Raw genomic sequence first — 72,089 nt, 5'->3', positions numbered from 1 at the left:
AAATATATATGATAAACAGTACATTTATTCAGAGCAATATGTATGAAATGTTCGGCGCAAGGTCGCGTTTGGTAGCCAGCGCAAGGCCATGGATTATGCATGTTTCTGGCGCATGGTGGCAGTTATAAATGTAATTGGCACAAGGCCTTAATTATTTATGTTATTACAGAAATCAGAAAATGTTATTAATATATTTATGTTCAAACAGTATATTATCATGTATTATATGTTATCAAAACTTGGATGATAGTTCAGATCAGTTATCAGGAGCACGGTACCATAACTATACAGTTCAGTTCAATTCACACTTGTGTTAACTGCCCCCACTAGTAGAGGGGGTGGGAGAAGGATAGTCGATATAGCTTTCAGTGTAGAGTTGTAGATGTCCACCTGACAGCCCAGACCAGGGTGTGGCAGGCCCATCGTACTTACAGACATTTTTTACTCGGCAGTGGTCGACCAGCTATTGTTGGGTCCCGCCTTCAGGCTGCATAACTCATCATGGAAGGTAATACATGACATCAGCTAGCTATTCATCCTGGATAAATTTCAGAATTACTAGTTATATTAGATGATTTTATGAACAGTTAGATACACTATGATTTAGTAGAATTATGAAATTAAATTCTTACTCATTTATGATATTATCAGTGTTTTTAAGCATGTGACATTTACTGTGTATTTATTATAGCACGCAGATATTCAAGTTGCCACACAATTGTATTTAGTTTATTTCCCTTACTCAGAAGTGTATCACCTCAACTTAAACCATTTTAGGGAAACCAGAAAGATAAGCGGACTGAGCCCGCCGTTGAGATAGTTTTACTACCCCGCTAGGAGGGTAAGTTTTGAGTTAAGATCAACTGATTTTTGGTATTAGATTCTAGTTTCATCTTTTGGTGATTTTGAGGACTGTATATTTAAACAGTATAAGGTGGAATGTAGGTACTCTGGTATATTGTGTTATATGGTTGAGTGGTTGAAATTTATGTTTACTGCTGCTTAGGTTTCCGCTGTGTATGACAGGTGTATCCCCATTACCCATGGGTTCGAGTAGACTTTATTATATTTTAAGTTAATGATGTTTAATATGGTTGATAATGTGGTAAATTAGGCAGGTCGTTACAACCAAGACAACGCATTTGGGAAATGACATGACATGATCCTAGCCATCCAAACTATGTTTTCTCTAGACGGTTGGATCAACAATCCATTTCCAACCTCCTTGCACCCATCGCTTTCTGCCACATGGTGAGTGTTGTCAAGCTGATGTCACCTTGTCACGTGCCGACTTTGAAATTTCAAAGAAAAGAAAAAATTCAAAAGCACTATCCACTGCCACATGTCGCTATAGATGGCTGACACGTGACAGCCCAATCCTATTTCCCGCCTTTTTCTTTCCTGAACCGGGTCAACCCGATTTGACCTAGGTCAATTAAGGTTGACTCATTGACCCAGTTCAAATTGGTTGATCCGATCTGACCTCTTGTATAGCTCTGATTTGTTTTTAAAAATTTATATAATTCAAAAAAATTAGGGAAAATAGTAAAAAATCAAGAAAATCAGGAAACATAAATAAGGGACTAAAAAAATGAAAAAAAATTAAAAATTCCAAAAACAAATAAAATGGAGAAAATTGATGAAAAATCTTTAAAAATTATAGAAAATCCTAGAAATTTTTTTAGAAATTTAGGAATGTTTTGAACCTTTTTACTTGAATTTGATGCATTTGGCAATCATTTTACATGTTTAATATTTCATGTTTTGCATGTGTGTGACTCGATAATAAAATAAAAGGAAAAGAGGTGTTTCAAACCTCACCTATATAAGTTCTGAGAAGGACTTTATCTAATAAGATCCCCTCCTTTGGAGGTCTTATTAGACATTCGTAAATTGAACTTGATTTTGCATTCTCTTTTAAAATTTCAATTGTTTTGGAGTTAATTAAGGACCATCTGATTCAATTTGAGCTAATTTATAGTTAATTAGGTACTATTTGTAGAATGGGTGTATAGGGGTGCTAATACCTTCCCCTCACATGAATGTACTCTCAATCCTAGCTTTATCCTAGCTTTAGTAAAAGCAGACCGAGACTACTGGTTTGTTGACCTTAGAGTTAGTCTAGAGACCAATCAATGAGTGAAAATTAGGTAAACTAACAGCAACTAGGAAATAATAGGCTAGTGGTGACTCTATCAAACCATCAATATTATTATTACCCCTCGCCATTTCGGACCCCTTCTTCGAAACGCTGCGACAAGTTGAATTTTTCAATAAAGTCCGAAACATGTCACTGCGAGGTAGGCCAATGGTAACCTTGAGGGATGTGATGTTGATAGAGAATTTTGTATGTTAAGGTTTGTCGTCCAAATGGTTACCACAAATGCCTTCACACACGTCTTGAAGGATGTGATGCGCTTTTTACTATGAGACATTGTAGAGAGTAGTGGACAAGAAAAATTTTTTTAAAAAAAATGAACTAAATTATGTATTAAATGAAATTGAATCAAAAGTTAGTTCTTTTTTTTTGTTAGTTAAGAGTTTCCAATTGTTTTGTTACCAGCTCTATTTTAATTCATCCACTCAATAAATGTGATTAAACAAATTAAACTAATGTTGTTGTAAAGTCATGCCCTATGGTTATACACATATGCATAGCGAATATAAAAAAAAAATAAAATAAAAAAAATAGAAGAAGAATAATGAATTTATGTGGTTTGGTAATATGCCTACGTCCACAAGCTCCATCCACAAAGCCCCTGTGCAATTTTCACTATCATTATATGAAAATTGACTTAGGGTTTCAACTATCGGCTACAATATGTATATATAACTTCATATGAAAATTTCAAAATACCCTCATATGATAATACAATTACATTATGTTGGCCTTATAAGGTTTAACATCTTGTTTTGATGCTAACAAATAAGTAGAACTTAACATGCTTTGGTTAAGTGATTTATTTTAGGACTTAATGATGAATGTAAGGTTAAAGAATTCATGAAAGTTTGAACTTCAAAGAAGGTTGATCAATATGAAACTTAAAGCATGGATTCAAAAATGGATTTAAAGATAAAGCTTGAAGATCATGAGAGCATGAGGATTAAAGAGAACTTAATGAAAGCTCAAAGAAAGAAGAAGTAAGCATAAAGACCTCAAGGAATTCAAGAATTGAAAATTTGAAAGAGTCAAGGAAATTTCATGTAAGTACTTCAAAGAATTTCAATATGGAGGCATGAAGCTCTTAGGTTAATTTATTGGACCTAGATACCTTTTAAAATACTTGGAAAATATTTCTATAAGGTCAAAAATTGTTTCAAAAAGGTTAGAATCATTTTTGGAATGAAAAGCACCAAAAAGAGGATTTCTTAAATATTATCAATTTTTTTACATCTGCATTGATGTACATTTTTCTCAATGAAATAATCTTTATTTTAAAATGTGTTCAACATTAAAGTTTTACAATTTTCTCTTAGATTTCTTTTGACACCAAGAACTTCAAATTTGGAGTTACACATAAAATGTTATGATCAAAAGACTAAAGGGTTCTCGAAGTTGACAACCTGACAAACGACTATCAAGAACTGGATAGTCGACTGCCAATGCACTTAAAGGCATCTGTGCATGTTCGGACAAACAACTAACACCCTACTACCCCTTTGATTTAACTAGACAGACGACAGCCAAAAATGGAAAGTCATCTGTCACGCGACTATTTTGAATTTTTTCATAACGGTCAAATTTTTAAATGAGGTTGCTTGGGGCTCAAAATTTGTAAAAACTTGGAGAATAATCCAAGACACTTGGGGATCAAGTTACATACCTTTTAAAGTCTATAAATAAGCCTAAAAAATCATTGAATCAATACACAAAAGAATTCAATTCAGCAAAAATTCAAAATCTCTCTCAATTGCTCTCAAATTCTCAAAGCTCTCTCTAGCTCTCAAGCTCATATATTGTGCACGAATTCAACTGAGTTTTTGCTGATCTTCTTCCAACGGAATTGTGCTACAAATTCTAAATCTTTCAATCATTGAAAGAATAAATCGGTGATATACTTCATTGAGCTTCAAGTTAATTTCCATATTGTTATTTACTTTGAAGTATATTAGTTTCTGAATTGTTGTACTAATCAGCTCTTTGAGGAGCAAATTCTTTGTACACAAATATTTGATTTGTACCTTATAGATTGACGATTCCAAGGGTTGTTTGGATCATTGGCTAAGCAAGGGGATATTGCTTAAAGAGGCGGGCTCTAGCCTAGTTAAGGAGTGACTGGACGAGGGGATATCGTTTGAAGAACGCGGGCTCTAGCCTTAACCAAGGAGTGTTGTAAAGGTATTGTTCTGCCCGTCAAAGGAACAGGTTTAGTGAATCCTTTGGTGGTTTGCAAAAGGTGAGGACGTAGGCTGGGTATAAGCTGAACCTCGTAAAAATCTCCGTCTCAGTCTCTCTTTTCCTACTCTTTATTTTCAGTACATATTTAAATTGCGTTGATGGTTTAAATTGGAAATCATATATACTACGTATATTTGGAAATCAAATAAACTTGAAGTCTGATTTTGATTTGGGTAGCAGAAACCGAAAGGGAGTACATTGGTTAAACCATATTTTGCGGAAACCATACGGGAGTACGTTACTTGGTTAAACATCCCAAAGATAAATTAACTAAGAGTTTATTTGGATTTTGAATATTGGGAAGAGTGTTGGATTCTATATTACACATCATATTAAAGAGGCAAATCCATTCATACAGGGCTTTATATCAGCAAGCATAACATTTCATATATATAGGCCTTAATTCAATTTTATATCCAAGGCTGATAACATAAGCTATATTATGATTGAATGGTTTAAAGTTTGATATTGAGTGGTTTGTGTTTATATTCCAAAGAGTGTTGAATCTTCCATTAATCAAATAGTGTTGCAGTTAACTTATACTTGACAAATCATTTGGTTGTTTGGTTTAAACATTGTGCTTGATTGGTTTGGTTGAATGATTGATTACTTGTTTGGCTAAGCAATAGTGTTGTTGATTGGATAAAAGAATTTAAGTTCTTTTGTGATTAAAGAGTTAAACAAACAAGTTAAGAATTGGTTAAAAGAAATAAAAGAAGTTTAAGAATTCTCAAAAGGAATTAAAAGAAAGTTTTTAAATCCAATTCACCCCCCTCTTGGGACTACACCATACTTTTCACATTACGCCACGCCTCAAACATATTGTACCATACCACTATGGGGAGGGGGGGAGGAACCCAGTACACTCTTGCTGGCTTTGGTTTAAATAGAGAGGGAGGTCTCGCGCATGGAGGGCTTAGGGGCCCTTCAGGACCCCTCTCCCTCCGTGCGAAACCTCCCACTTGTAATAGGTTTCAAGTAAATAATCCCTATAAATATGATTCATAACTCAACAATATTATAAATAAATATTATATATTACTATATAATATATAACATTTTAATAATTTAAATAAAAATTGATTTTTAATGACAATTTATAACTTGAGCTAATTACGTTTTTGTTATTTTCTTTTTAGACTTAGAATTTGGATTATGAATTTTTTTTTATGTTTAATTTATAAGTAGATGCTTTTAAACTTATGTAGGATACTAATTAAAGTTTATAAATAGTGACTTCTTATTGATGCTTGAATTTAAATTTTTGAATTTTAAAATTTACATGTTGATTATAATGCGAAAAAATTAATTTGTAGTGACTTTAAATTTTAAAATTGGATCCAACAATTTTCTTTAACTATTGGATATCAATATGAAAAACTAATTAGTCAAATTTTGATTCGCCATTGAAACTATTTTGTTTTTGTTTGCATTTTTTAGTGAATCGGAACTTCAATTGGTCAATGATTTGAGGGGTATGGTTCAATTAACCAAACCATGCCCATCTCTAGTAGAGAGGCCATCAGCTTTGGAGTAGTACAATTTCCTCGCCAAGTCTTCAACTTCAATATCTATGCATATTTGATTCGCCACCAATTGTGAGTTACTATAGCTTGTGCTAGGCGTAGCTCAAAGATTAAGATTTCATATTCTTCTTTGCTTTTTGTGACTTTAAAACCAAATTGAAGAGCTAACTCCATGGTGCTCTAATATGGGACGATAAGAATCAATCCACACTTTTTGTGTCCGAAGTTATGACTTCATCTACATATAATCTCCACGATGACTACTCTTCCATCTCTTTCGACTTCAATATGCATTCCACCGCAAAGTCAATGTTAGGAACTATGTGTGTGCTTGTAAAACAAATAAGTTTTTATGATTTTCAGAACATCAAAGAATGAAAATTGTCATTTGTTTTAAAGAATTTTAAGCGCATGAAAAATGAGCATATATATCATACTCTCTATTAGAAGCTTAGTACTTCATTAGACTCAAAATATGGATCTGTTGTAGGCTCACTATTAGACACATCATTAGATGCAGTCTCTCTTCAGATGCATTCATCTTTTTGTCAGATGTGGTCTTCCATTAAAAGTGGCATTAGACATACTTCCATAAGACACAGTATGTGCGTCTAAATGCATAGACTTATCATTAAATGTTGTAAGCACATCAATTGCTTGATTTTTCATTTGACGCATAGTATTATGCATTTGATGCATTCTAAATATGTTGTACTCTCTTATTATATTTTAATTCATATTTCATTCAAAATAAATTATAATTTTTATTACATTTTAATTAAGATTTAAGTTTAGGTATTAAAATTGACTAAGATGTTGTGTTTATTAATCAAATAGTTGTGTAATTATTTTTAAACGGTTTGCCACTCATAGCCTAAAATCAGCTCATCTGTAATTTTTTTTTTAAGTTGACCTTGAGAAGGGAATATTCTCTAGAATGAAATATTTTGATCTTAGAAAAAAAAATTTGGTAAAGCATCCATGTTCTATGAAGTGATTCTTAATCTTCTTTGAACTAAAATTCAAGTTTGTCTTTAAGGAAATTTAAGGCAGCTAGCGGATATTCAAATGGCTATTCTCTTGAAACTTCTCTACATTATAAAAAAAAAAAAAATTTGTTCAAGTGTGCGGGGATATTGAAAGTGAGAAAAGATTAAGAGCATACTAAGCTTTGAAAAAAAAAATGCTATTGTGATTGAAGGCTTGAAGTACTACAATTTGGTATTCCTTTAAGAAACTCGAGAGTTTTAGATTTTGAAGTTTCTCATTTGAAAGGTTTACTCATACAACATTTGCGATTTGTTGTTTTGTACTATAATTTGTATATCTATATATTTCTCTCAAATAGGTTGAGAATGTAAGGCTCTTTGATTTTCTTTTTTGTTATCTTTACAATTATCTATAACCTATTGTGGGTAGCGTGCCCAAGTTAGCACATTGTAATTGATATACAATAATAATGAAATCTCAAACATGTTGCTTGGTGAATGGATGTAGGTAAAGGTTGACCAAACCTCTATAAATTATTATTGCGCCTTCCTATTGTGGTTGTGCATTTGATTTACTTTATTGCAAAACTAATATTCATCCCCCTCTTGGGTACCCTATACCAAATCAATAGTCTTTAAAAAATTGTGCTTCAATTGTGGGCCAAGATTAGTAGTGTAAATCAAATTCGCTCAATTTCAAAGCCCATTTTACAAGTCCCCTGAAAGTTTTTGATTTTTAAAACATTTCCTTGATTGGATGATTCGTGAAGTGTATCATATAATAGCCTTAGAGAGATGGCTTGGGCATCCAAATTGAATTGATTAAGGAATAAGCGACATTCCTTAAATGCAAGTACCTCCATCCAAGACCTTTCAACAAGATTAACATAGTAAATGAGTATGTATGTCGCTTTTCTTCCTTGACAAGGACTAAACTCAATGCACAACATGAGACAACAAGATAGTAGCTAGGGTTCTTTAATCTCCATCTTAGAGAGCATGAATTTGACCCATGAAACTTGTTCCCTTCCTTAAAGACACTTGACACTAATCTATCCACCTAAAATTAAGTACTTTATAAAGGACAAATGACTCTTATCAGTTACTTGTGATATGTGTCTTCCTAGTGCTGCCCTCAACATGTTAGCCTCTAGAATTCATGAACAATGCAAGAAGGTTTCATTGCAATTAATGCTTGTATGTCCAAAATTGCTTCAATTCCTTTTTAGGCTACCCTAAACTTCAGGAATTTTCCAGATGAAACCTCAAAGGCACACTTTTTTGGTTTAACTTGATCTAGCATTCCATAGGTTTTCGAGGTCCAAAATATAATATTACAAATTGTGTCTTTTATCAAACATTTCATTAATATATGCTTTTACATTTTATCTTGACTAGTACAAAAGATTTGTTGACCAAGCTTTAGTAGGTTGCTTTGGTATTTTTAGCCCAAAGAGCATAATTTAGTTGAAATAACTCCACATCTAATGTTTGTTAGATGAATCTTGCTATTAGGAGCTTCTACACGTCATCCTTAATGGCTATGTTCCTTTAAGGAGTGAAGGTTCTTTTCTTTTTCCTTAACATATCGTGGACAAATTCCATATTGAGATGATGTGAAATGAAACATGGATTTATCCCAAACATGTATTATGTGGTCCAAGCAAACACATTTGCATTTCTCCTTAGGAACTTTCAATAATTAAGCTTTTGTTTCAGTTCCAAGAGATGTCAAATCCAACCCTAACCTAACCTTCTTTCTCAACTCAGCTTCATCCATGGGAATTTCCTTCACATCCTTAACTAGTTGAGTATGCTTAGCCCAAGGTAAGGGCTCCATGTTTTCAATGGCTAAGATATCTTCTAGGACATTTTCCCCTTTTCAAGGCGATGATTCTACGACTTGACCTTCTCAAAGCTCACCAACTCCATTTCAGTGTTGGAAATTGTAGGTGGAAGTTATTGCCTTGATCAAGTTTGGGTATGGTTGCCCAATGTCATCTTATACACTGGGCGAGGGGTAGGTATTCACCACACAAAAGCCCACCATAATTGAGGCCTTCCTAGGGGTTGGTTCGTACATACATACATAAGCTTGATGATTGCCCCTAAGATTGAACTTCTTCCTAGAAAATCCAACTAATGAAAATTGGTCATCATTAATTTTCATTTGAAGGGAAGTATATCTAATGACAAGATGTCAGTCAAACTTCTATTATCAGTCAATACCTTCTTAACTTTGTAGCTTGTGATGGTTATAATGAATACCAAAACACCATTATATGGCAATACTAAACTGTCAAACCTTTGTACAAGAAAGATAACTTAAGCTCTTTGAGCATTATAATAGGCTCTAATCTAGGTTGATGCATTTTCTGCTGCCATATAGACACGCGAGTGCGCACGCCCACAAGGTGTCACGAGTTAAGCTTGTTCAGGGCATTATGCTTGTCTGTGACTGCTTATCTCGTGTGCTTGGGATGGGTTTCCATCATATAAATACTAGTGTAGGGTTATTTTCTGCTAGTAGTGTCTTTGTATGCCAAATAAGGCAGTATGACTCCTCGGTTACTTTGATGTTTCCTAGTGTCAGGATGATAATCACATAAAAACCTCTTTAGGGGAGGGTGAATGTTCATCAGTCATTGTAAAACTCACTAGCTATTGTCAACGTGTTTAGCCTACTTGCCTCCCTCGCTAAACACTCGATGTCAACGGAGGTGTTGTTAATAAATTACGTTTGCTTCAATGTTTACTGCTTGTTTGCCACGACTTTCATGAATACTTACTATTTCCGTTGCCATTTGATTGAATGTTAATAAAAGTGTTTCGTGGATGAATGTTGGTAAACGATAAGCTGGCTAGTTAAACAAGAGTGCTTTAGCTAGCGCCGTACGGCCCTTCACAAGGGTGTGAAAATAGTCGAACCGTGACACTTGTTATCAAAGCTAAGTCTAAGACACTTGGTCAGAGCCCAAGTTTGAGTTGCTACGTGAATTTGATTGCCTTCGTTGTTGGATTTGGAAAGCTTTGGTAAGTGACCATGGCACCAAACAATGCTGAGAGGATCAGTGTGCTAGAAGCACAGGTTGAGACAACAACCAACAATGTGACCGCAGAGGAGGCCCAGATGAGAGAACTTGTTGATGAAGTGATGGGATTACAAAAACATCAAGTAGGTTTGATAGGCGACATGTTAGAGGACTTTTGCCACACACTTGAAACTTTGCAGTCACGGATGGTTGATCTGGATGCAAAGGTGAATTTGATGGTTCTTACTATGGGGAACTCCAACACTCCGGGAGTTTGCAAGATCAAGGTACCAGAACCCAGGACGTATGAGGGTGCCCGGGATGCCAAGGAGTTAAAGAAGTTCTTGTTTGATGTGGAGCAGTACTTTCGCATTGTGAGGATGGCCTCAGAACAGGCAAAGGTGAATACTGCGACCATGTACTTTGTTGGTGATGTCAAACTATGGTGGCGTACCAAGTACAGAGAAATTGAAAATGGAAGCTGTGTAATCAATAGTTGAGTAGACTTGAAGAGAGAGCTCAAGGCCCAATTCTTTTCTGAGAATGTTGAGTATAATGCAAGGAAAAAACTGAGAGATCTTAAGCATACGGGGTCGATCAGGGAATATGTAAAACAATTTTCTTCTTTAATGTTGGATATTCAGGATATGTCGAAGAAGGACAAGTTGTTCTATTTTCTAAAGGGGATGACACTGTGGGCAAGTACTGAACTTCATAGGCAAAGGGTTCAAGACTTGTCAATTGCACAAGCTACTGCAAAACACTTTACTGACTACGCTGGTGATGATACCGCTTCGTCCAAATGGTTTGGCAGAGAGGGAAACAGTGAAAACTCTTTCAAGAAAGGCAAACCCAAAAGCGGGGGAGCTGACTCTAAATCATCAACCTCGAAGGAAGCTTCATCGTCTCAAGAGTTCAATACACCCAATGGAAAGGGAAAGAGTAAAATTTCGTATTACCTGTGTGGTGAATCTCACAAAGTGAGTGTCAATAGAAGGGATTACTCAATGCCTTACAAGCTTCTACTTTGAGAAAAGGGGTGGAAAGCGAGGAGGAAGAGGATCATGCCCCGAGGATGGGTTCAATGCGGCTGGTGAGCGTATTGGAAAAGCAGGTAAAAATACTGAAAGTTACACGAGCAAAAGGATAATGTTTGTGGACTTGAGGATAAATGGGAAGAGTACCCGCGCTATGGTGGATACCGCGGGGGGGGGGGTCTACTCACAATTTTGTTTCGCAATTGGAAGCATGGAGACTCAACTTATCCTTAAAGAAGGATATAGGACGCATGAAAGTAGTTAACTCTGTAGCCCAGCCTACTCTGGGAGTAGCCAAGCAAGTGGCTGTAAAGCTTGGACAGTGGGAAGGTTATACGAATTTCACAGTGGTGCCATTGGATGACTTTCCATTCATTCTAGGAATGGAGTTCGTAAGGGGGACGAGGGCAGTGCTGATGCCTTCGGCTGGTTCTCTATGTCTAATGGGAGATCACTCGTGCATGGTGCAAGTCGTTGCAACAAAAGGAGACAACGGGAAGTCCCTTTCAGCCATACAACTCAATGAAGGATTGGGTCAAGGTGAGTAAACACGTCTAGCTACGGTGGTGATAGACAAAGAAGTAGGCCAAGAGTTGGAGCCTACGACCATCTAAGCGGTGTTGGATGAGGATAAGGAGGTGTTGTCGGATAAGCTGCCTCACAATTTGCCTTCACGACAGACTGTGGAGCATGATATCGAGTTGTTAGCAGGAGTGAAATCACCTACTAAAGGGTCATGTCAGATTGCGCCTCCAGAGATAGTAGAGTTGGGGATAGCTTGATAGATTGGAAGCGGGATGTGTTCGCCCTTCCAAAGCATCGTTGGGAGCATCGGTGTTGTTTCAGAGAAAACATGAAGAGCGTCTATGGAAGGTGTTTGACAGGCTAAGGGGAAACAATCTGGATGTGAAGAAAGAAAAGTGCCCTTTCGCTCAACAGAGCAACAAATTCCTTGGTCGTGTGGTTGAACAAGGTCGTATTCAGAGGGGTATGGAGAAGTTAAGGATGATTCAAGAACAGAAGCTCCCCACGACAGTGAAGGAGTTGCGTTCCTTTCTTGCCCTCACTAGATACTGCAGGAAGTTCGTTAAGGGGTATTCGCGAAGAATGACTCCAATGACAGGACTACTGGGGAGGTATTATTGGCTGCACACACGGGATGATATGATTGATTATACCAAAACTTGTCTCACTTGCCAACAAGACAAGGGGGAGCTGAAGAAGTATGGTACTTTCATGGCCGCACCAAAGTACTGTTTGGCAAAGGAGACGACAATTGTTCCTTGTAACTGTTGTGAAACATTGAGGTGTTCCCCAAGTTATTATTTGTGACCGAGATTTAATGTTCACTGACAACTTCTTGATAGAGTTTTTCTGGATATTCAGGTTTCATCTTGACACTTCTTCGAGTTATCACCGACAGACAGACAGACAGATGAAGAGATTCGGAGAGCTACTGAAAAAGTACTTGTGTCATTTTGTCAACGACAACCAGAAGAATGACATGCAACTACTTGATGCGGCTCCGTTCTGTGACAATGCCCAAAGGAGCTCAACAACCAACAAGAACACTTTTGAGCTTGTTACAGTCTAGCTGTCGTTATTACCATACACAGTGGGTGAGCCATATAGACGAAAGAGTCCCAAGGCGTACATCTTCACCAATGAATGGAGATAGAATGCAGAGTTTGTCTGAGACTATCTGGAGAAAGCTTCTAAGAAGATGAAGAAGTGAGCAGATAAGGGGAGAATACCGCAATTTCATGTCAGCTGCGTCAAGCCGTTCAATGCCAACACCAATTACCTAAGCAAAAGTCAGCCGAAAAGAGCAGAGTTGAAGATAATGCAACTTGACAGACGTGAAGTCGAAGAGATCCTTGTAGAGAGAAAGTCCATATCCTTAAGGAAGAAGCAACAGAAGTTCCTAGTGAAGTGGAAATGCATTGATGACAAAGAAATCAGCTGGATTTCTGCGAAAGATAGTCAACCGTTGAACCTACTGCCAAAGTCTACGAGGACGTCGACCGCACAAGTGGGGGAGAATGTTATGAGCTAAACTTGTTCAGGGCATTATGCTTGCCTGTGACCACTTATCTTGTGTGTTTGGGATGAGTTTCCATTATGTAAATACTAGTGTAGGGTTATTTTCTGCTAGTAGTGTCTTTGTATGCCAAATAAGACAGTATGACTCCTCGGTCACTTTGATGTTTCCTAGTGTCAGGATGATAATTACCTAAAAACCTCTTTAGGTTAGGGTAAGTGTTCATCGGTCATTTTAAAACTCATTAGCTATTGTCAACATATTTAGCTTACTTGCCTCCCTCGCTAAACACTCGATGTCAAAGGAGGTGTTGTTAATGAATTACGTTTACTTCAATGTTAACTGCTTGCTTGCCACGACTTTCATGAATGCTTACTATTTCCGCTACCATTTGATTGAATGCTAATAAAAGTGTTTCGTGGATGAATGTTGGTAAACGATAGACTGGCTAGTTAAACAAGAGTGCTTTAACTAGCGCCACACGGCCCTTCACAAGGGTGTGAAAATAGTCGGATCGTGACACGCACGAATGCACACACCCACCCCACACACACATGCACGCGCGCGTGCACACACACACACACACACACATGCACGCGCGCGTGCACACACACACACACACACACAAGCTAATATAACATGGATGGTCCTTAGCAATGCCTTACCCTTCTTCTAGTTTCTTATAACATGGCTTTGTAGCTTAGATGAAATGTGTTAAAGAAACTTCTCTGATGAGGATTTGGTGGTCGTCTTTGATTGCTATGTATTTAGTAATGTGGCCATATATAGTTGTAGTGGAACTAATAACATCTTTTTAGATAACATCTCTGGATGCTCACCACATAGGATATGACATTGTAATCTTGATTCTTCTCAAATTTGCACAAGAACCTACCCACAAGAAGTATTTCAAGGAGCAAAATGTTCAAATAATGTCCCTGGTGTGCACTCGATCCTTTTTGGGACTTTTTCTCTTTCTATTTGTCCTTCAAGGGTGGCTTTACATTTGCACTTTCTCTTTCCTTCCTCTTGTAGTCTCTGCCTTGTTCAGTTTTTCTTTGAGCTTGTTAAGCCTCCTTTGTTTATAATACCCTTTGGTCTTCTTTAATAGCTTTCGTAAAGTTTCTAAAAGTTTCTTTGAGAGCACAAATCTAAATTTTGAAGGCCTTAAGTTATACATCAGGTCAACAATCACCACTCTCTGCTTAAGATTTAGTACTCCTCAAAAATTAAAACCATTTGAGAAACTCCATCTAGACTCCTCAATCTTTATAAGGTCTCTATAAGACTCAAAGATGTCATCTACATAGATTGACACATTGACTACTAACAAAATGGTTCAAGAATTGGGTGTTGAATTTTTGAAAGGGAGATACCAAACAATGCTTTAAGTCAAAATACCATGTTCATCTTAATTTGTTAAGTATGGTTGTGAATCCTTGCGTATAATGGCATTAGACACTTCATGAAGGACCATCAAAGCTTGAAATATCTCTAGATGATCTAAGAGGTCTACACTACCATCATATGATTCAATCATGGCCATTCAAAATCCAATTGGTAATAGCTCAACCATAATCTCCTTCTAGAATGGGGTCTCATCCATTTGTCCATTTAGATTAGCTTCAATTTGTTGTCTTTGATTTACACCATTATTTTCTTTAAACTACATACTCCCACTTCAAACTCCTTTTTCATTATTTAACAAATGTTTACCCAACCCTTTGGTTAGTTTGGTTTTCTAATGGAGTTGAGCTTGCTTGTACTTTTGAGGCTCTATCCTCATTCCATGGTCATTTAATCACTTCTGTCATGGCTAGGTTGTAACGGTTTTGCTGGCTAACAATGTCTGAACATTTTGTGCCATTAACTTCATTTGTTCTTACATGGCATGGAATTGCTCGAGTAAGCAAGATGTCTCAATAATATCTAGGAAGAGGAATTCTCTTAACTAGAGAGTTCCCCAAGGCAAGAGAATGTGGAGAGGTACTCATGTTCATTGTCTTGAACATCTTTTCCATTATTGTTTCAAAAAAGATAAATCGAACCATGAATTTTGTTTTATTTATACACAAATAGAACCAAGCTATCAATGTAGTTTCTGGCTAGATGCAAATTTAACTTCTCAACGACTCCAGCTAATCACATGCTTCTAGTCTTCAAATCCAACAAAAGTAACATGGGTGACCAAAGTCCAAGCAAAAGACCTCACGTAAAAGGATAAGGTCTTTTAAGGTTAAAACTGACATCTTTCTTTTGAAAATATCCTTTTTATTTATGTGAGAATTCTAACCATCTCTATCCACTCTTTCCACTTCCATCTTCCATAAGAATAGGGAAGGAAGTTTTTGTTAAACCATTTGTTACTAACCAAGTAATCCACTTCTTTCACCTCAATAGTTTTCTATAATTACTACTATTGTAAAAAAAATATACACGCACACATTCTTGATCTCTATACTAAATCAATTAAGCAACATTTTGTTACTTCACAAATTTATAGTCTAGCCCCGCCATAGACCATTGTATTTGTGGCAATAACACAAATTCAACTTAATTGATGACGAAACTATTTATGCGATGTTAGTTATAAATTGAATTGATTATTCTCTTTACACGCACTTGCACATAAATTTTATTTTAATAGATTTTAATTCATTCCATTCTAACATAAACATTACATTATTGTATTTTGTTAATTTTAAGACATGAGAATAACTTTCACCGCTTATGTTCATAAACAAAAAAACCTACCTTGGTTCAATTTTTTTTATTTTTTATTTTTTTTTTCAATATACCAAAAATAACATGCAAGATGTCTGTTGCCCTCCTTATAAGATTGAAAATGCTAATAAAATCATCACCATGCCAACTAATACCCCCAAAAACTTTCATTTGACACGAACCATTTGATTTAAAACATAAAAATAGAATAAAATCAAGTGAAACAAAACCCAATTTATCACTTTTTTTCTCATTTAATTCCTATCCCATTCCAGTATGAACCAAACCGATTATGTCTCGCTTTTTTCCTTCCATTGTCAAATGATCCAATCAATTTTGATGGCTGAAAGAACATAACCTGAATCAAATGCCATTAGTGTCGCAAAGAACACCAAAGCAAAAAGGCAGCTTTTACTACATGATTCTATGACATTGTACTTCTAACAATATTGAGAAAATGTAATTATGCAATACAATAGGATTCAACCGCAACTACATTCCCATGTTCTGGATTCAACAAGCAATCCGTGGATGAGGACTCCATCACTGAAACACATAACTACAGAACAATGTTGGCAAGACACTATCATTTTGGACAACGTTTCAAGCTGCTGGAGCTATTTGAAACAATTTATTTTTCATAGGAGTGTTAACTAAAAGACAATAGCACTTAACCTGACCATAAATAAGACCTGCCCCCAGCATTCCAACAAACTACCACAAAGAAATTTTTACCCTTTTTCTCTTTGTTTATTGGAAGTTTAACCACAGATATGAACTCCTTCCAACACTATAAATACAGGCCTAGTAGAGAAGTGGAGTATCTTCTGAACTGCCTTTTAAAGTTCTTTTCCTGGCGAAATTTCTCCTGAACAGGGATGATACCAAACAATCAGTTCCCTCCCTAGAACCACAAATTGACTTCTGCTCACCACACAATGCAAGCCAGCTGTAGGTTAAGGGTCCCAAAACACAAATTAGATGGCTAATAATTTCAAACCATGCAAATTATTTGGATCATCTACTTGATAGATGAAGTCCCATACTAAAAACTTTCAATCCAACCCCACAAAACATGTAAAAGGTGCAATATATGTACATACACAAATGTTAAAGCTCAGATAATAATTTAAACAAGTGGTGGCACATTTCTCCATTCAGAGCATGAATACAAAGTGCCAGTACAATGGGAATGTCAGTGGTGTGTGACCCAGCAATTCTGTTTCTACTAGAACATAGGACAACTGGGTTGTTCAAAACTAACTAGAAAACTAAAAACCAGAGCAAAATCGAACTGGCTGCACTCCATTCCAATTTTTCAATTTTAGTGTTCAGTTTTAACTTTTACTTTGATTTATTTGAGCACAAAACTGAAATCGAATTTTAATAATATTACTGATATTATACATTTACTTATATACATGCTCCTTTTCAATTTAAATTAAATTAAATTATTATTTTTTCCTTGTTGGTAAGAACCAACAAGCGAGAAGACATAACAATTTGTAGCCTTAGTCTTGGTGCGAAGCATGGTCGTCAGAAACTTTTTGGGGCCTTGTCCGTCCAATAATAGTTGAGCTATTTTAAATTTGGAGTTCAAAACCTTAAAAAACAATTCACTAACTCTATGTTTGAGAAAGGCTTTGGATTTGGATTTGTGTGGATTTGGATAAAATGTAATACAAAATTGTATTGAATTTTGTCCAAATCCCCACAAATTCGACCGAAGACTCGAAATTCATGCTCCCAAACGCAATGTAAGAGTATGTTTGGTTCTTCTAAGAAGGAATTGTAAGCATACAAAGGAAGATGTTTTTTGTCATCATAAATTAAATGATAATGCAAAATTTGTTTATTAGCCCATGTGGAATAGACAAGCAATGACAATTCCCAAATATTACATGAGAATGTCTACTTCTATCCTCTTTCATGTTGAATGGAATAATGCAAGCTTTTGCATAAGTAATTTTTTTTTCTAAATTATTACATCCTAATACGATTTTTGTTACATCCTACCAAATTCCATTCTATTCCTAAGAATTAGACACTCCGCAGCCCAGAAAAAAATGTAACCTAAAATATCTAACTTAAATATCAAACTGGGCTAAAAAGCCGACATCAGTTACAGATTCTGATTCCAGATCAGATTTAACAAATTATAAACCAAATTAATCTGGTATGTTTCCATTCCAAATTCAACTTCTACCAAAAACCAAACCAAACAAACTCATGTTTAGACTTAGACCTACCTACATCAGTCCACGGCATCCTGTTCCCACAAATACTACCCTATGTTTCTAGAGGCCTTAGATTTGGATTTGTATTGGAATTGGATAAGATATAATATACAATTATATTGAAATTTGCCCAAATTCACCCAAATCCAAATCCAAGGTCCAAAATCCATGCTCCCAAACACAGCATAAGTGGCATTATCCCCCAATCCAATTTATAGAAGTCAAATACACAAAACACAAAGCTTCAATAGAATGTGCACGTCACCGGAACATGAGCTAGCAATTCTGTTCCCACTAAAACAGATCTTACAGCAGTAAAAAGATGCAATGCATGCACAAACACTAAGGGCATGTTTAGTCGTGGAAATATGTTTTGTTCTCTATTTTCAGTTTTTCAAAGAATCATCAAAATGCTACCTTGTTTCTTAATTTTCTAACATTTGTATAAAAAAAGACAGTTTGGTGCACAAAACTCCCGCATATGGGGGGTCTGAAGAAGGGGCAAACCACAATGGGTCTATAGTACGCAGTCTTATCTTGCAGTTTTGTTAAAGACTGTTTTCACACCTCGAACCCGTGACCTCCAGGTCACACAGCGACAACTTTACCATTGCGCCTAGACTCCCCTTCAACATTTGTATAAAAAAATATTTAAAAAAATGTTTTCCATATTGTCAATATAACTACCGGAAAACTAGAAAAAAGGACAATGGAAAATGGAACTGTTTTCCATAAACAGGCCTCGAGATATTTAGAGAGAGCACTGACACAAAGAGAGGTAAGCACAGCACTACAACTGAGATAAAAAGAATACTCACAATACAATGAAAACAGAGTCCTGATTCTCCAATGGGTTTAAGCAAAAAATATAACACCTAGCTCTGCATAATATTGAAGCCTGGGGTGGGGATTATTTATGCAGCCTTTTTGTCCCTCATCATTTTCCCCAAAACAAACCTCAGCTAAAAAACTAAAACATCAGTCACAGCCAACTCCAAAAAAAGAAATAAAAAATAAAATCAAAAGGCACAAGTCATCTTTCTATGCCTTCATCCTTATTCTCTAATGGCCTTGATCTACAGTGTCTACCATAAACTAACAATAGATAGATCGAAAAAGTGGTTTTTTCTATTAAAAAAACATTTAAGTAAAGTTCACCATAATCAGTAATTTACAATCCGAGGTACTGCGTTTTGGTGGATTAAAAAAAAAATTCAGCAGATTTCAGGAGGGGCCAAAATGGAAACTGCCCTCTCTATTTTGCATTTTCTTGGCTGAAAGTCATTAGTTTCAGAAAGTTTGGGGTAGCATTTCAGCCAAAATTTCTAACATTTTGTCCAAAATTTTGGATTAAAAAAAAAAAACTGGAAAGGGATTTTGAAGCTTTTTCTCAAACCCATGAACCTGAATGAAGTTTCTTTTCAATTTTTTTTTTTTTCATGTTCACAAAATTGCAACACGAGTGATATTACATTAGTTTGCACCCCTTGTGGCTGATGAAAAGGAACCTCCAAAAAGGAAATGATTAAAAGGAGCCGATTCAAGTTGCTTTAAACATTGTTTGCTCCCCTCTGAAAAAAGAGCTTTTGAAAAGAAAAAATCTGGAGTGTTGAGGGGGAAAAAGAAGCTGTAAGGTGTCTGAAACATTTAAACTGACTAAAATGGATATTGCATTTTAGGTAACTTAATTAATGCACATATAAGTGCAATATACACAAAAATCTAAGGTTACCCATGGAGCAGAATAATCTGTTGAAAAAGCTACCAATTAACTTTTAAAAGCTCCAAATTTCTAACTTCTAAAGTTCATTAAAATAAAAATAAAAATAAAAAGAACTAAAAGCTAGCATTTTAAAAGCTGAAAAGCTATTTACCAAGCATGTTATACCCAACTTTTACTTTTCTAGCTTATAAAGCCTTCTTAAACCTTGTCTTTGGCCTTTCAAAACTTGACTTGACACATTTATTTGCTGCTTACAATGATATTGCTACCTTTTTTAGAAAATGAATATGTTTGAACCCATGAAACATATTTCAAAATGGAGTGAAGTGTTCTGAATGAATATTAACCTCAATAATATGTTGTTTAGATCATACATAAATGTTATGTTAAATAATAAGTTAAATAATTTTTAGGGAGCGCTTGTAATGATTTGGATATTTTTTACTTCTGCACATGATTAGCAATAAGTAATTTATGAACTCCGCCATCTATATATTACAAAATTGTCACAAGTACATTTCCTTCAATTTATGTTGGCTTTAAATTATAGACAATCTGTCACGACCATCAATTTTAGCTACAAGTTTTCATTGCTTCCTTACGTTAGACTACCACTTCACCTAAAAGCTTAAGCTGTTAGGTTGTGGGCCAACAATGTATATTAAGCTTTAACACTCTCTCGCATGTGCAGTTTGACAGCACGTGTAGAGATAAACACACAATAGATAACACACATTACAGAGAATACAATAATTTTTTTTAATAAACGTGGGCAACGAGATTAGAACCCAGGGCCTCCTAGTAATCAGTTCTAATACCATGTTAGATTCCCATTTTACCTAAAAGCTTAAGCTGCTAGGTTGTGGGCCAACAATCAATATATATCAAGCTTTAAAACCTTGAATTAAAATGAAATTTTCATCAAAATTGAATTTTTTTCATTGAAAATTGTGTAAATTGAGGCCCTCAAAGTTCCCACTGAAATTGAAATTTAATTCCTCATACAATCATATACTAATACCACAGCCCAACCACCAGTACTTCAGCTGGTGTAGTCACTGCAACCACACCAAAGTAGCTGCACTATGACCTCTACAATAGCTAGATTGTTTGGTCGCATCTACATCCATGCATCATTTCTCACGCATTAAAAAAGCTCACCATTTGTTTTAAATGGCACATTGAGAACTGGAAAATTGCAGCAGCACAATTGGTTTAAAAGCTAAAAGTAAATCTACATCATGAAAAGTATACAGCAACAATAACCAAGCCTTCAATCCTAGTAGGTGGATCAGCTACATAAATCCTTATTCTTGGTCTGAATTATTATAGGTCTACCCTTTCCTCTTGTACTGCATCTAATAACAATTAAATCGTCCTCCTCATTTGAGCATAATATGGTCTACAATCTACATTGTATGTATCCTTCCAATCTTAACTAACCTGCCTCTATTATCTTTTACATATGCTAGGTGCGTTAATTCCTTATTTTAGTGTTATGCTACCCATCTATCTTATCATTTTCACTTCTTGGCTATTTTGGTATGTTGCTTCTTAGTTGCCCACCATTCTAATCCATATAACATAGTGCTTTTTTTATTTTATTATAAAATATTTTATTCACGGTGGAAAGAACATACGAGGATGAGAAATCCTTACAACAAATGAACAAACCATGAAAAAAAAAAGAACAAAAAAAAAAAATCAAAAACAACAAAAAACAAAAACAAAAAGAACAAGTACAAGAAGAAGAAAAATCAAGCCAACAAAGCCCTCCAATTGCACTGAATATAAGAGAAAACTGTGGCGGGGAAAAAAAACTATACAAAAAACCCGCATCCTACAACTACATACCCAAGTGAAATAGTTTCTAAAGAGGATAGTTATAACCATTTATCCACCATAACAATGTTTTTAGACACCAAATAACCAAGGCCCAAGCCCCCCTCATCCATAGCCTTAGCAATAACCTCCCAACTCACAAGATGGAGGCCTCATCACGCATGACCAAAGAAAATATCTCATTATCCTCCCTAACCTGGTCACAATCCTCGCCATCATTTAAACAAAGCTGAAAAAATTAAAGGAATCGAGGAATGTCACGCCTTGATCAATGTAATATGATCCCTCAAAGAAAAGAGAACTCATTTGTAAACCTTTGCAATCACTGGGTCCCATAACCTCTCCAAGTGACTATTACCACCAAATAGAATTCCCAAATAAGTCAGAAGCCACTGTAAAATCCTGCAACTGACAAAAGTAGCATAACTACAAGTCAACTCTAAACTCAAATACTAGCAACTAGACGAAAAGAGGCTCTTAATCACGCCTCTCTAACCAAGCTGACTTACCACATGAAAGGGACAATCAAAATCCTCAAACATTATCTTCCTCCATGAGTCCCCACTTCTTTAATCATGTTCTTCCACACCTGCCATCAGATACCTAGTCAAAGAATTTGTGTTAGTATTCCCCTCCTTTGCCCATTCCCTAATCTTTTGATTCCAATTTATCTCCTCCAACAACAATGCCTCCAAATCATTCTTAACATGCCCTCTCCTGTAAGCTAAATCCTCCAAAAGATAACCCAAATCCTCAAATGATCAATATCCTCTATCTCCTTTAAAAGGTAGACTTCAATCCCCACCTCACAAAAAACCTCTGTTTCCCAACTCTTCCACATTTTCAAAATATTGACCTCTTCATGAACCCAAAACCCTCCAACACCTCCCAAGAACAATTCCACCAAAACACCTCATTGAAAGGAAAAAAAAAACAAAAAAATCAAAACAAAACAAAACAAAACGAGGATGAGAAAGCCACATATTTTCAAAACATTGGGTGGAGTCCCACCTATCTTTAGAAGAATCCAAAACAAGAGGAAAATGATTCAAGACCAACCTAACCAATACCTCTTGAGAAATATTTAAAAAAAAAAAAAAAAACATCCTACCAATTGCTACAATACAAGAACCCATATAGACAAGTAGCCACAAAATAGTACCTTCAAATTTCTCAATCAAGAATTTATTGACATTAAAATCCCCACCTAGGTACCCAAATGCACAAAAACCAAAAACATTTTTAAAAAAAAAACAAAAAAAAGCACCTCCCAAGACAAAGATCTAAAACCGTAAAGGGAAGGCTCATAAGCTGAAGAAACCTATCTCTTACCAAAAAAGGTTAACAAACGCCAGAGATTGAATTGACCCAAGAAGACTATCCATCCAAAGGAGCACTATAATTAAGTATTGAAGTTGCATTGTACGACTTAAATCATAATTCCATCAACATGCATAATAGATCCCAAAGTGCCAAAATCTACCACTACTAGAAATTTCTCGACCATCAACATCAAGTTTAAAATTTTCTATATTACCCCTCCTAGAATGACTTAAGTATCCTATTGTTTCTACTTATCTTAAAAGTTGAAACCTCCAAATTCTTAATTTCCTCTTCATAATTCTAACTCAAAATTCTACACCTCAAATTTCATCAATCAAAACAATACCATATGCAAACATACACGATAGAATATCATTTTGGGTATGTCTATAGTAAGTTCATACATGACTAAATAAAAATAAGAGCTCAGGACAAAGCCTTGCATACACCAATTGAGATTGGAAATTCCATACTCTCCTCCACAGTCCTAACACGAGTCATTACCTCATTATATTTATTGTTGACAACATACCTATTACCTACTCGTCTATTTTAGGAACCACCATAGCACTCCCTAGGTACCCTATGATAGGCTTTCTCTAGCTTAATAAAACCATGTGCAGGTTCCTTTTCTTTTGCTTAAACTTTTTCATTAATCCTCTTAATAGATAGATATATAGCTTTTATAATTGATATCCCATACATAAAACTAGACTCATTTTTTGAAACTGACATTTCTAACCTCAATCTTTGTTTAATTATCCTTTCCCAAAGCTGTATTGCATGAGCATAAAGTGCAATTCCATGATAATTATTACAACTTACATTTCATTTTTTTTTCCAAGTATTGAAATGTTTTTCCTCCATTAATCCAGCATTAGTCCTCATAATTTTATTAATAAAGCTAGTTAACCATATTACTCAATTACGTTCTAAGCATTTCCAAAATTCAATATAAAGATGCCTCGGATCCCACTACTTTTCCATTTTCATCTTTCTTTAATGTAAAATTAACTTACGATACTCTATTTTTAGGAAAATCTCAAAATTTTAGTTTGGTTCTTATTAAATAGCTTATTAAAATATGTTCCATCTTTATTTTATATCTTCTTTAACTAAGGGCCTGTTTGGTATCGTTGTTGTTTTCTGTTGTTTTTTTTCTATTTCTACATAATGAAGAAATAGATTATAAAAATGTCTTTGTTTATGTTGTCAGTTTTCTATTTCTATTGTTCATTTTCAACCATTTGTGAAAAAAATGAAAACTAAATTTTATTATTTTTAGTTTTTTTGGCGCCGCCAAAAATTTTAATATCCACAAATAGTTCTTTTGCATTAAATCATTCATTTTATACACATTTAAATTAAAATAAAAATAAAATGATCATATGAATTTAAGTATAATTAAAATAAAAATATACAAAAATTAAAAAAATAATAAGAATAAAACCAATTATAAAATATTTTTACTATTTTTCAATTGTCATGTCCAATAAAATTTTTATTGTAAAGTAAATTTTGAAAGTATATCAATTGTCATAGTAATTTTCATTTTTGTTATAGTAACTTTTCATGTGTATTAGTTTGCAATTTTATTATTATAATCATATTTTTATAATATTATTTTATTTAAAAACAAAAATGAGCATTTTTAAAAATTAAGTTTCAATTTATCTTATTTTTTAAAATATTAACCAAACAGGTTACTAGTTTCTAATTTTTTATTCTATTTCTAGTTTTTAGTTTCAGTTTCTAGTTTTCATTACTAATTTTTTACAGTTATACCAAATGGGCCCTAAAACACTGTCATCCTCATTTTATCATGCATTTGATATTACCTGGGTCTCTATTATGTTTTTCTGGCTCTAGAAAGTAGGAAACATCTTCCCCTATCTTTAATACTTTGTCTAGTACACAAATTGTCATATCCTCCAAGTCTAGCTTCACTAACAGAATTTTTTCTGCACCCTATTCCTACTTTATAATTTCAAATTTCCACATATTTCTACATAGTTTCCATGTCTTAAACAACATTCTTCCTGATGCTTTTCAGATGTAAATCTCACCATGTTCCTTTTTAGCCATTTCTCTTCCTCTATATTCACCTCAAACCTCTTTTACTACAAAGAACTAGCCATTCTGCTCCAAAAGGTGTTGGTGTCCATGTTAATCTTCTACTATCTAGTCAATTTTTATCATTTTATCCTTAAATTTTATTGTATTTCTTCCATTTAGATTCAACCACCTAGTTCCCTTGCATTAATCTATGTTACCTTTTCTCTCCTATTTTTTAATGCATATATCTAGTACCAAAACTATAGGTTGTATGGTTAAAGTTTCACTTGAAATAAATTTACATTCCTTCCATGATAGATATTCTACCCTCCTATCTAGGAAAAACTATTTGATTTTTATTTTGTCCACTTTTGGAGATTATTAAGTGTTTTCTCCCTTTTTAATGAAAGTTATCATTGCTATAAGATCATATGACAAACTCTAAGATCATGTCATCGCCTAATTTTCCCTTTACACCCATGTCCTCCGTGTATCCTCTAATAATCTTTATTATCCTATCCTTTGTGAGCATTTAAATTTGCAAGCTCCCCCTCCCTGGCCCCTGCGGGGGTATATCTTGTATAATACCATCCATATCTTCCCAAAATTGCCTTTTGAGGCTTTCCTCCTACCTAAGGAACACAAGGAATAAATACATTTATCATCTCTTGTGGAAAGACCATCTTAATTTTTGTGATTCTATCCCCTACTCTTTCAGCATTTAGTTTGTCTATGATGACAGCCACCCCATTATTATTTTCTTGTTTCCAAGTGTAACAATTTTTTTTTTTCTACTGCAAAAGAAAATATATTAAGAAAGGAAAAAGTGACAATCTAGGAGAGAATAAGCAATCCTCAAAGCAGGGGAAAAAAATAAAAGAGAATAGGGGAAAGGTAGGGAGCTAAAAGGAAATTAAAACAAAAAACAAAAAAAACTAGCAAATCCTAGTTAAGAAATACCCTCCATAAGCCATTCCCATTGTAATTGATAGAGCTCTCAATCTCGCTAATTCCCTCTAAGCTTTAGCCTCTTTTCTTTTAGCCCCAGCCTCTTCCACACGAGTAGGTAATAAGCCATTACTACATTGATTAATCACACTCAAGTCAACACCCAATCCTTCCTCCTCAAATATGGCAACATCCTCCAAACCTTCAAGTGAGGAATCCGAATGTAAGAAACATCCCCATAAGCATGGGAAGAATTGGAAACATAATCCTTTTTTTCACGAATCTCATTCTATAAATCACAAGCAAAGTCATTGTCATACTCACTGACCTCTTCCAAAATATCCCTCCATTTTTTCTTTTCCTTGTGAAGCTAACTTCCTCCTTTATCCAAGTCATACTTAGAACACTTCTGATATTCCTCTACATAAAACTCTCCAGCTTCCTCCTTTAACGAGCAAATTTTCCTTACCTTCCCCCGTTCCTTGATGATCAACACTTATACAACTTCATACCCACATCCTTCTTACATTCTTCTCCACTCTTAATTTCCCCATAAATAACCATCACATATTGGCACAAACCATTTCCAAAACTTATTACCTCATTTTAGCCTCCATTTGAATGCATCACCTGCTCTGCCTAAGAATTTTCCCCCACTATATCCTCAAATGAAAATTCTCTTCTCAAACCATCATTCCCAGACGAACATCTCCATTCCTTGCCAAATCCTCTAGGCCCTGAACATTACAGTAGGAAGATTTTTTGTCCTTTGTTACCTGGAAGTTGGAGCACCAGAAAAAGAAACCCTTTGACCCATATTTGAAGCTGATCAGCTCCATGGGCTAATTCACATGGCTCCACTGATCTATCAAACAGTTCTTAGATTATGGACCAGTTGAATAGGTTGAGCCAGCTGTGAGAAGGGCCTTCCTTTCAAAAGAAAGCTCTAGCTCTGGGCCATTTTTACCCTGCATATGGACCAGTTCGAGTGACTGGCCCAGCTTCAATTAAAAAAAAAAGCTCCTCCTTTTTCAAGTAGCTACCCCAAGTCCAACACAGACAGCACACACTCCATCCCTATTTTCTCCACCTCCCCACGAGAAACTCTAGCCGCCTCAACCAATGTTGCAGCTGCTTCTCCCTATCTGACTTGACAACATTTTTTCTAATTTTTGATATCATACTTAACAGCATCAATCTTCATGTCCAAACAAGAGATCTCAACTACCAGCACTAAAAATTCCTTCAATTGCAACTCAACACCAAACCGAGTCACAGATCCAATCCTTCCCTACTACCATACCACAGATCTCTGCCTGAGCAATTTGTGAGTCCTTCGCCTTCACCCTTCTTCTCTGCCACCACCACTTGACTCCACAATTGATGATGTGGCTTCCGTCTTTTGTCTTTGTTAGATTACCACTTCACCTAAATTGTGGGCCAAAAATGTATATATCAAGCCTTAACACTACCCTACACATGCAGCCCGACAGGACGTGGAGAGATAAACACACAACACACAATAGATAACAACAATTGCAAGGAATACAAAAATTTTTTTTAAACACCACAAAATAAATGCGGGCAACAAGACTAGAACCCAGGAACTCCTAGCAACCAACTCTGATATTGTTGAAGATCTACCACATATGGAAAGCTACCATTCTCAGCAACTCTAAATATAGAATGTGTCGAGAATCACAATTAGTGTGTCCTAAATTACACTTGCCTTATTAGCTACAATTTCCTAGAATTAATTGTAGAGTGTGAGTTGATTTCTTTCTATTTATAGGCACCCGACCTCATGTATAAAAGCAGCAGTATGTAATGACATTATACACAACATAATACAAAAAGTCATTCGTTGGATTTTTCTACTAGGTATCAGAGCCTAAGATTCTTAACACCCTAGCCTCATAGTCTGGAAAAACCCTAGCCACACATCCCATCCCTGGGAAAACCCTTGCCACCATCAGCTTCTCGAGCACACAGACTCAGGCCGAGAACGAGGTTCAGCTGCCACCCTATTAGTCCGAGAAAGAAGTCCAGCAACGAGGTTCAACTGCCACCCTATCAAGTTGAGAAAGAAGTTCAGCCACCACCACGTTGGCAAGAAAAACCCTAGCTGCCACAAATCCCTACCAACCTGCAACCATAAAGCTCACAAATCACCATGTCTGTTGACAGTAAGCGTCTCGTGTTAGCTATGCAATTCAACAGCCAGCATGATCAATCCAACCTCCTGATGGTGTTTGAGAAGCTGAATTCCACAAATTATGTCAATTGGGTATTATCAGTCAAGATGACCATTAGAGGGACGAGCAAGTTGGGATATCTAGATAGCTCTAAGAAGCAGCCAGAAGAACATGAAGCTCAAGCAGAGAGATGGGAAGATGAGAACTCACAGGTGTCGGCTTGGCAGATTAAAACTATGCAAAAGGCAAGCGATCTATGGGCAGCAGTGAAAGAGGAATTCTCAAGTGGAGGTAATGATGGTTCACTGTATGAGTTGAAGAATCCTATCTGAGACACTAAACAAGGTGATTCCAATGTTAACTCTTATTTCAGTACTCTAAAGGGATTATGGATGGAATTGGATTATTATCAAAATTTAGAACTTGAGAATACTCATGTGCCAATTAGAGTTACTCGCCTTATGGAGAAGGGGTAAGACGTATAAATTCTTGGCTGGTTTATGATTTGAATTTGACAATGTGTGCTCCATGGTGATTAGTAGAACTCCTTTTCCTTCCCTTAGTGAAGCTTTCTCAATGGTATAAGTGAAAAGAGTAGAAGAAAGGCAATGACTAAGGATCGGAGTAGAGAATCCATGGCTATGGCAGTCAACAGAGATCCTAGACCTCCAAATAAGAGGAAGAAAGGGGATAAGGACAATCTTTGGTGTGACCAATGCCATAAATGGCGGCATACTATTGACACTTGTTGGGAGATACATGGAAGACCAGATGCTAATAGGGATGAAGGTTAAAAGGTGAATAAAGCACATATGGCTGAAGGTGCTCAACAACAAAAGGAGACTGAGTCAGCTTTTACCAACAAGCAACTTGCAAAACTAATGAAGTTACTAAAAATCTGTGCCGAGACTGCCAACTCCACAGGGGGCGGTAAAATTTCCTATGCTCTCTCTACTTCTTCAAATAACTGTAGCACGTGGATTGTTGATTCAGGTGCTTCAGACCATATGATAGGAAATAGCTGTGTTTTTATCTCATATAAACCTAGCCCTGGTAACCATAAAGTTGGAATTGCTGATGGTTTAGCATCAATAGTTGCAGGAAAAGGAACAGTTCATCTTGGAGGGAAACAGACATTACCTAATGTTCTGCATGTGCCTCGACTATCAGCAAACCTAATCTCTATTCAAAAGTTATGTAGGCAACTTAACTGTTTAGTGTGTTTTTCTAAATCTGGTTGTTTTCTTCAGCATCTGACCTCAATGTAGAAGAGTGGTCTGGGTGAGGAACAAAATGGGTTGTACCTGGTGAAGATGCACAACAGGCACCAACAACAGATATGAACCACAATTTTTCATGGAATGCAACGTCCTGGTGATCCTCTTGAAGCATGGCTGTGGCATATGAGACTTGGTCATCCATCTTTTCTTGTTCTTAGTAATGTTTCCTAGCCTAATAAAGCCCTCTGATGTATCCCAGTTTCATTGTTCTACTTGTGAATTAGCTAAACATCATAGAGTGTCTTATCCTTCAAGTACTAATAAAGCATCTACTCCCTTTTCAGTTATTCATTAAGATGTGTGGGGACCTTGTCACATATCTTCTGTCTTTGGTCATCGTTGGTTTGTAACATTCATAGATGAGCACAAACATATGTGGGTGTATCTGATGCATGACAAATCTGAGGTTTTTTTCATTGTTTGTTATTTTTTACAACATGATCCAAAATCTCTTTGACACAAAAATCAGAATACTTCATAGTGGCCTAGTTAGAGAATACGTCAATAATGACTTCAAAACATTCTTTACTGAAAAAGGCATTATTCACCATATGTCGTGTGCACACACCTCTCCTCAGAATGGTCTGGCAGAAAGAAAAAACCGGCACCTTCTAGATGTCTCACAGCTTACTCTTTAATCAAAATGTTCCTAAGCATTTTTGAGGTGATCCACTCTTAACTGCTACCTTTCTTATTAACAGGATACCTTCTATAGAGTTTTACACTTTGAATCTCCACACAAAGCTATTCACCCCATGGTTAAATTCTATTCTGATCTCCCACTACGTGTTTTCGAGTGTGCTGCCTTTGTTCAAAATGTGTCAAGCAATATTAGTAAGTTAGAACCTCGTGCAACAAAGTGTATTTTCCTTGGGTACTTGATGTTTCACAAAGGGTACATGTGTAACTGTCCACAGAGTCATAAGCTGTTATTAGTAGAGATATGACCTTCCACGAATTGGTCCCATTTTACCTCCCTACTGCTCAGCAGGGGGAGAATAGGGTCAATCTCGAGCAGTTCTGAAGTCCTAATCAAGGTCTAGATCAAGTCTCTATGCCAATTGCTATGCCTACTGACATGCAGGAATATGAAACTATCACAAAACACCCTGACCTACAGCCTGAACAGCCTGACCACCTGTAGCCTGAACACCCTGGGTCCCTGACCTGTGACCTGAACAGACCACCCTAACCTGCGGCCTGATCTCTTGCAACCTGAACATGCACCTGGAGACATCCTACCACCAGACACTTTGCAACCTGAACTGGAACCCACAGACAACCTGCAGCAGACTACTACCAATACCAGACAAAGAACCAGGCACAACTGAACCCATTCATTCCTCACAAGATCCCTTGGATGCAATAGAAGAATGTACATGTGAAGGTACAAACTCAGCTTTAGATTTACACACTGAACTTGATATGCCTATTGCTATTAGGAAGGGGGTTCAAACATGCACTAAACATCCACTGTCTCCACTGTCAAATTATGTATCCTATCATAGACTTGGACCAATGTTTAAAGCTTTCACTACCAACCTGACAAGTCTTTCCATTCCAAAAAATGTCATAGAGGCACTTCAACAGGACAATTGGCGGAAAGCAGTATTTGAAGAGTTGGGAGCATTAGAAAAGAATCAGCAGTTGGTTGCATATGGGTATTTGCAGTAAAGTATAAACCACATGGAAGTGTTGAAAGGTTCAAAGCATGTCTAGTAGCTAAAGGATATACTCGAACTCCAGGTGCAATGGCTAAGATTAATACAGTTAGAATCCTACCATCTCTAGCAGCAAATCTGGATTTGGAACTAATAGTATGTTGTTAAGAATACATTTCTTCATGGAGAACTTGAGGAAGAGGTCTACATGGAAATTCCACCAGGGCTAACAGGAGAAGATGTAAAGGGGAAAGTTTGTCACCTTTAGAAATCCTTGTATGGACTAAAGCAGTCACCTAGAACATGGTTTGGGAGATTTACAAGGTTCATGAGAGGAATGGGTTATAGGCAGAGTCAAGGTGACCACACGTTATTCATCAAACACTCCACAAATAACAAGATTGCTGTCCTGCTTGTGTATGTAGATGATATTATTGTTACAGGGAATGATAAAGAAGAAATGGAGAATCTGAAACTGAGGCGGCTCAAGAATTTGAGATCAAAAACCTCGGAAATCTAAACTATTTTTTGGGAATAGAAGTTGCCTGATCTAAATGGGGTATTTTTATCGCTAAATATGTTCTTGATCTATTAAAAGAGGTTGGGATGGAAGGAAGTAGACCAATAGGAACTCCAATTGAAGTAAATGCCAAGCTAAGAGTGAATGAAGGGGGTGAAGCAGTTGATAAGGGAAGATATCAGTGGTTAGTTGGTAGATTAATTTACCTATCACATACTAGACCTAAAATTGCTTTTGCTATAAGTTATGTGAGCAGATTCATGCAGTGTCCTGGTAAAGAACATATGGAAGCTGTGAATCGAATCCTAAGGTATTTGAAGTCATGCCCAGGAAAGGGCATCCTATACAAAAAACATGATACACTGAATGTAGAAGTCTATATCGACTCAAATTGAGCAGGATGTCTGGATGATAGAAGATCCACTATAGGATACTGTGTGTATATGGCAAGAAACTTAGCTACATGGAAGAGTAAGAAGCAAAATGTTGTTGCTAGATCAAGTACAGAAGCAGAATTCCGATCCCTAGATAAAGGATTAGATGAGATACTGTGAGTTAAACTAACCCTGAAGGACTTGCGAGTGAACATCAATGGAAGCATGAAGCTCTACAGTGACAACAATTGAGCAACCTCATTAGCTCACAATCCAGTACTACATGAAAGAACTAAGCATATTGAGATTGATAGACACTTCATTAGAGAGAAAATTGAGTATGGAGAAGTGTGTATGCCATCCCAACAGCTCAACAAGTGGCAGACCTGTTTACTAAAGGGTTAGACAAGAAGACTTATGAAGCTCTGGTGGACAAGCTTGGAATGATTGACATCTATTCGCCAGCTTGAGGGGGAGTGTTGAAGATCTACCACATATGGAAAGCTACCATTCTCAGCAACTCTAAATATAGAGTATGCCAAGAATCACAATTAGTGTGTCCTAAATTTGACTTGCCTTATTAGCTAAAATTTCCTAGAATTAATTGTATACAGTATGAGTTGATTTCTTTCTATTTATAGGCACCTAACTTTATGTATTAAAGCAGCAGTATGTAATGACATTATACACAACATAATACAAAAAGTCATTTGTTGTTTTTTCTACTAATACCATGTTAGATTACCATTTTACCTAAAAGCTTAAGTTGTTAGGTTGTGGTCCAACAATGTATATCAAGCTTTAACAGTCTTAGCCATCTTTCTTTTGTGTTCACCTTCATAATCAAGATAACAATCTTTAACCACCTTGCAAAACCTATTCACAAAGCTTTGCCACCCATCCACCTTTTGCGCCAACCAGGACAAACGCTGAAAACCTCTTCCCTTTCCACCCCAGCCCTAACTCCAGAAACTTCCCCACCTTTGTTTAGGTGAGTAGACATCCAATACCATGCACTACCCATTTCAATGCTTCGGCAACCCCTTCTCAACTGACTAAAAATTGACAAGCCATCCAAAAACCATTAAGCAGCTCCAGGAAATCTCACCCACCTATTGCATAATTGATTTTGTTCAAGAACCAACAATAAGGTCACTTCCCCACTTTGTCCAATCTTGTATTGAAGGTCTTTCCTTCAATGTGGATCTAAGGCTTGTACATCTCTTCCATCATCTTCTAGCAATTCCATGACTCAATCCTTAATGAGAGAAGAAGGAAGGTTTCGCAAATTAGAGTGTAACCCATAGAGCCCCTTGTCAATTTCTCAACATTTTTACCCCATCCATGTATGTTGATATTTCTTCCAGCCATTGAATCAACTATCTCCAAACTTTTACCATTGAGGGTCCCTATCTTTCAAGTTCCCAACCTAGCTCAATCCTCACCTATCTTCCAAATTGCTCATCCTACTATCCTAAACTAGCTTTTTTACCTATCTATGCCAAAATGGTGCAAAATCTCACATCTCTGACACTGTGTGAAGGCACTGGCAATGTCAAGTCGCTTTGGGCCAACAACCTATCCCACCCTAGCCTATTTTTTGTACCCAGGTGATGAAGGTGCAAGGGTAGCTCATAGGGGAAATCTCAGTGAATAATTGGTAAGAACTCATATCATAGAGATTTACCAAGTTTTATGATGCTACCTGACAAAACCCTCCGTATTCCATAATTAGGAAAGGTTATGTGTAGAAAGATTTAAGGCATTGGATCGCAAAAGTATGCCTAAAACCTGATTCAAGCTCGTCTGCCCAAAGAAATTCAAATTCCTTAATCCAGGCTTATAGGACAGGTCATGTGTAGAAAGATATAAGACATTTGATCGCAAAAAGTCCATCCAAAACCTAATTCAAGTTCATCTATCCAATAAGAGCAACCCTCCTTCAATCCAGAGCTCAGGACAAATTGTGTAGAAAAAGTTAAAAGACGCCAAGTGCAGCACAAGTGAACCTGCAAAGATCACAGAAAGTATATCTAAAACTTAATTCAACACATCCAACCAAGAACTACCAAGCGTTTTGCATCATCCCAGATGAACATGATGAAAATTTGCTAATAAAATGTTTACTGATAGAAAATTAATCATGCAAAAATTTAACATCTACTTGGATTAAGTTATGGAACAAAGCCCAAGAAAAATAAAAACACAATATGTTCATTCTAATGTCAAATAAATCATAACAAAAATAGAGTAATGCTTGAGCAAACAAATTTACCTATTCGGAGAAAACACTCATGAGATCATTTGTAGAAAAGTTCGGCAATACTGAGGCACCTACTCTAGCATTCTCCATAAAATCCAGGTTTGGCTCTTGCTTCACTCTGCTACCATCATTCTCCCCATAGACCTTTCCATGAGTCAAGTTACTTGTTGCCAACTCCGGCTCATCCACAGCAAACCGGCTGGGAATATAAGTCCCTTTACCAACAAATCCAAGATTCCTAAGTGGTCCTTGATCAAGAACTTCACCTGACTTGGCATTAAGACCCTGGATATCACCAATATTAGGAACTTGCCCTGGCAACAGTTTGGCAGCAGTAAATGTTATGGCTGAGTGTTGAACTTGGCGATCAATGCTATTATCAGCTTGCACTGAGCATGATGATACAGATGGAGAAATGGAACCCGGAGCTGAGTACCCACTTAGCACACTTGCTGTTTTAAGATCCCCGTCTGAGACTTGTCCAATACCCAGTGAGGAATTATTTGATCGAGGAGAGAGCAGGCTGTAATCAATAACAGAACTTCTGTTAAAGCTGCAGTTCTGATCAGCAGAAGCAGGATTATTTCCTGTCTGAAAACTGACCAATGACCGGGACGGGACCACAAGGCAAGATGGCTGCACGTTAATTGAACGATTTGGCTCTGTTAGTGTGGAGAGTTGTGGTTGTTGTTGATGTTGATGTAGCTTCTGTTGCTGATGCTGCTGTGGCTGATGCTGCTGCTGCTGCTGCTGCTGCTGTAATATATCCACCAAAGTGTTGCCATTCTGAGTACTCAACCCTCTGAGATTTGAAGTAGAGCCCACAGTACCAAGGCTATTGGATGGCCATGCTCCCAATCCAGAAGAAACATCTCCAACAGGTACAATGGAATGAGGAAAATGTTTGGATAAATTAGACTGGCATTTTGTTAAAGGCTGACCAAATGCTACACCAGCTTCAACAGGAATGCACTTGGGTCCTTGTAGGGATGCTTGTAGAAGGGGTGGCTGGTCCATGGAAGGCAGCACTAGGCTACCTGCAGGTCGACCAAAAAGCTCAGCATGCAGGGCAGCCAACGTTTGAGGAGGAATTTGACCAGAGGCAGCCAGAGCTTGGATATCAAATCTTCCAAGTGAAGAGCCTAGTTTCATATTTGACCCCACAGGCCCACAGAATGAATTAGGAATCCCACCTTGCTGCTGAGCTACTCCACTTAGTCTCTTTAGATACAGCCTAAATTTCTGCACATTGAAATCAGAATAATTGAAATTTACAAATCAAGTCAACCAGTTCACACTTAATCAAACTTCGGATCAAACCAAAGAGATCAAAACAGAACTGGAACCGGGTCAGCTCAAAATATAACAAATCCACAAAGCATACTGGAACAGATTACTCAAAAACAAGAAATCCAAGCAGTATATTAGAGCAAAAAGCTCAAATAGGGAGCCCCAAACAGTCAAAGACCAAGAGTAGTGAAATTCGAATTAATACGCTTACTTATAACCCTAATAAGATAAAATCCACAAACATTCATAAGGTCATCCTTAACAATACCCCAGCAATGGTGATAGAGAGCCATAGTCAAGGGCTTTGATTTCAATTTTAAGGGAAACTTGGAGGCTCTTACAGTAATTTCAACTTCAATTTAAAGAAACAACAGAAACCTATAGATAATAATGTAAATTATGAATGAAATATTGGGAAACTTAAAATATATGATTGTCAATAATTTATAAAATGGAAAAGAATAAAAATTGCCTTCATTCCAGTTTTTTAATTACTTTTGGCAAATTGTTTTAAAATTTTGGCAAAAATTGAATACAGTTTTCATTTTGACCCCGCCCAAACACCCAAAATGCAAAATTATGGCCAAAATTTTGGAAATTTCACAAAACATAATACCATGGTCATGGTAAAACCATCTAGAGAGGAGGTACTTTAATTAACCATCCCAAACCAGTTTTAAATCTATTTCTTGCCATAACTTCTCATATTCTAAAATTTTCAGACAACCTCTAACCCCAACTCAATTTCCATTTGTTCAAAACCAGTTATTCTTTCTTGTCATAAATTATCCTATTCCAAATTTCCCTGACAACCTAAGCCCTAGCCAATTTCCCTAGCTTCCCTAGATGCTACATCGCAACTGCTTCATATGGCACAGCACCGAGAAGGACACTGCTTAAAATTTATCAATGGCAGCCTCAGACTGAATCAATTGAGCCTACTTTTCAAATCTGTCAAGAACTTCCTATTAATCCCAACTTCTTGAAGTAATTCAGTCTTCATATGGCACAGCATTGAGAAGGAAACCACTTAAAATTTATTAATGGCAGCCTCAGACTCAATCAAGTTGAGCCTACTTTTTAAATTTGTCAAAAACGTCCTATTAATCCCAACTTCTAATAGTCTTCCTACTAGCATGCAATACAACAACAACAACAAAACCAAGCCTTAAGTACCACTAGGTGGGGTCAGCTATATGAATCTTTTTTTGCCAATTTTGCAATCATTGAACATTTCTTTTGACAAATTTTGGGCTATTAAATCTTTATTCACTATCTCCAAATTACTTTGGGTCTACCCCTACCCCTTCTACTATCCCCCATGGTAACTAACTCGCTCTTCCTCACTGACGCACTATGTGGCCTACATTGCAAGTGCCCAAAGCATCTGAGTCGTCCCTCTCTTATCTTATCTTCTATAGGAGCTACACCTAACTTATCGCGAATACGTTCATTCCTTAATTTATCTTTCAGTGTTATACCACTCATCCAAGCATTCTCATCTTAGAAACTTTTACATTTTGGATATTCAATTTTTTTGTCACTCAACATTCTGATCCATATAGCATAGCTGGTCTTATAACTGTCCTATAAAACTTCCCTTTTAATTTTAAGGGTATACTACGATCACAAAGCACACTTGAAGAACTTCTCTATTTTACCCAACCTACTTTACCTTTATGCATGACATCATCTTCAATATCTCCTTCAGCTTGCATAATAGATCCAAGGTATCGAAATCTACAAGTGCTATTTATTTCTTCATCATCAAATTTAACTTTGTCTCCAATATTCCTCCGATCATTATTGAAATTACATTTCATATATTCTGTCTTATTTCTACTTATCCTAAAGCCTCTAGATTCCAAAGCTCCTCTCCATAATTCTAACTTAGCCTTTACTCCATCCCTAGTTTCATCAATCAATACAATATCATCTGCAAACAACATACACCATGACACCTTATTTTGAATGTTCTTAGTCAGTTGGTCCATCACTAAAGCAAAAAGATAAGGGCTCAAAGCAGATCCTTGATGTACACCTATGGTGATTGGAAATTCTTTAGTTTCTCCATCTATAGTCCTTACACTAATCATTACTCCATCGTACATATCCTTAATGACATCAGTATACCTACTCCATACACCTTTTTTTTTCTAAAACCCATCATAGAACTTCTCTAAGTACCCTATCATATGTTTTTTCTAAGTCAATATATATCATATGCAAGTTCCTCTTCTTTTTCCTAAACTTTTCCATTAATCTCCTGATTCTTCTTAAAAGATATATAGCTTCTGTGATAGATCTCTCAGGCATAAAACCAAATTGATTTTCTGAGACCTTCGTTTCTAGCCTTAATCTTTGTTCTAACTACCCTTTCCCACAGTTTCATCATGACTCATTAGTTTAATTCCATGATAATTATTACAATTTTGAATATCTCCTTTATTTTTGTATATAGGTATTAAAGTGTTTTTACTCCATTCATCTGGCATTTTCTTAATTTTTATTATTGTGTTAAATAAATTAGTTAACCATATAATTCTGTTATCACCTAAGTATTTCCAAACTTCAATTGGGATGTTATTTGGTCCTATACCTTTTCCATTTTTTCATATTTTTTAGTGCAAACTTAACTTCATTAACTCTAATTTTGCGAATAAATCTCATATTTTTAATCTTTTCCTCATTTGTCAACTCTAAGTTGAAGCCTTCTATTGGGTTTTCATTAAATAACTTACTAAAGTAACTTCGCCATCTATTTTTTTGTTTTTGTTCTTAACCAAGACAATATCATCCTCACTTTTTATACATTTTACATTTCCTAAGTCTTTACACTTCCTTTCTCTAACTTTGGCAAGTTTAAATACATCTCTTTCTCCTTTTCCATCTAATCTATCATACAAACTATTAAATGATCCGTGTTTATCTTCACTAACAGCGTTTTTTTACATCTTTTCTCGCCTCTTTATATTTTTCAAAGTTATCCATGTTGCTACATTTTTGCCACGCGTTATACCAAATTCTTTTTATTTTTACAACCTTTTGGACATCTTTATCCCACCACCAACTCTCTTTGTTATTCATGAATCTTTCCCTTAATTTACCTAAAATCTCTCTTGCTATCTCCTTAATAAAGCTAGCTAATCTACTCCAAAGAGTATTTGTATCTATCACATCCTCTATAGTCCAATTCCCATCTTTGATCATTTGATCTTTAAATTTTACTATATTTTCTCCCTTTAGGTTCCACCACCCCAGTTCTCTAACACTGGTGTATTTTATCCTTTCCAATCCCCATCTTTGATCATTTTATCTTTAATTTTTATTATATTTTCTCTCTTTAGGTTCCACCACCTAGTTCTCTTACACTGGTGCATTTTATCCTTTTTCTTCCATTTTGTAATACATATATCTAACACTAGGACTCTACGTTGTGTGGTTAGGCTTTCACCTAGAATAACTTTACATATTTGCATGATAAACGATCTACCCTCCTTAAAAATAAAAATCTATTTGACTTCTATTTTGTCCACTTTTAAAGGTTATTAAGTATTCTTCTCTCTTCTTAAAGCAAGTATTCATTAAAATAAAATCATATGACATAGCGAAGTCTAAGATTATCTCCCCAAGCATATTTTTGTCTCCATATTCATATCCTCTATGTATCCTCTCATAATCTTTATTATCCCTTGCAACGTGTCCATTCAGATCTCATTCAATGAATATTTTCTCTGTCCTTCATATGCCTTGTATAATACTATTTGTATCTTCCCAAAATTCTCTTAAGATTTTCTGCTAAGCCTACTTAAGGAGCATAAGCACAAATGATATTTATTATCTCTTGGCCTAATACCATTTTGATTTTTATAATTCTATCCCCTACTCTGTTTATATTAACAACACTATCTTTTAATTTTTTGTCTACAATAATTCCTACTCCATTCTTATGTTTTTCTTTTCCAGTGTACCAAAGTTTAAATCTTGATTTATCAATTTCTCTAACTTTCTCCCTCACCCACTTAGTTTCGCGATGAAGGCAAATTATATTAACTTTTATTCTAATTATTGTGTCTCCAATTTCCATGCTTTTACCCGTAAGTGTCCCTATATTCCAAGTTGCTAATCTAATCCTAATTTCCTAAACTAACTTCCTTACCTTCCCAAGTCTAGAATGATGCAGTAACTCTTGCATATATGACACCATACCCAAGCGCCGACATAGCACGTCGCTTCAGGACAACGATCTAGCCCACCCTCACCCACTTTTCGCTATACCCAGATGGTACAAGTGCAATGTGTTGCTCATAGGGGATGCCCTAGCAAATATTCAGTAAGGATTCATATCATAGTAATCTAACAAATTTTACGTTAGCAGTCAGCTATCTAACGCTACCCTCCTTTACCTGGGCTTGGGACCGGTTGTGTGTGAAAAAATTAGGACATTAAGTGCATCACAAGCGGAGTTCCTACTGGCATGCAATAAGATACTCAAAACTTATTTCATCCACTCACTTGAAAATGTCTGCTTTGTTATCAAGCATCACCGCATTTCCCCTTTGTTTTCATGTGTTGGGTCACATGCTTCCCTAAATCATATCTTTAGGACTCAAATTTTTATAGATGAAAACATGCTATAAATGAAGAAAAAGAAAAAAACAATTACACAAAAAACATTATATAGGAATTGACTCCATTGCCTTCAAGGAAGCAAGTTGAGTCATTTGATTCATGCCATCAACATAATCATATCATTGAAAGTTTAGTAGATATATCAAGACATCACACTTTTCTAAAATATAGAAGTTCTATGGCTAGATAAAGTGTAGAGGCAAATACAAAGTGATGGCCTATAATGCATGCATCATAAAATCACTTTTATAAGAAACGGATTGCCTATAATGTATCGAGTAAAATCACTTTTGTAAGAAATGGGATTTAAAAGATGTAAGTTTATGAAAATGTTCTCATGATGCTACATACATTGCAAAATTAAGCTTCATGAAAAAATGAACCACAAAGACATGGATTGCCATTCTATGATAATTTGTGATGAGGAAACATATAATTACTTCTTACATCAAATCTAACTCATTTAGGAGTAGTGCTAAGTAAGAAGCAAGAACGGTTAAAAGTTACTTCTCTACCATGCATAACAATCTGATCATGACAATTATCTATCCCCCAATCATATCTTCACTCAATTGAAGTATTGCCCCGAGTGCAGAGCAAGATTGAAAGCATTCAGAATCTCGAGTATATCTCCTTTCGAGTGGGCATTTCCACATGGATCTGTTAGTCCTATTTATCCTTGAATAAGGGCATAGCCAGCCAAAGCAGCTTAGGGATCAAGAGGCTTGGATCATTCAACCAACTCTGTCCATGCCGTGCTTGAAACGTCCAACCCCAAGATGGGAATTTTTTCTTTTTTTTTTCTGTAACATATTATAATTAAAAAGAAAAAAATTGGAAGTAACTCAGTCCCACCCCGCACCCCCCCCCCCCCCAAAAAAAAATCAGAAAGAAAAAAAGAAGAAGAAAAGGTACAGGAGCCATTGAAAATGAACTCATTCAATTTTCAAGAACAAGTTATGCGTGCACATGTTTTTATAGGACCTACTGAAAATAACTCGTTCAATTGTCATGAATGAGTTACACATACATATGTACTCTGACTGTTCCATCAACAACTAGTTTACTTACTTTGAGTTTAAGACATTCTTTTCATGAAGAGTAATAGAGTATGTTCCTCAACCATTCCTTTTTTAACATGTTATCAACACTTTATGTACCAATCTTAATACTCCCAAAAAAAGGTTCTTTAATGTTAAACAAAGAAATAAGGGGAAAAAAGTTAAGGCGCAAGGAGAACCAAACCTGTAAATGACTTGCAACATTTTCTCTAGTCAAACCAGGAACATTCATTAATTCAAGAATTCTCTTTGGCACAGCCTCTGAAATGGAAGAAAAAAGATCTAATTCAGCAAAGTGATGACAGAACCAACTCTCAACATAGTATCTTTCGCTCAATATTAGCTATAGTTTCACGTTTCCAGATAATTCTTCTTCCAAGTGTAGACAAAACAAATGAATTAGAAAGAAAAGAATATATGTCATACTATCAATTCCAAGTTGGTTTACAGCACTGACAAATTGCTGATGGAGTTCCACTGACCATACTACACGTGGTTTCTTGGATGTAGATGGGTCATCATTTTCCAATTCACCATCATCTTCATCTTTAGCATCTCTCCTCTTCTTTTGAGCTTTCAGCATTCCATCTGTTCCTTCATTAATAGAAGAAACATATTCAACATCATCACTTCCCCTTTTATGCCGATCATTATCCTCCAGACTACCAGAATGTTCATGTTCTTTGTTTTCATTCCACTTTTTCCTCACAACATGCTGCCATAAATTCTTGAGCTCTTCTTCACGTATCGGCTTAATCAAATAATCACAAGCCCCATGTCTAATTCCTCTCATCACAGCACTGGTACTCATATCAGCAGACATCACTGAATAACAACTTACTGAATTAGTAAATTAAACAATATTTTACAAACCTCAGCTCAAGAAGATTTCTACTCACTAATAACAGGTAAGTCCATTTCCAGCCCCACAAGTTCAAGAAGTTTGAAGCCATCCATGTCAGGCATATGGACATCACTTAGGACCACATCAAAAAACCCTTTCTTCTCCCGCAGCAGACTCAAAGCAACAGTAGCCTGCGTGCAACTTGTGACTGCAAACCAATTGAATTTTATCAAAAGATTTATACAGAAATTTTCAACAACTAACTCAGTACAACAGCCAATAAACTAGATAAAGTCTACAATTAAAATCTAAGAAAATATATTCTCATGAGTGCATAACTTTTGAAGCATCCTACCATTTTCAAAGATTCCCCATTTGTTCGCAGTATGTACAGATGAAGCTCCAAGAAAATGCCCCAGCAAATAATAAGAAGTCTCTTGTTTAATATAATATAATGCCACCTATCAGGACTAGCATATAACTGTTAATAGCTTTAGTTTTTTTTTTAGAAGATGGTGGTATTTGTTTTATTTGATCAGGGTTATTTTTGTCCTCTGAGGTATTTATTTGAGTGTACAACTAGCCTGGGAATTCTCATATCCTCTAGCCAACCATTCTCTCTCCCCCTCTACTTCCTTCTGTTGTAAGATCTTTTTCCTCCAGGACTGCTCCCATTTTCAGGCTACTGAATCAGATATCTTAGATTCATAACATCGTATTAGAGCACTAAGCTTGTCTAAACCTGATTAATCTGACTTAGTTGTAGTCTTTCCTCTTCCTCCCTTTGTCTCCCTCGTTAGATCTCAAATTATAAATTTAGGGGGGTGTTGGTTCCCAGCTTCTTTCAGCATTCCTGGGAATGTGCTGTCCATGGCATTGCATTCCCAAGTTTTTTTTTGGAGTATCTAACAAGTCAGTAATCTCATGTTTCCCATGAAGGAAGGATTCCCACAAAACATGGGAATCCCATTTCCATGCTCCTCCACAAGTTTCATGGGAATCTCATTCCCAGGGGTATCCTATTTTTGGGACTAAAAAGCCCTCAATATTTTGGTTGGTTGGAATTTAATGCCCACATGATATGGTATTCTCATATGCTAATATTATAAAAATGGAAATCAATAAAAAAAAAAAATGAAATTGATACTAGTATTATGCTATAATCATATAAAACAAAGGTTTTTTATTCCAGTTAATTGGATTATTATGTGTTGAATATTTTCAACTTATGATGGTTGAAAATTTTCAGACATGGATTTAATTAGATACATATTCTGAGCAGGTTTTTATGCTGAAAATATAATTATTCTTCAGGACTTCACTGTTGAACCAAACACTGACATGGCCATCCTATATATTTAGGAATCTTACAATGTGAACAAAACAAAAATATTCCCCGGAATAAGATTCCAGGGAATGTCATTCCATGAGATTTTTTATCTCATTTATTAAGCACCACCTTAGGGTTTCTTATCCTTCGCTTCTCATCCGTGCACATCTATTATGGATGCTCTATGCTCATGGAGTTCTGATAAAAGGGGATCTGCATACTTTCCTAGTGGGCTACTGTAGTCTTCCCCCTGTTTCCTACAGTTGGTTGATGCGTGACGTGTTGTCATGATGTTAAGTGTGTTTGTGCTTGGTTGCTGGGAATATTGCATCCGTTTCTGAATTTCTGGTTGGTTTTTGAATGACGTTTTTTTAATTCAATCAACTCGTTTGTGCCTGCATCTGCTTCTAGCTGTTGCCAGAGTGCTGGAGCTGCCGCTTTGTGATCACAGATGCTGTATATGATTTATTCCTTCTCTGTTGTAGCTGTGTGTGAGTTTTGAAAAGGCTCATGTGCCCTCATTCTTGCCTGCTACTCCTCCAGAGTGCTGTAATTATTATTCAGAGGTTGTGACTGCCTCTTGAAAATTCTGCAGTGCTTCCTTTCTGGCCACCATTCGTCCTAGGTTACTGGTTGATGCTGCTGCAGGCCTTGTGAGTATTGGTTTGTGTATGTGGCTTTGAGCTGTTGTGTTCTGCCACATCTCCATCATGTTGCTGGGTTGTGCAGGTTGAATCTTGCTGGTCTTCCTGCAGTGTGTGGTTTCTCATGAATGGGCAACATATTTTGTGTCTTGTGCTGTATTGAGTGTGTCGTCATGGCTTGAACAGATAAAAGTTTGGGTGGTAGTGCCAATATACAAAATACAGGCAATAAAATTTGTTGGTTCAGCCTAGTTTCTCTTTTGGTGCACATTAATGCAAAAGGAAAAACTAAACAATTGGTTTATGGGGAGTTGATGAAGGAAAATAATACTATTCTTGTGTGTTTTTGGAATAGCATGAGACCAAAGGTTGCCGCCAGCATGATGTTTCTCACCAGCCAGGCCGTGTAGATTTTGGAATGATCTCTGTGAAAGCTCCTCCCAAGATAAAACTCACATATTTGACAAGCTCTTCAAGTTTTATGAGGTGAAAAGATCTTTCAACGAGCACCCCAGAACTCTAAAAAGGTATTGGGATGAATTAAATATCTACCAACCTATTAGTTCTGATGTTGAGATGCTTAAGAAGCATCAAGCAAAATTTATGACGGCTAGTTTTCATCTGAGTTGAGTCCTAATATTCAAACAGTTCATGATCAAATCTTGGACAATCATACCCACCATGATTGAAGCATATGCAAGAATCCAAAGGATCACCAAAGATAGATCACCTTCTACTCTAAAGCTTCTCCCAAAAACAGTTCCCCAATAGTCTGTGCTACCTTTGGTCATGGGGAAGGCAGCACTAGTGGCAGAAGTTGAGAATAGGGGGAGGTTGAAGAAGAGGTAATGGTGGTTATGGTATGGGTAATGGCCATGGCGGTACTTGTGTTTGTACTTATTGTGGGACGGAAACCACACTGTTGATTATTGGTGGGATCTTCATGGAAAACATGGGCAAAGAGTCCCTTGCCAATAGTGATCTTTAAGTGCATCCATCTTGCACACCCACCCTTTTACTAAGGTGTGAGTAAATCATCCATTGATAGGAGTATAACCACTTAGTCTGCATGATCCCACAACTCAACCTAGTCTGCATGATCCTACAACTTCAAACTCATTCCCGTACTACATCATGTGCTACAGTTGCTCATTCAAGTGCAATAAGGCTTCTAGCTTCTTCATCCACTCATCCTGATTTATTTCAGCCCTTGAAATGTAGTACCCAATAATACTCTATTATTCACTTGCTGAATGTTACTCATGGTTATCAAGATACTCTCTTTTCCCTCTCTCTCACATCTGTATTGGATGTGCCCAAATTTTCCTTGAATTTGACATCCATGAGTAAGGATGGTAATGTTGCTTTGATTGGGGGTAGTGGTGGTAGTCCCAATCTAGAACAGTCTTTGCCCCTCATGGTGTTTCTTCATAGCAATGGCATGCTTATCTCAAACATCCATCACCTTTGAAGCGGCAGCAAGTATTTTCAGTGTTAAAGCATACTTCTTGTCAAGAATATCAAGCATGTCAATTAGAGAAACACAGTAGGTTTTCCTATCATCCTAGGATTAAGTCAATTAGTGAGTCCAAATTTTCTCATGTTCATTCAAATATTTGGGGTCTCCGTAGGATTACTTCATATCTTTTGAGGATGATTTCTCTTACCTGACTTGGTTATATTTGTTAAAAGATACGTCTGATTTCATTGATGCATTCATCAAATTTCATAATGAAATAAAGAATCAATTAATAATAATGATCTGCTGCAGGTGTGCAACCTTCTAAGCACCTAGTTTGATCCAGAGTCTCCAGACATTTATGCCATGTAGATCATCAAATGTAACATGTGCCCATCTTTTCTGTTGACTTCTCCAGCTATTGTGGGAGACTTGTGAAGTAATGGGGCTTAGATCTAACTAAGCAACAGAAATTTTTGTGGCGATGTGCTTGGTTGCTATTCTAGAGGTTTTATAGAAGGAAAAAAATCGGAATTTTTCAAAAATCAGAGCATGCCTTGGCATTTAATTTTGGATCAAGTTGTTCTCCTAAGCTTCTGTTTGGCTTCGATTTTCTTAAGGGAACTGCCTTGATTGTGTGGAGATATTGGAATGCTATTCCTTTGTAGCTTCTCTTTTTCCATGACGGAGCATTTATTTCAGTCGCAAGGTTTACAGGACTCGACTGTACTGGCTAGGTCATTATAGTTATCTTCCCATGTTTGGATTGCCATTTGTAAGATTGCTAATCATTCAAAAGGCCAAAACACCCTTCATGAAAATAATAAAATAACCAGAAAAAAAAAAAAAAAACACACACACACACACACATGGCAGTCAAGTCATGTTATTGCTTGGCCACTGTAGCCCATGGGGAGAGACTGGCCAGCCTTATACCATGCAATGGGCTAAGGCCCTCCCCTCTTGGCCAGTCCTATCCCATACCTTTGTTGTACCAGCCATAGACTAAGGATGCTTATCCTAGCCTAGTCAAGCCACCAAAACAAACACATCTTTAAGGGCCTCTTGAGCTCCTTTATAATATCTTTCTCTTTCAATAATCTTCTTTTTTTATCTACCAAAAAATCTAATAGATGATCACTTTTGGAATTTTAAAATTATATTAAATTATCATCATACTAAATTACTTTGAGCGCAAGGGTTTTGAAGAAGAGAGAGTGGAAGCACTGTGAGCAGGAGCATTTCCTTAACATTGATGATGCCTTCTTCGATATAAATCAAGGTTTTAAATAATAGTGGCGATCTGTGTATCACCGTGTAATGGTTGTGACCATCATGGACATTATGTAATAGGTAACGGACACCACATCCATGCTTTCATTTCTTGCATTAGCAAACTTGTTAAAAAAAACATACAGATTCACATATTTAAGGGATTATTTGGAACCACTTATAGAAACGTACTTTTCTCGAAAAAAGTACTTATCTGAAAGAGTACTTATCTAAAAGTAGTCTACGATTACTTATTACAAGTACTTTCTTAACAATTTCAAAAAATACTTACTTTCCTAAAAAAAATGTATTTTGGGAAGTACTTTTTGAAATAATTACTTATTTAAGTGTAAAGCAAACACTGTTTATTGACACAAGTACTTAATTTAAGTACCTTTCATAACATTCAAAATGAGGGCTTAGTCCAAAGTCCTATATACTAATGCTTTATATTATTGACACAAGTACTTAAGTACTTTTCATAATGTTCCAGATGGGAGCTTAGTCCTAGAGTCCTATATACTAATGTTTTATATGATTTTTAGTAAATTTTTTTTAATCAATTTAAATATAACATATACTACGAGTATTGAATGCCATCTTAGTTGCTTTAGCTGCTATTGTCAAGAAGAAGCGTGCATTTGCTACTTTTCACTACTTTATTGATTATAAGTGAAGTTTAGACTAAGGAATCATAACTGAAATACAAAATATATAATGACATCCTTTGTACTTTTATTGTGTGCATATCAACAATATATTTGCATTAAACAAGTCATAAACACAAGGTAAAATGACAACTGAGATCAAATAATCAAAATTTTTGTAATCACGATATCGGGGAGCAGCTAAATTGTAAAACGATAGTAAGAAAAATTGTAAAACGATAATAGTAAACTTTTTTTCCTATATTGATAAAATTCCATCAGTGAGACAGCGTCTGATCAGAAAATATAACAATAATTGGACAGTGACAATAACAAGACAATAAGGCACAAACAATGCCCCAAAATGTTTCATCCTCCAAGTCAACAGATGAACTGAAAACCTCAATTCCCCATATATCAATTTGACTAGGACTAGCAGCACCCTAAGTCAAGCAGCCCACAGCAGTAACAAACCTCACCACAAAACAAGATTCAGGGCTGGAAAAAATATGTTGATGGAAAAAAAAAGGGGGGGGGGGGGGTTAAGGTAGGAATTGATGCAGAAGTCCACCAGATGACAATTCCACATCAATCGTTCCAGTCCCTTCACACTCTCCATAACAACCTTTTAACTCATCAAACATGACAGCATGATGTCAGTGTGGCCGAGTTTTCACACTGTATACCCACAACTGCCCGCACAAAGACGACTAAACGTGAATTTCTACAACACCAGTCCATGCTACTGTTGCTAGCAGCCTAACTAAATCTCTTGCCCCAATTACATTAATCCAAGTTATATATGATACGAATTCAAACGAAAGAGTGCTGAAAGAACTACAATATATTGCTCATACAGTAAACAGGCTCGGCCCTGACCGTTGTACAAGCATCTCCGAAGCATCTGCTCCAAAATCTTCAAGCAAGTGCTATCGTCGTCCACCACAAGCACCCTCAGACCCGCCGGGAACTGATCGGAAACCACCACATCCGCCTTGCACCGCCCGTAACTGCTCGCCGTCGTAGTCGTGCTCGTGCTCGGCTGCTGCGCAAACTTATGCAACGCAGCCATACTCAAAACCCAAACAAATCCCCTCCCTCTCTCGCTCTCTACTCCTTACTTTCTCCCTCCAGAACCAGTTGCCCAAAAATCGCCATTTCCAAATCACAGGCTCGAAATTGAATCGCGCTCAGGACAGATCTGCGACGAAAAACCCTAAAATTCACCGACAACACACGAGACCAATAAATGAATTGAGGGTTTTGAGAAGTAGTTGAAATCAGATCTGTGGAGGAGTTGTTGAAGAGCCAGCTTTGATAGTCCAGCGAGTGGGCCTCCGCCTCAATGGATATTTCTTGGAATTGTTTGGGAAGAAGCAACAGCGTCGAGACGAGACGAGACGAGAGGAGAGAGAAGCAGTATGGAGATAAATGAAAGAGAGCTACAAGTGGGAAGATAACGCGAGACGTGGGGAAAACAGTAGCGAAGGCGTCCTTCTTTCGGAACAGATGTGGGCACCCAGCCAGCCATGTCAAATACTAGTCGTGTTCCTCGACTTTATTTTTAAAAATTATAAAAAATAGTCAAAGAGAAAAAAATAATATATATATATATATAATATATTCGATATAATTATAAGGATATTTAACTTCGTATTTTAAAAAGAAACCAAAGGGAAAATTTCTTTTATAGTATTAATATAATAAAATAAATTAATAAATAAATGATGCTTTAAAAATAATATATTTATCAATATATGAGATTAAGAGAAGAGAATATTATTTTAAAGAAAAATGTTATTTTTAAACTTGTGTATTACGAAAAATTTTTGGATGCCTTCTTGTTTGAAAATAAAACTTTTAATTTTAAATCAGAATGCATCCTCTTGAAAATGGAATTTTGATTTGGTGGACTAAGAAATATTTTAAAAGACCCTCTCTTGTTTTTTTTACTTAAAAGCCATATATAAATGTAATGAATAGGAAAGTAAATAAATTGGGGTGGGAAGATGCTTATACTCTTAACACCTAAAGATTATCTTAGGCAATTACATGATTCCTGAGGTTCAAGAGTACTAATCCTAAGGTCAAATAGTCTTCATTCTTTCAAACCTCACTTCCATGGATTGGTGGCATCATTAAGTACTTCTCAATGTCTTGCCCAGAGATAGATACCCCTCCGGCGTGCACCTACTTCGCACCCAAATTCTATGATCAAATTGGATCACGATGATGGGTGAGTATGCTTGAAAATAAAGAACATGACCAAAAGAAAAGTTTATGGACAAGTACAAAAAAATAAATATTTTGTTTAAAAAGAAAAGGAAGATAAATAATAGTAAAGTATATAAACCAACAAAAATGTTTGAAAAGTTGAAGTTAATCATCTAACTTGATAAAACTCTAAGCATAGGTGAAGATGAAGTCTGTTTATCCATTTTGTCCAAATACAAGAAGCATAGGTGAGAAGAAAGTCCTTGAGTATTCAAATTTACTCCAAGCAAACCAAAGTCTTTTATTTTGAAGCACATAGTAGGAGGAGAATGAATTATGTATTTTAACTAAAAATGCAATGAATTATAAATAGGCATCAATGAAAAAATATATATTAACAATTTGCTTTTAGTTTTTATATATTTAAAAAAAAAATAAGGAATCATTTTTTAAGCAAAAGGTAGAATTTCAGTGGCTTGGGTCTAAGAACTCCCCAACAGAGTTGCCAAGCTTTGGACACATCATCCGAGCCTAGTGACAAAAGAAAATAAAAGTGGTTAAGGAGAAGAAGAATGTGTTTGGAGTCACCATCAACCAACTTCCAAGGCAAGATTAAACACCTATACTAACCTATGCAAATAAAAACAAACAATGACTCCTAAAGGTCTACTAATTAGATATCTTGGTAAGGAAATCCACTAATGAGTGGGAAGGTGTTTGGCACACGAACATATCCATTAAAAAAGGTGCCCACATTCCAAAACTTTCATCTTTTCTTTTTGAAAAATAATCCCCAAAGTTTTATGAAAATGAAAACCATATGTAAAATTAACACTTCCACAAATCAATAAAAATAAATGGATAGTGTAAAAAAGCTTTGATTTATAAGGAAAAGCTCTCTTTTGGTTGTCATTGAAAACATAAAAATAAACATATACTTCGAAATTATATTTTGGCAAAAAAAAAAAAAAAGAATCAAAAGCTGAGTTTGCTTTAGCCCCCTACTTTTGTCCATGGTTTATTGATGTGTTCCTAAAATGCACTATTTTAGGCCTCTTATTTACCTATATTTTGTTCTCATTTATCTTGCATTTACCATTTCTTATCATAGTTCGAAGTTATGCGTGGTTTTTTCATGTTTTAGGAAAATGAATTTAAAATCAAGGAGTTAAGCAACGCAAGAAGCCAATGGAGCAATTGAAAAGCACAAGGCTCAACCAGGTGCTCAACCAAGTCCTAAAAGCCTTAGTTCATCAAAGCAAACAAGACTTTGCTCGACCATGTGGTGCGACCAGCAAACGCAAGAGGCGACCAAGTCACAAAAATAAAGACTCTAGAGTGCAGACTGAAGTGGAGATGCTGAGAGGTTCGAACAAGGGCGCGACTAGGAGACCCTGGAGTTGCAACTAGGTCAAGGAATCTTGCAAATTGAACCCTAGAATTCTCAAGAGTCTTGACCAGGGCGCAACCAAAGGAAGACTAGGGTGCGACCTGGTTGACTGTGTAACGCCTCGAACCCTTAAACCCAGGTCCAGAGCGTTATACCTGATAAAATCCCTGATAATTCATAATATACGCAGCAGAAAACATAACCATAATCTCCATCTAACGTAATACCAAAATTTACTAATTCTAACTACCAACCATAATAAATTAATCATCAACTTATATTCAAATATATATATGTGTCTCCAAAACATTATCCATAAATACCAATATGTTTCACAACCATCCATATCTTATAAAACTTAAAACATAAATCATAAAACATAAAATATACACATCAAAATTAACATAAAAATATACCATTTTCTCTTTGTATTTACCAAAAATGCTATAAAATCTCGAGCTCTCTAAACTCGATCTCAAGGAAATCCTGAAAAAGATAATTTCATATTCGAGTGAGACACATCTCAATAAAGGAAGAAACAATATATTAAACACAGCGTGTGGCTAACATGAGTTTATATATAACATATTATTTAACATTTGAAAATCGTTAACATAATTTCTGAAATCATTCCCTAAACCTAATCAAACGCATGCAAATGTTTAACCCATGAGACTACCCGAGGATAGGGGTGATTACCCGCCCATACAAGTAGCACCCCTCTGCTCTGATATTTAGGCAACCCAAAGGTTGCAACCAAAACATACCAGGGCACTCACCTTACTCAGTAAGCCCTTAAGTGATAAATTGATCTCGTACTCACACAGTTCATACAAAAGTTTATTGGCAAAGTCCCTAAGAATAGGGAAATCTACCCGTCCATACAAGTAGGTTCCCTCTACCCTAGTACGTTATACAGTTACTGCCACATCTATAACTGCTAGTGCACTCACCTTACTCAGCAAGCCCTCAGGCGAAAGGTACGCCTCGCCCAATCATAACATGTTCTACGTACGTACATACTTCTAATATCATAATACATCATTCTTTCTATCATTATTCAATCATACACATCTATTCATATTCATAACTTAACATTGCATTGCATTTCACTTTAAGTGACTCTTTCCCATTTGTATCATTCATATTTCACATTTCATTTCATTGCATTGTCATTCCTTGTCATTTCATTTCATAATATTTTCATTTCATTCCTTTGTACTACAGCCGCTCTTTAGCCATCATCAATTAGTCCACATAGAAATGCGCTAGAATCTAACACAGCTCCTTTTAACTGTCATCAGTTAGTCCACATAGAAATGAACTATATTTGCAAACATGGCTGTCTTTCAGCTGTCTTACATTTACATGGTTGCATTTAACATACACATGTAACATTGTCCATATCACATTTTATTCTCATTGCTTTACTTACTTAACCTGCATCTCGTACATTTAACATATATTTGCACAGAATCTCATACCACACAGTTTAGCAGTAAAATTCATACATTGTCTGTAAAATAAGCCAACCAACATTTAACGTTTATATACTGAAAATACCTTTCATTCCTTACATAATTACACTAAAAATATTTTTCCACTTTCAACCGTTCATTTTCGCATATACATATCTAATAAACAGGCCTAAACTCGAAAAAAAATACAATTTAAACAGTTGGCATTTTACCCATGTCGAAACATATACACGTACGTATAACACAATTTATTTTTCCATTAAATTTATAAAAATTCTGATTTAATATATATTTTTTCATTTACCTGGTTTCTTGAACTACGCCAACAGGGACTCTGAAAAATACATGTGACACTCACTCGGACCCTGAATCAAAAATTCCTAACTCCAATAAATTATTCCTAAATAAAATATTATTAAAATATTTTCTAGGGTCATAATTCCTAAATAAATAAATATACCCTTAAATTTATCCAAATTACCAAATTTTCCAAATCCCACTCTCGCTTTGGAGCAGGGACTAGAAAATCCTAATTGAAAAATTACCTACGATAAAATGACGACAACGACGACGACGATTAGGACCCAGTGGTGGTGTCTGATCGTCGATTTAACAGCAGATTTAAAATAAAATTGAGAAAATGCAAAAAAATTACCTTTCCCCAAGAGTAGGGCTTAAGCCGTTTCCACAACAAATCTGCTCCAGTAGAAATGTCAGTGGCGGAGCTAAGAATCCAACGGTACCTTCCGTTTTTCGATCGACGCTCGTTAAGCTAACGAAATTAAGGAGAGAGAGGAGGAGGACGGAGGAGTGAAAGTGAGATACTGAGAGAAGCTGAGAGAAGAAGAAGCAGAAAGCTTCTGCATTCACAGGAAGCCTCTAGCTTCCTTCTTTTGCTTTGTTTATTTTCTTTTTTTTTTTCTTTTTTTTTAACTTACTTTTAACTTAACCAATATATATATATATATATATATATATATATATATATATATATATATTTCTTATTTCAATATTTTTTTTTGTTTTCCTTATCATACTATTTATTTTACTTATTAATTTAATTACTTAATTTAATAATATTTATTTAATTAATTAACTAATTAATAATTACTTTTAATTAATTTTTTTTCATACTATTTATTTTTACTTATTTATTTAGTACATTAATTTAATAATGCTTAACTAATTAGTTAATTAATAATTTTAATTAATTAATTAATTTTTTTTTCGGGTTATTACAGACCGTGTTCGAATCCAGAACCTATTTTGCGAGATTTTCACCAAAACTTTCCTGATTTGAATTCAAATACTTGTAAACCCTTTAGGGTATAAAACCAAACTTTGAATAGGTGATTAGGGTTCCCCTTTGGCCCCTCTTTGGTTAGTGACAGATTCTAGAGTGTCTTTGGGTGCCATTTAGATTAGATTTACAACTTTCTTTCAATTCCATGTCTGGTTCGTATTCGAATTCTTCGAAGGCCTGTGACAACCTTCGAGTTTTGAGTGCTGCTACATAGATTAGTTGGTTCTCGATTGTAATCCCGATTGCTAGTGATAGGCCTTTAAGCTTTAATTGATGTCGTTTTCAATACTTGTATATATACTTTGCTTTGATTTCAATTCTACAATTTAAATACCATACATTTACTTTCTTGCATATTTAGTTCTCTTATTGTGATGAAATCCTAGGGGATAGGATAGCATAACTAGGGATTTAGTCACTTATACAGAATAGGTTAGGGTTCCTATAGAGGGTTCTATGTTGGCTGGATAGGGTATATCCTGGTTCTCGACCGTGCTCCATACGATTGGTGCACCTTCGCTACCCTATGTCACTCAAGCGGTTCACTTGACCGTCTAACCTAGAATGAATTGCTAACCAGACATAGTTATCGTGAGCGACAGCCTAAGCTGGATTCATAATTTGAGACTTGCTTTCTAGGAGTAGCTTTAATTACAATTTACTTTCATTACTTGTGTAGTTTAGAAAACAACTCGAAAATCTTATCTTTTTCCTTTTATGCAAAGCATAGTAAACTAGGCTAAAATTGGTAAACAACTACACTGAGTCCCTGAAGATCGATACCCGACTCACTCCTTGTTCTACTGAACTTGAGTTTAGTTAGGTTATAAATATTATTTTTGGTAGTTAAGGACCAAGCCTTGGCGAGCCTACCATTTATGCTCACAAATCAAGCAAAATCTCAAGTTTAGGATCCTTGTGTCTATGGTAAATATTTTCTTTGAGAGTAAAAAAAAAAGGCTTGATCCCCTTTTAAAGATATTTTTTCAGAAATTTGGGTTGTCAAAATTTTTAAAGGATCAATTGTCACTTCAATCAAGAACCATGTTAGGAAAAAGATAGCTCTAAAGAAAAAAATTCATTCAACAAAAAAGATTACTCAATGTTAGAAAATAGACGAATACAACTAAAAACAGTGTATCCAAAACCAAATGAAAGAAGATCTCTCCTAAACCCTAGTAGGTACAAAATATGATTTCATACGGTCTATAAAAACCTCCATCCAAAGTTAAAAATCAAGGCCAAAACATGGACTCCATCCAAACAAGTTTCGCATAATAACCAATAAATTCATTCATAAAGTTTCAATTGAGATCAAAGCATCACCTTTAGAAACTAGAGTCATAGAGCTTCAAATGATAAGTGATAGGTCATAAGGTTCAAATTAAATGAGTTCACAATACGAGTCCAAAATTGAGTCTTAAAATTGTACATGAAGGTGCAATCCATGCTACCTGTTTGGATAAAATTAACTATAACTTTATTATTAAGGATGTAAATGGAAACCATCAAAACGTATACTCTCAAAAATTTAAAATTATATATTGTTTGTAAAATAACTTAAAGAGATGAGAAAAATGAGATATGGTCAAATTCTAATCAAACTAGGAGGTTGTCATGTACTCACTTAATGTGCACCTTTTGGTTGTGTGAGAATAATTTCCCTTACAAACTAAGTCTAAGTGCACAAAAAGGGCTCTTAAAAGTTTAGCTATGATGCCTTTAAAAACAACTCATCTTATGCTCCAAAATCAAAGAAATGAACCTATTGCAAGACTATAAAGTGATATTATCAAAATACCATTTTTACGTAACAAATTAACTTATTTTCCTATTTTTCCAAGAATTTTTTTATTTTATTTTCTTTTTAATTTAGGTATATGGTTATTTTTAATGCTTTTAATCAAAAGAGTAAATGTTTGATTTGACTCTTTGACAATATAAAATATTTACATATTGTTTTGACCATGAATTTTTATTTTTCTTTAATTTTCTCATCTTCTCCAATTTTTTCATTAACATTTCTTTAATTATTTAAAATTGTTATAAAATTCTAAAAAACTATAAAAAAAATATTCTTCAAAGAAAATTGCTCAATCAATACATCGCTACCTTTAATTTAAGAAAAAAAAACTCATAAAATGTCATTATATATGGCACATAAACAATGAAATTCGTTTAATTTTTTTAAAAAAATATTTAAAAAATTCTAGAAAAATGTTCCCCCCCCCCTCTTCAAAATCTGAAAATTCATAGAATTGAATTTCAACTCCTCTCTTCCCCAAATATTTAAAAAAAATATATTGAAAAGGGTAGAAAAAATTATTTCTGACAAAAAAAATTCTAAAAATTGTTTCAATTTCAAACTTTATTTTTTTTACATTAAAGAAAGTATTTTAACTCTTAAAATTTGAAATTTGTATTCAATCATCTTGGTAAGCGACATGTAGCACAATGAGATTAGTTGAATTTGAAATTTCACTTTTCTAGCTTTTATTGGCCAAACATTGCACTAGGTAGTCGATCAATCCCTCATGGCGAATGACCAACCCTCCCTTCATTTCTAGTTATTGACACCATCTCGTAGGTATTCAACTGACCTCTCAAGGCAATCGATCGACCTAAGACAAATTTAAATTTTTTGAGTCATCTTCATATGGTTGGCTGAAGATTTTGGACCAAACATGTGTCCTATTAATGCCACATGTCAACCACCGAGATAGGCATTTAATGGTTGGTAGTTATAGGCAGTTATGGTTTTCCTTCCACCGTTCAAGGTCTATAAAAGGACATTCTTGTGGATATTTTAGGGTAGATCGAAGAGAGGGCAAAGTGAGGATTTTTAAGAGGAATATATAAGTTGTAAGAGGGTTTTCATTTGATTTTAGAATGTCAAAACATATTTATGTTTTCTTAATATTATGATGCATACTTCTTGGTTTCTTCCCCTTTCTATCCCAAAAATATATTTTAGGGATCATAGGACATGTTTCTTTCATGTTTGTATAGGAAAAAGTATGATAGGATGCCTAAATCACGCGTGGACATTAAAAATCTTCTTCAGGCAATTGACTGATCACACTAGGCAGTCAACCAACAGTTTTTTTTTTTTAAATGTAGTTGTTGGCTATAAGCAGTCGACCGACCCTTGCATGTGGTTAATCGTCAATTCTTGAGAGTGCATATTTTGCATTCTCTCTTGATTTCTTTAGTGATTTCAAGTATGTTAATATCTTTACACATGATAGAGTACTTGTCATTGATATCGAGGGATCTTTTCTTTTTGAATTTTTATGATTTCTTTACGAAAAATCACTTTTTCATAAAAAATAAAGGGATTTGCATTAGTTTTCTCAAAAACATCTATGTTTTGCGAATTTTTTCAAATCATCTAGGGTTCTACGTGCATGAAGTGGCATTTGAGCATTCTTCAATCTTTTCATCTAAAAAACATCAATATTTTTGCAAAAGTTTTCATTTTAGTTGGGGTAATACATCCATGAAGCGGTGTTTGGTTGTTCTCCAATCTTTTCAAACTAATGACTAAGGCAAGTTTGTGGTTCTCCTCCAAAAAAATCACAATTTTTAAATGGTTTTTATGGTTTTCCTTCAAAATAAACCAAGAGACATTTTAGGAAATTTAACTTTTAATGGACCAATAATGATGCAGTTGTTGAGTGGATTAAAAAACATCTTTCTAAAAGATACCTCAAGGGATTTCAAGTCAGGTTTTATAGTTTTCCTCCCCAATAAACAGACAAATCATGCAAATTTATGTTATTTGATAACTTTTTCAAAAACTAAATTGTTTTTTCAAACTACAAATGATTTGATTCCTCTTTTGAGGATATGTAGGCAATCTACTTCGTAGATTCAACCATAACAAACAAAAAACTCAAATCCCCTTGCATTTCTCACTTGTTGGGTATGCATGTTTATGTTATGTATGTTCTTTTTATTATTATTATTTTTTGTTTTTGAATTGGCTTCAAAGTAGTAGGATTTTCATAAATCCTATGAAAGCCTTTTTAAGGGTTGACTCTTTCAAAAATCATTTTCAGATGGGACATTCACTCACACACACACACAAGGTAAGCACATAAACCATTCAATGGAATGGGTGTTTTAGGGTGCTAACCCTTTAAGTTCTCAAGAATGATGATTTGAAGGGTTACCTTTCCTATGCATAATTGTATTTCCAAACTCAATCTCTTCAAAAGACTCCCCTTTATTTTGCCTTTTGAAAAATAAAATAAAGTGGCGATTCCATTTTTAAACTTTGTTTACAATCACCAAATGTTGGTAGCCCAAACAGGTCCTCAAGACTTGATGTCAATAGATTTGGCGACTCAGCTGGAGACACTTGAGAGTTGAGCTGCCTCTTATGTATTTGTATGTGGTTTTTATGTATGTGTGGTAGCTTGTTTAGTTATTTCTAGACCATATTATGTGTACTATACATGTGATGTTATGTTATTATGATATTCCATCATGTTTATGTCTTTGTCATGTCCAAGCATTTGCATTCATAAGTTCTCTAATTCACACACTTTTCTACACTACACAAGTCCTACACCTAGACTCCCTACCTTGCAAGAAATAAGAGAAGGAAGTAGTGAGGATTTTCGTGAGGCTAGTCTCCCATATATACCTTATGAAAATTCCTTTACTCGATTTGTTCTCTTTGAAGACAATCCGGGATCCTTTAAAGTCATGTTATATAAGTCCTACCATGCACTAGATAACTTTAATCCTTATCATAGGATAGAGATTCTACCCGGTGTATGAGGTTGAACACAAATGTTATGATATATGGAGCTATAAACATTTTCCCTAGGAGCATATCATATCATTGTGTATGTTTGTCTCCACCCTTGTAGAATTTGGTTGCAATAAAAAGTATAATATACCAATTGGATTGATTGAAGAGGCTCTCAAGCCAAACTTATATCAAAATCATTTGAGATGTTACACTAGTTATGCTATTAAATTATAACCACTTTATTACTCATGCATTGCTTAGTGGAATATTTACTTTCTCTTTATAAACCTTAACTCATACATCTTCATAGGGCAATCAAAATTCCATCAAAAAGGAAATTTTATCTTGCTACTTGTGACCCAATCATTACTAGAGCTTGGTCACAAAACATAGAGTTATAGGAATCAAGTCAAAATGAGGAAATGTGGCAAGAATGGAATCTTCATTTGATAAAGGGATTGAATTTATGAAAAAAATTGTAACAAATATAAGCCGACTCATGAAAGGAAAGTCATTTGTAGTGGATGAAGTTACACCCACTAGTTGCTCAAGAACCAGTTTTCATTGTTATAATTGGCCAAACCAATAATGTTTGAACTGAAATCCACCAAATCCAAAGATGACAAAAGAGAAAAGGATTATATGGCTTATATGTAAGAGCAATTGAGGTTAATTTAAGGTATAAAAGATAGTGGTGTGGGAGACTTCAAATATCTGTGCTTTTTCACTGATGTAGGTATTCCAAAGAAATTCAAAGTACCTAAGTTTGATAAATGTAGTGGAACGAGATTTCCTAAGATACATCTTTAGATGTATGCTCGCAAGATGGCACCATATGCCAAGAATCAAAAGTAGTTGATTCATATGTTCCATGAGAGTTTAATTGGTCCAATTTTGAGATGGTATGCTTCACTTAACAATCATTGAGTTCAAAAATGGCAGGACTTAGCCAATTTTTTCTTCAAACAATGTCAGCTCAATATTGAGATTGACATAGTTTGAATAAGTCTCCAACACACAGAAAAGAAGAAATCAAAAATTTTCAAGGAATATGCTCAAATATGGAGAATGTCTACTACTCAAATAAATCCACCATTATTGGATATCGAAATGGCCAACACTTTTTATGGGAACATTGAAAGGTGCCTATTTTGACAAATTGATCCCACAAAGTCTATCCACCTTTGCAATAGTTGTAGCCATGGGGAAAGAATTGAAAGTGGGTTGAAATTTGGGAAACTCATTAATTACACCACTTTGAAATCAATTGAATGAATTGTTAGGAAGAAAATCTTCACAAAGAAAGAGAAAGCTAAAGGAGAAGTGAATGCAGTTTCTAAGAACAAGGCATAAAATTTGAATCCAACTCAAGTCGTTTGCACCTCTACCACCCAACCTATCATCAACTCACAACCAAATCAAACCAATTCTATCCCAAGACCAAGAAGGGAATTCACTACTCTTCTTGTTCCCTTGGTTGACTTATACCATCAGTTGCTAGGTCAAGTAAAAAATACACCAATATCTATGAGACCGGTGCAGAATATGAATTTCTATAATCCATATAAAAAATGTGAATACCATATGAGTATAGCTGGCCATGCAACTAACAATTTCTTAGCCTTGAAGAACCAAATTCAAGATTTCATTGATGTCAACATCCTGAAGTTCCAACAAGTCAAAATTGCTTCAAACCCCAATATGAAAACAAACCCTTTTCTAGATCATGGTAGCACAACTATTAATGGTTTTGAAGTATGTGAAATTTAAGGTATCAATCAGTCCACACCTTCTACATCTCCTATTATCATCAAATTCACACGAACAGACATCCAATACAAACCATCATCTATATCCAACATTGAATCCTTGATTCTCAAACCACTTACCCCATTTCCATACTTCTCAAACCAAGTTGTGTCTTGAAAATATGAAACAACGGTATTGAAAGCAAGTGAGTTATTAGAATTAGTTGATCTATCTGGAACTAGTGGTATAACAAGAAGCAATCATTGCTACACTCCAAAAGAGTTGGAAACACAGAGAAAGGGCAAAGAGAAAGTAAATGAAGAGAAAGACAATGAAGTAAACATAGAAAAGAACAAATAAGTTGATGATGAAGAGGTTCAAAAGGTTTTACAGTAGCTCAGAATTAGTGACTACGACATTGTAAAGCAATTAAATAAAACTCCAGTAAGGATCTCCACACTCAACTTGCTTGCAGCTTTAGAAGGCCACAATATTGCCTTATTGAAATTATTGAAGGAAGCACATGTACCTCAAAAAGTGTCATTGGAATGGTTTGAAATTGTTGTCAATACAATGTTAGTAGTAAACAATGTTGTTGACATGGATGATGAAATTACACTAGATGGAAGAGGTCATGTGAATCCTTCACACATAACTGTAAAACATGAGCAGAAGATCATATCACAAGTCTTGGTTGATAATGTTTCAACACTTAATGTATGTTTATGCTCAACACTGGTGAAATTAGGAATAGATAAGCCCTCACTAAGAGAAAATGATACAACAACTAAGGCTTTTTATGGAATCATGCAAATAGTTTTGGGAAACATCGATATTGACATTTTGGTTGGTCCTCATATCATCACAATTGAATTCCAAGTCTTGGAAATTAAGCTTTCCTTCAATTTGTTACTGGTGAGGCCATGGATCTATACACTCAGGATAGTACTATCTTCATTGCACCAAAAGTTGAAGTTCAATCATGGCGATCATTTCATTACTGTGAAAGGAGATGAGAACATTGGGGCAATTCAACTAATGTGATACCCTACATTGAAGATGAGTTAAAAGATTCAATCTTTGGTAATAAAAACTTGGGAGTTGCGGAAGTTAATATGGTAATCGTTGAATAGATGTTGGAAAAAGAAGATCAAACAAAAGAAGAAACTTCATAAAAGTCTAAACTAATGATCTCAAATATTTCGCTACAAAGTTTTCAAGTCATCACATATTACAAGACATGGATTGGAGACTATACCAGAAGAAGATGTCAAGTTTAAAGAGTTCACTAAATTATTCAAAAGCAAGTCATCAATTGATTTAGAGAGGCATCAATTAAATGTTCTTATGCATGAGTGTTTGCTAAACGCCTACCTTTCTTTGATTTGGTCTGTAGCCTAAGAATAGGTTATATTTATAAACATGCTTATCCCTTCTAATTTCCCTTGTATTTGTACCATCCACCACTTCTTTGTACCATTCTTCAAACCTTGAGATATTATTGATTGTGATGAGAGTACTTTTTGAAGTATAAATGAAAAAAAAAAAAAGGAATTAGAGACATAGAGAAGCTTTTGAAAGTGCATGGAGCGCGAAGATCAAGCAAATGAATAAGATTCAAGGTAAAAGATAACATTTGCAGCTCATTGAACTAGAAGTGACAGAGTTTAAGAATGTTCTCATTTGTTTAACGCTCATTGTTACTACCATTTTCTAACACCTATTTCTCTTCTTCTTCTTCCTGAGTACGCTACAACATGACTTTTTACGCGAAAACCATGTCTCTACTAATCACCACTTTGTTTGCCACTGGATCCCATAGCTTGAACCATTTCACACCTTTTTGATATCCCAAAAAGATACACCATCTAGACTTCACCTCAAGCTTTGATCCCTCCTCACCAAGAATGGGCACATAGGTTGGACACCCAAATACTCTCAAACCAGAGTAGTCTACCTCTTTACCTGCCCACACCTCCTTTGCAAATTTCCCATCTCATGATGCCTTTGGTGATCTATTAACCAAAAAATAAGGCATACTCATCGCCTCAGCCTAGAAATCCTTAGCAAGCCTAACCTTCAACTTGAGACATCGAGCCCTTTCAGCTAGGGTTCAATTCATCCTTTCCACCACTCCATTTTGTTGTGGTGTTTTGCATATTGTAAAATGTATCTTTATGCCATGCTACTCGAACAACTTTCTAAAGCTCAAATTTGTGTACTCAGTGCCATTGTTTGACCTGAGGCACTTAATCTTTCTCTCGGTCTGGTTTTCCACCTCAACTCTCCACAATTTAAACATGACAAACGTCTTTGACTTGTGCTGCATGAAGTATACCCAGAACTTTTGTGAGTAATCATTAATGCAACTTACGAAGTACATATGCCCTACTCATGATGCTACTCTCACCGGCCCCCAAAACATCTGAATGAATGTAATCGAGGATTCTTGTTATCTTATGTGTGGCTACTATGAACTGGACCTTATTCTGTTTCCCAAGCACACAGTGGTGCATAAATCTAGCTTGCATGATTTGAACCCCTTCAAAAGAGTTCTCTTATGAAGGTCCTTTATTCCACACTCACCCATATACGATCCCATATGCCCTAATCGCATATGCCATAAAACGGTACTGTCTGACTCAAACTCTGCAGCTGCAGATCCACCTACAATTGTAGAACCTAGCAATGTATAGATATACCTTGGTACTTTCTGCCCCTTCATCACAGTTAGAACTCCCTTACTTAGCTTCATTACACCACTTTCAAACTTATAACTAAACCTGTTATAGTCTAAAGTGCCTAATGAAATTAAATTCTTTCTTAACTCTGGTATGTGCCTAACATCACAAAGTGTCCTTACCACACCATCATACATCTAGATTATGATGTTTCTCATTTCGACAACTTTTCATGAAGCATTGTTTCCCATAAGAACAGAACCAGAATTCAAAAATCCGTAAGTGGTGAACTAGTCTTTGTTAGGCATCATATGATAAAAGCATGTTGAGTCTAAGATCCAAGAATCTGAGAAACAATCTAAACCGGATGAAACCGAGAGCATATCACTATCACCGCTCCCAGAGTCTTTTTTTCAACTGCATTCTCCGCGTTTAATGAATCTTCTTTATTTTTAGCATTCCCCTTCTTCCTCTCTAGACAATCCAATTTTTCATGTGCCCCTTTTTCCTACACTTAAAGCAGAGTACATCCTTCCTTTTCTTGGAATTTGACCAAGCCTTATTGTTACTTGGTCCACCCCATAACTTGCTTTCTCCCACGATCCTAATTATCTTTCACCACAAGTCCTTCACCTTGAGAATTCTCATTACTGACCTTCTTCCTCTAATGGAAACTCAACAGGGCACTCATGATATCCTCCAACTTCAAAATTTCTTTCCCCCATGTTAGAGTCGTGACTAGATTCTCATACGTAGGAGACATAGGTAGGGAATTCAACATCATCAACTCTTTGTCTTTGTCCTTGTCCTTGAACTTCACATCAACCCATTTCAGATCACTGATGATCTAATTGAATACGTTGACGTGTTGATTTATATCCAAAGCTTCTGCCATCTTAAGCTTAGAAAGTTTTTGCTTAAGATACAACTTGTTCGTTAATGACTTGGACATGTATCGACTCTCCAGTTTTAGCCAAATTGTCCTCAACGATTCCTCATCCATAAAGTGAAACATCATGTCATTGTCCAAACAAAGCCTAATAGTTGCCACAGCCTTTGCTTCCAACTCTTTCCAACTTGTTGTGACGTTCTCGCGTGGAGCAAAAGGTTGCCCCAGAGTGCGGCGAAATAAAAAATGTGGTTTAATATTTTCATGGAAAACATGGTATGATGGAGTCGCCACTAACCTTTTGGAGTGTGGTTAGAATACTTGATTACTATCCAATTAAGGGTAGAATCGGCCTGCGTTACCAAAGCAGGGACCGGGAGTTTGGTTACGTGAGGGGAAGGTATTAGCACCCCTTACACGCCCATTCTACGAACGATACCTAATAAAAAATTATCCCTCATATTAAATTTAAAAGTCTTTTAATTTACTCCCTTTAAAAATTATACGACACTAAATACTATATAAGTATTCCCTCAGAAATAGGGCATACAAAGCTTGATAAAAACTCATGCCCTTTATTTGAAATCATAGGGAAAGAAATTCGAGAAAGTACTTTACAAAATACACTTCCCAAAATTTTGAAATTTATAGGATCTTTCTAAATAGGGAAATACTATTTTGGGAAGTTTTGAAACTCATTCGGGATGAAAGGTTTGCAAACACAAATTTCTGACCTCAAATTTTTTTTTTTTCTGATTTTTCTCTAATTTTTCTAATTTTTTTTTTTGTGAATTATTAGAATTTTCAAATAACAAAAAGTCAATTAAAGAAAATAGTCAAGAAAAAAATATTTCTAGAATTTTCTCTAAATTCTTTTTTATTTTTTTTGAATTTTTTAATGATTTTTTTTGAATTTTTTATGAATTATTAAATCAAATTGATAATATATTTACAAAAGAAATAAAAATGAAAACCGATTTAAACCTGGTTCAAAAAATCTACTAGTTCTAGGGGAGAACCAGTTAAAGGGTACACTGCTCTCGGGGGACTGATCCGGGAGAGGGGGATAACCGATTTAAGGTCGGGTCAGGGCCATGTGTCATACTGCAAGAGGGGCTTGGGAAGTGATCCGGATTCCTAACATGGTCGGATCATGGCCGTTAGTGGGAGAGGATGATCAGACAGATATAGAAAAGCCATATGAGACGCTTGAATGAAAGGCAATTGAGGAGCCACATGTCAATGATCGGGTGGGGGAGCGGAGATTGAGGGGAATTTTTACACTGTATGATCATGACCGTTGATGGGAATCAAAGATCCAACGACTAAGACAAGGCATACTCGGATTTCTGACATGGTCAAATCTTGACCGTCTAGAGAGATCTAGATCAAACTTTGGGTGATAGGTAGCACACGGATAGCTGACGCGGGAAGATCCTCACCATTCTAAAGAAACACAGATCTTACAGTTGAAGTTTGATCGGCTTGGCTCTTTGACATGGCAAAATCTCATCCCTTCATGGAAAGTAAAGATTGTACAGTTGTGGAAGGGACATGCAATATTTTGCGTGTGTGGAGGGGATCACACCACGTGTCGTGATCTAGTGGCTTTGAGCACAAACATATTTAAACCCCAAATTTTTTTTTTCTATCTCATTTTCATTCTTCAATTTTCGAAACACCCTCTCCCCACTCTCTCCTTTTCCCTTTCTCTTCTTCCTCTTCCTCTTCCTCTCGTGCGAACATAAACCCTAGGGTTTCTAGGTCTTTGCCCCTTCCTTCATTTCCTCTTTCTCGAATACTCTCTTCTTTCTCTCTTTTCTTTGAATCCCTCCTTTCAGTTCCTTCTCTCTCTACAATTGTCACGCCCCGAACCTATAGGTGGGTCCCAAGTGTGAATAAAGTAACCTAACCTGTCTCTGTATCAATTTAAACGTACATGATACAATACATAAAGGGGGTCCGACCACGTGAGGTAAATGGATGCCCACATAAATACACACAATCATCCATACTCATCCATAATATGCAGCGAAATACAGTCTTTTATACAATAACAGTATCATACTAGAGTCCACACAAGCTAGGATATACATTAACATAATACAAATATACCCTAGGTGTCTACAAAAACCATCATGACAACCTGGATACCAAAACTCGTACCTAAAAGGTACAAGTACTAGCTACGACACCCCTTGCTTCCCGACGCTAGGATGCTACTTACCGCTACCTGAAGGCCCTGAAAATATTGTACGTACATTCAGGGTGAGACACCTCTCAGTAAGGAAGAAAACAATTTATATCAATGTGTGGCATACCAGTGTCTTTTTACATACTTCATAACACTATACATACAATACAGTTTGAAATAATTCGTACAGTTTCATACAATTCCATACAGTTGCAGTATTTTTAGAAAACCATTCCAGTTCATACGATACCCAAAACATACATACATACATACATACGGTCAGTGTCATCACACTAGTTCGCAACTACACAAGGTCACCTCGTCTCATAGCGATTACATTGCTACATACGCAACTACGCTGCGACGATCAAGGCCCAATAGTGATTACATTGCTCTATACGCAACTACACAAGGTCACCTAGTCTCACAGCGATTACATTATTACACGCGCAACTACGAAGTGACGACTCAGGCCCAATAGTGAATCCATTGCTACATATGCAACTACATAAGGTCACCTAGTCTCACCACGATTACATTGCCACATGCAAAACTATGCTACGACAACTCAGGCCCACAGTGTATCCATTGCTTCATATGATGTAGCATATAGCTCACACCACTTTGGTGACCAACCGAAATTAGACTGGTGATATTTCACACCCTCGGATATAGAGCCGGACACTTTTGCCTATGGTAGTTAACCGATCCATAACACAATGTAAGGTAATTAGCTGTCACATAGTTGTTTCGGCGTATGGTAATTAGCCGCCCCTAGCCGATTTCACAAAACTTGGAATCATTTTGGAACTCACGTCCCTATACATTTCAGCATACGGTAATTAGCCGCCACATAATTGTTTCACAAATACCTGGAACAAATACATACAACCATACATACCACACTTATTTGGTTTACTGAAAATCATATCATTTACAATTTCAAGTATACAGTTTATGCAAATATGGATTACGGTCACCTCAATAATACAGTTTTAACACAACCACCAGTTTTCCAAACAAAATAGAGATGATACTCGAAATCCCCAATTTTCCAGAAAAAATTGTAACCCAAAAATCCCGCATTTTACCTGATAGATTTCCCCAAATAAGTAGTCAAAACATACATACGATCGTAGCCTACAAGCTTACCAATCCTAATTTTGAAAATAAACTAATATAAATAGAATCCCCTTTCCTTAACCCAAAATCCAACTACGAACTCTACGGTCCTCAAAACTACGAACCGAGACTTCAAAACCTACAAACCACAATACAATACATACTTACAATCCGTACTTCTACACATATACTGAATCAGAAACAAAAATCGAGCCTTACCTTGATTTTAGCCCGAAACTTGAAAACGCTCGAAATGAGATTCTGATCCATTTAAGTTGTAAAGAATCCTTCCACGATCCTCGTGGTAACTTCCGTTTCTCGATTCTAGCAACGATCGGTGAAGAAATCTAGAGAGAAGGAGTAGGGAGAAGTTTAGAGAGAGAGAGATATAATTGAGATTTCTTAATGGTGAAGTAATGAGAATTTCCTTTTATAGCCCTTTGACCCGGCCAATTTCATCGACGCAATGGTACCTTCGTCGATGAGGTCTTCAGAAATTTCATCAATGAGATAAGGATTTCGTCGACGAATCCTGATATTTCCAACTTTCCAGACCTCTCGGCTTCTCCTTGTCGACGAGGCTTTGAATTTCATCGACGAGAAGAACAAAGGCTTCATCGACGAAATCTGGCTTCATCGACGAACCTGCTATTTTACCAAAATATCCCTCTCTTTATATATATAAACCCATTATCACGGTTCGGGTTCTTACAACAATTCCCCTTCGCAGTGATTCCCTCTCAGACCTCCTAGATTCCTAATGATTCTTCTAAAAGGAATCATCTGCTCTTAAAAGTCAGAAGCTCTCTCTCTCTGCCATGCTTTCCCCTCTTCTTTCTTTCTTTTTCAATCTGAACCCTCTGGAATCGAGGCCTCCTGAAACTCCTGAAAACCCTAGTTTAGGTTTTCAAATTTCTGCGACTCTTTTCCACTCACCTCTCTTCTTTTTCGAGTAGATATAACCCTCATGAACACTTCGACAAGCACCTAGGGGTGCTTCAAAGGAAAAAGCTTATCCAAACCTCAATGAGGTTCTTTCATCCTCCAGAGATACCTAAAAAACCATATAAGTTCCCATTTTAATATTTTATTTTTATTTTTATGTGAGTGATTATCTAGTAAAGGTTGGTTATGTTTGTGATGTTATGGCTTTGCGACGGTTTGAATGCTATTGATGTGCTAGGTAGTTTGGGTTTTAGGCTGGGATTAGGATTTTGAGTATCAAGCCTCAGGGTTGGGGTTGAAGACGAGGCAACTCGTCTTCACCCAGTGAGTTGTGTCAGGGGTTGACTCGCATGAGTCAACCCAGGTGAGTAGCAGACTCGGGTGAACCCAAATGAGTTTAGGAAGTTCAGGTTAGGCTTGCTACGTGGGCTTTAATTGATTTTAGAAAACAAAGCTTAGTCTAATTTTTAAAATGTGGCCCAATTACCCCCTTTTTTTAAAAACAGGCCCTGTCCATTTTTGAAAACAGAGGCCCAGGGTTAATTTTTTAAATAGCCTGGGGTCATTTTTTAAAATAAGCCCAATTCAAGTTTTTTAAAGGGGCCAAGGTTACATTTTAAAACAAGTCGACCTCATGGAATTTAAAAATGGGCTTCGGGAGACGTTTTTTTTTTTTTTTAAATAGGCTGAGTTTAAATTTAAAAATGGGCTTGGGTTAATTTTTAAAAACAATATTGGCCTCGGGTGAGTTAGGGTTAAAATTTTGTGATGGGCCTGGGGGATTTTAAAGTGAATTAGGCCTGAGGGTTACTTTAAAATGGGTATGAGCCCGGGTTATTTTAAAACAGGGTGGCCCTTGGGGTAGTTAAAATTGGGCTTTGGGTTTGGGGGGTTCAAACCCGAGTTCAGGCTTGGGTTTGGGATAGTTAGTGCTTCAGCTTGTGAACCTGACACTTAAGGAAGGGGGTGGGTACCTGCATTTATTGACTCCATGGGTCATACCCTATTTTGATCATGACAAATATTCAGGTATTTAATGTCTGCCGAGTTGATGTACAGGTTTATCTTGGTAATATCATAATGATGGCACAAGGAATTGAAGCAGAAGACCCAATACATCCTATACTTTATTTCATTATTATTTAAAGGGTCTGTAATAGTACATAGGGTTTTAATTGTAATAATTGCATGCATCACCTGCATGGTATGTGAGGTAAGCTTAAAATGAAAATGACCTTAGAAAGACCTTAGGGATTACCCTTCGGTCGACCGACGCTGGATTTTTTTGGTGCCTTCAAAAAGACGTAGAAATGACCTTAGGACACTCACTCACGCACTTGTATGTGTTGGTCATTTGAGTAGGGCAATTGCATGTTTAAAAAGGACTGAAATGCACAAAATGTGTACCTTTGGTTAACCGTACCCCAAGGTACAAATGCCCCCCGGTCGATCGAACTTGGTCCAGGTCAAACGACTAACTACAACCCGGTTGGCCGAACTCCAGTAGTTCAATTGTCCCTGGTCGACTGAACCTCCCTAAAGTCAACTTAATTGACTTCCTGGTTGACCGAAAACTTTTTGTATTGCACCAACTTGGTCGACCAAGTTCCCATATGTGGGAACTCAACGGTCTGGTCAACCGACATTGTCACGCCCCGAACCCGTAGATGGGATCCAAGTGTGATTATAGTAACCTAACATTTCTCTGTATCAATTAAAACATACATGCTACAATACCAAAAGAGGGTCCAACCCCGTGGGGTACATGGATGCCCTTACAATCATAACATACACATCCATACTCATCATATACATAGTGGAATACGGTCTTTCTATACATGTACAGTACCATACCAGAGTTTATACAAAGTTAGGATATACATTCCCATAATTACAAAACATACCCCGGGTGTCTACAAAAACCATCACGACAACCCAGTTACAAAACTCATACCTAAATAGGCACTAATAGCAGCTAACGACATACTCGCTTCCAACTGCTAGGATGCTAATTACGGCTACCTGAAGGACCTAAAAACATTTGTACGTACATTCGGGGTAAGACACCTCTCAGTAAGGAAGAAAATAGGTTGTATTGGTGTGTGGCATACTAGTGTTATTTTATGTAAAACATAACACCATACAATACGATACAGTTCAAAAACATTTCTATATAATTCCATGCAGTTCTAGTATTTTTACAAATCCATTCCAGTACATACGATGCCCAAACATACGGTCAATGTCGTCACACTAATACGCAACTACGCTATGAAACCCAAAGTTTCACAGTGATTACATTGCCAATACAATGTAGCTCACACTAATATGGAACTACTCCATGAAACCCGAAGCTTCACAATGATTACATTGCCATTACAGTGTAGCTCACACCCCTCGGTGACCAGCTGGGATACAAGTGATATTTCACACCCTCAGATATAGAGTCGGACACTCTCGCCCACGATTTTGACATCGGTACATGGTGCAGCATACGATAATTAGCCGCCCCTAGCCGATTTCACAAAACCTAGAATCATTTTGAAACTCATATTTCTATACTCATCAGCGTACGGTAATTAGTCGCCACATAGCTGTTTTTCAAAATACCTGAAACAATTAAATACAATCATACATACCACACTTATTTGGTTTATGGCAAATCATATCATTTTCCAATTCAAGTATACATTTTTATACAAATATGGATAACAATCATCTCAATAATACAATTTAAACAAAACAAACAATTTTCTAAACAAAGCAGAGATGATACTCGAAATCCCCAAATTTTTTCAAAAATTGTAACATGAAAATCCCATATTTTATCTGATAGATTTCCCCAAATAAGTTACCAAAACATACATACGATCGTAGCCTACAAGCTTACCGATCCCGATTTCAAAAAGTAACTGATATAAACTAAATCCCCTTACCTTAACCCGAATTCCAACTACGAACTCTACGGTCCCCAAAACTACGAACCGAGACTCCAAACCTACAAACCACAGTACAATACATGCTTACAACTCATACTACTATACATATTTTGAATTAGAAAGGAAAACTGAGCCTTACCTCGATTTTGGCCCGAAACCCGAAATAGCTCGAAACGAGATTCTGATCCGCTAGAAATGTAGAGAATCCTTCCCTAATCCATGCAGTAACGTTGGATTTACGAATTAGGAGACAACCGGAGAAGAAATCAAGAGAGAAAGAGCTTCGAGTTCTAGAGAGAGAGGGAGAGATTTTTAAGCTAACTTAGCTTGGAAGCAACTCATTTGGATATTTATAGCCCTTTGACTTGGGTGGATTCGTCGATGAGATGACATCATCGTCAACGAGTTCACCGAGTTTCTCATCGATGAGACGGCGATTTTGTCGACGAGTTGGATATTTCCATTTTTTCCAAACCTCTCGGCATTCCCTCGTCGACGAGCCTTTGAATTTCGTCGATGAGAAGCCACTAACCTTCGTTGACAAAGTTTGCACAATTACCTTTTAACCTGTCTCTTAATCAATTTAATCCTTTTATCACGAATCGGGTTCTTATAGACAGGCTTAGTTCAAAATTAGCCTAGTCGACTGAACCTCACAAGAATTGAAAAATCGCCTTCGAACTTATATGTCTGGTCGACTGAACCCCAAGTACTTGGGTAGACCGAACTTGTCCTAGTCGACCGGTGCTCTCAGGTTGGACCTATTTTTTTATAGCGGTTAACTCACTTAAACAGGGTTAAAATAATTAAATAATATTAAAACTTTTTTAATTATTCCAACCATGCCCTTAATGGTTATATTTCTAGGGAAGTCTATAAATACCCCCTCATTTGGAATAATTAGCAAAGGATTAGCAATCTTAATTAGGAGAAACTCTTTAAAATTCCAAAATCTATAATACTAATTTTTGAGCCTCCAACACTTATTCTTACCAGATCTTACTACTCAAATATCTTTTGTAAGTGTGATTTAAGTGTTGTTGTTCTATAAGGATTGCTCTCTCAAGATTGTGTT

General features: G+C 36.0%; 1 protein-coding gene across 2 annotated transcripts; it reads right to left on the bottom strand.

Annotated features, from left to right (window-relative positions):
- Positions 1-16,107: 16,107 nt before the first annotated feature.
- LOC131153063 (two-component response regulator ORR21) lies at positions 16,108-48,855 on the bottom strand. 2 transcript variants are annotated; one of them, XM_058105094.1, is made up of 6 exons: positions 48,228-48,855; positions 42,052-42,204; positions 41,579-41,977; positions 41,337-41,413; positions 34,182-35,411; positions 16,108-16,697 (listed from the first exon to the last, which is right to left on the bottom strand). In XM_058105094.1, the coding sequence occupies exons 1-5, from the start codon at positions 48,418-48,420 to the stop codon at positions 34,182-34,184; spliced, it is 2,052 nt and encodes a 683-aa protein (XP_057961077.1). In that variant the 5' UTR covers positions 48,421-48,855; the 3' UTR covers positions 16,108-16,697. The 2 variants fall into 2 exon arrangements, with proteins under 2 accessions (XP_057961077.1, XP_057961078.1); XM_058105095.1 differs by having other exon boundaries at positions 16,108-16,616.
- Between the last annotated feature and the right edge of the window lie 23,234 nt (positions 48,856-72,089).

Source organism: Malania oleifera, chromosome 4 (assembly GCF_029873635.1).
Source record: "Malania oleifera isolate guangnan ecotype guangnan chromosome 4, ASM2987363v1, whole genome shotgun sequence".
In the NCBI taxonomy this organism is placed as follows: domain Eukaryota; kingdom Viridiplantae; phylum Streptophyta; class Magnoliopsida; order Santalales; family Ximeniaceae; genus Malania; species Malania oleifera.
This window is presented reverse-complemented; position numbering and strand designations above follow the sequence as displayed.

Excerpts from the sequence above, each read along its gene's own strand:
- LOC131153063 (XM_058105094.1), bottom strand. The coding sequence starts at position 48,420 with ATGGCTGCGTTGCATAAGTTTGCGCAGCAGCCGAGCACGAGCACGACT. Across the intron at positions 42,205-48,227 it reads TCGGAGATGCTTGTACAACG|TCACAAGTTGCACGCAGGCT; the intron begins GTCAGGGCCGAG and ends ATTGGTTTGCAG. Across the intron at positions 35,412-41,336 it reads ATGTTGCAAGTCATTTACAG|AAATTTAGGCTGTATCTAAA; the intron begins GTTTGGTTCTCC and ends TTCAATGTGCAG.